We start from the raw sequence: 72,089 nt of genomic DNA on the forward strand, positions 1-72,089 counted from the left end.
TCATTGAAAATCTATGGGATGATTTGAAGCGTGCTGTCCATGCTCGGCGACCATCAAACTTAACTGAACTGGAATTGTTTTGTAAACAGGAATGGTCAAATATACCTTCATCCAGGATCCAGGAACTCATTAAAAGCTACAGGAAGCGACTAGAGGTTGTTATTTTTGCAAAAGGAGGATCTACAAAATATTAATGTCACTTTTATGTTGAGGTGCCCATACTTTTGCACCGATCAAATTTTGTTTAAATACGGATTGCACATTTTCTGTTAGTACAATAAACCTCATTTCAATCCAGAAATATTACTCAGTCCATCAGTTATTAGATATATGAAACTGAAATAGGTGTTGCAAAAACCCAAACTGTTATAAAGAAAAAAGGTTAACATTAATAGGGGTGCCCAAACTTTTTCATATGACTGTATTTAGCATCTGACTTACGGATATAGTGCAATTCTTTAACATTGGAAACTGTAAATGTTCTTGTAAATTTTTAATGACTACTAATATTAAAAAAATGAATTAAAATAAGGAATGCACACGATTGACAATTGAGAAAAAAATTGTACGAATCTTCTGTATGAAACTCTGATGATTTTTTTTATATATACACTTGTGCGATCTTACCCTAAAAAAAAATCTGTCAGCTCTCCTCACATGTCTGTGATCTACCAATGTGTTGCTCCTATTAGGCTATATTCACATATTGCTTTTTTTTCTGTAGCAATACCTGCTCTCTTGGCAGAAAAAAAGCTGCTTCCAACAAGAAGGTTGTGCTGTTTCTCTCGTGTCATTTGTCTACAGTACGTTTAAATAAAATTAATTTATTTCACCATAAAAGCTACAAAAAAAACCCCACCTGCGTTTTTTCCACTCTCATTGCTTTCAATGGTGAAAAAAGCTGCAAAAACACTGAAACAACTGACATGCTGCTTCTTTCAAAAATGCAGCAGTTTTCCATTTGTCAAGAAAAAAAAAGCAATTGTTTGCATGAGATTTCTCATAGCTTTGGTTGGTAATGTAAAAAGCAGCTTTTAATTTGCATAAAACTCGTAAAAAAAAATGTAAACCCCCCCCCCCCGCAAAACACGTGAACATAGCCTTGGACTTAATTCACACATCAGTATTTCTGTGCTAACACTAGGCGTGTTTCCAAAGCACAGAACAGATGTCAGTCTTTCAAGTATAGTTTTTCTCTAAGGCCGGGGCCACACGGGGATTACTGCAATCCCCTCGCATGACACTCGGCTCACGCTGCCAGCACAGCAGAGCCGAGTGTCATGCGAGTGTCCCTGCAACTAAGGTCCGATCGTGTGAGCAGACCTCAGCTACGGGGGGGCGGGCTGGCACTGAGGAGGGGAGGGCCGGTGCTGCGGGGGGTGGGCCGGCACGGAGGAGGGGAGGGAGAGATTTATCTCCCTCTCTCCTCCGTAGCCGGCTATTGCCATTCTCGCACTGCACTCGTGGTACACCGGTGTACCGCAAGTGCAGTGCGATTTTTCTCTCGCTCATTGACTTGAATGGGTGTGAGAGAAACAATGATCGCATTACAATCGCAGCATGCTGCGATTGTTTTCTCGGTCGGATTAGGGCTGAGAAAACAAATCACTCATGGGTGCTGACATTGGTCCGAGTGGAATGCAATGTTTTATCACACTCCACTTGCACCGTTTTTCTCGCCGTGTGTCTTAGGCCTATAAGTTCCACTCCTGGGTTTCGCATACAAACGCTGATTCAAAATATTGATGTGTGAATGAGGCTTTAGATATTTCTGAACAAACTGATAACTAAGTGATACAAATTTTCTAGTCAAAGGGGTCTGTCAGTGACTGATCAGCGCTGCTAGTATCAAACTGTGCAGGGACTCACTTATTTGATAAAGGGAATGGTAAATCCGAGTTGCTGTATGTGTAGGGTTGTCACCCCTATGAACGGATAAATACACTATGATTTTAAGAAACAGTGCTCCTTCCTAGAATCCATCAAGTCAGTACCGAAGTAGGAAGCTCCTGAGGTCGGCGGTCACAAAGACTAGAAAAGACGATGCCCGGAAGAGTCGAGAAACCTCGGGGCTGAACTGAAGAAGTCCCCACTGTCCTAGAAGGAGAGAAACCACCCAAACATCACAGCATCAAGCTTCCGTGGAATGGAGGTGCCCCAACAGTACTGTGAGTTCTTTATCCGTAGGTGTGCATGTACTGCCCCGGTGTTAGTTGGGCTGCTCGGATCCGGGATCGTGGCTCGAGGGGGTCCGGACCTGGCTTGGCGGACACTTTGATCCGTAAAAGGGGGTATTTACAGGGGAGAAGTTTGTGATGCCACTTGTGGGTTGCAGTAATGTTAGTACCGCCGCTGCTGTAAGGAATACCAGGGCAGATGGAGCTAAGCAGCCTGATGTTAGTCCCTCCACAGGTAGGGAAGTCCCCAGGCTCAGGGGTGTTGGTGGTTATTTGGGAGAGCAGGGTGCAGGGGGACCAGTGTACTCACTGTGGGTAGTCGTGGTGCTGGATGAGGAGACACACACGTTGCAAATAAACCAAATTCTCTTGTGTGCCGCTGCCACTCCGGGAAGCCCGTCTAAGTACCTGGTCCCACCGGTGTCACATAGTAATCCGGAGCCTGCCTCCGTGCACAGTTTCGTGTCCGTGTGGGTCTCTCTAGCCTGAAACTATAAGGTCCCGCTCTTCAGTTTTTAGGTGAAGATTTGCTCCCAAGGGTTGGCACTTGAGACTTTAATGGGTTGCTTTCTCTGGAAAACCCTGTCCCCCGCAGTGTGCTGATGCCCTCAGTCTCTAAGCTCTCTGGGAGGGTTCCTGAAGGTCCCTTTCCTCTGCAGGTTAATTGCCAGGACGTTGAATCGGCTCCTGACCTAGGGTACTGTACCCCGTCGTGCTCGGTACCGGTCAGTTGGTCAGTTCTTTTGGGCTTTCAGATGCCGACAGTTCTCGTAGACTATGTCTGTCACACCCTTTCCCAATGTCACTGCCACCAGTTCGCGACTCCCCTGGTCCCGGACCAACGTCTGCGACCCAACCACGGTCGTTCTATCTCCCCGGGAGCTAACACTGCCCAGCTCCATTCTCTTTGAGGGCTCTCACTAGACTCCTACTTCCCTCCCACCAGTCTGCCTGACCCCTAGGTGGGTGGCCCTTTTCCAGCTGGACCAACCCACTGGTGTGTCTGACAGGTTATTATGTGAGGTGTTGATTGGGATTTGTAATGCTGATGGTAGTGACACCGATTTCTGGGAACCCAGCACCATGGTGGGTAGGTCCAGCACCCTGGGTGAAAGGATACAGTTCCCTGTGGCACCCTGATATATTCAGGGGCGCCACATGCACACCTGTTAGAGGCTACTGTAGGCCTCAATAATTAAAGCGCGGTAGCCACACAGTCCAATTAGCAAAGGACAGTTAAGGCTACTTTACACACTGCGATATCGGTCCCGATATCACTAGTGTGGGTACCCGCCCCCATCTGTTGCGCGACACGGGCAAATCGCTGCCCGTGCCGCACAACATCGCCCAGAGCCGTCACACATACTTACCTGTCCGGCGACGTCGCTGTGACCAGCGAGCCGCCTCCTTTCTTAGGGGGCGGTCCGTGCGGCGTCACAGCGACGTCACTGAAGCGTCACTGAACCGCTGCCCAATAGCAGCGGAGGGGTGGAGCTGAGCGGGACGTAACATCCCGCCCACCTCCTTCCTTCTGCATAGCAGCCGGGAGGCAGGTAAGGGGAGCTTCCTCGTTCCTGTGGCGTCACACGTACCGATGTGTGCTGCCGCAGGAACGAGGAACAACTTCGTTACTGCTGCAGTAACGATTTTTAAAAATGGACCCCCATGTCGCCGATTAGCGATTTTGCACGTTTTTGCAACGATGCAAAATCGCTTATTGGTGTCACACGCAACGGCATCGCTAATGCGGCCGGATGTGCGTCACAAATTCCGTGACCCCAACGACTCCGCATTAGCGATGTCGCAGCGTGTAAAGCCCCCTTTAGGCTGTTATCGTAGTGTAATCGTAAGCCGAACTGTTTGGTAAAGTTCTTCCTGTTTTGATACCTGTAACAGCTGGGGTGAGGGGCAGTGTTTGTGCGGCCCAGCTAGAATCTGCAGTGTTTGTCAACCATACTGTTGCCTTACCATTCTCTATTGTTGACTTCCATATAATACATACACATATCTTCGCCTCCGCTACAGGCTGTGGTCAGGCAGATGCGTCTGTCTGTGATCACATCTCCTGCCATGCTAAACCATCATTCCGACACTTGTCACAGGGAAGGCCTGCATCTCCAAGGCATAAGCTCAGGCCATCATGTGACCAATTTGGAGACTTAAGGCCACTTTACACACAGAGATAAATCTGCGGCAGATCTGTGGTTGCAGTGAAATTGTGGACTATCAGTGCCAGGTTTGTGGCTGTGTACAAATGGAACAATATGTCCATGATTTCACTGCAACCACAGATCTGCCAAAGATTTATCTCTGTGTGTAAAGTGGCCTTTAGAAGTTAAATAGGGCAGACCCATCACTTAGTACTGATACCGTAGACGTGTGAACGTACTCTTCCACTATATTGTTGAACACTGCCTCCTGCTAATACAGAATCAGATGGTGGGGCCGGATGTTGTGTAAAGGTAGATTATTTTCGGCACACCATAGGTGAAATAATAGGAGTCCAAAGAATAATAATTGCAATATAAGTCCACTTTTATTTTTCAAGCAGAAAAAAATGTAAAAAAGAATACAGATGTCGAGAGACCTACGTTTTGGCGTTTTTGGGCCTTTATCAAGGTGCTTATCTGGAGAGTCTGTGTGCACAGTGTCTTATAAAATCAGAGAAATGGCACTCAGATGGATTCCATAGTTAGAACCTTGTGGAAGATGTAGAGGGCTCTAGATAGGGGAATATGATGCAAAAGTATGGTCAGGACACATGTAATATGTACGGTCTCCTACGTTCACAGGAACTGACAAGTGTTTCTATGTTGTAGCGAACACCGTTATCAACAAGGACATGTATTGGACACCAGTCCTATATCTGGACCTGTTTGTTATACCTCAGCGAAATATAGCGAAATCCCCCTATGAGGTATTGTGTGCACAGATGTCCTATTTGCTTCCAATATCTGTGTGGGTATGTAAATCATGAAATCCACCTTGCTTAGGAAGAGAGAAGAGACACCTCAAGGGGCTGTATTCATCCATGCAAGGTGCTGTTGTCCTCAGTGTTCTGAGCTGGTATCATCAGTGTTACCAGAAGGCAAATCAGCCCTCAAAAGGTCATAAGGAACCTGTGTCCTGGACAAGAGTGCAGCCATGTGGTGAGGTGATGGCCGGATGTTGTGGCTTGCTGCTGTTGAATTTTTTTTCAAAATTTTCGCCACAATAACCCTCATTTCCGAGGTGGTGCCAGTGCACCAGCTGTGTTGGCAACTTCCTCTTCCTTCTTGTTCTTCCACTGAACTCCCCCCCCACCACCCCCCGGTAAGGTGGGAATGACGTCAGTTGTGCCCTTACCAGCATGCATTTCTATTCAGGCATTTTCTGATACTGCTCCAGTGATGGAAGTAATGATGGTATGTTGTCCTTGTAGAGTGGATCCAGCAGGGTGGCCACTCAGTAATCAGCACTTGACACAATCCAGGCAACTCAGCGGTCATTGCGCAGGCACTACAGCATGTATTCACTCATGTGTGCTAGACTGCCCAAAGGCAATGACAAACTGTCCTTGGTAGAAGGTGTGTGGGCTGGGTGTTCTGTATCCCCCCAGCCACGCTCCAGTGATGCACCTGGTCAAATCTCAGTGCCACCCTACTCATCCTTAAACTGTCCCCTGGCTTGACACTTATATACATGCCTGGTGTCGGTACAGTAACTGACACTCAGAGACCTATGTAGATGACAGCCCTGATAATGGTGTCAATGTTCCCTTTTCCTCCTGCTCCTCTTCATCCTATGCCACCATCTCATCCATCATGGTCTCAAGCGTTTTATCAAGCATTAATACAAGCCATATATTAACACTGATGATAACATCAGCAGTGCTAGCCATGTTGGTGGAGTATTTAAAGCAACACAACATCGCACATGGGTCCCACATGGGCTCACTTGCTGGTTTTGAAATGGTGTTGTTCCGCAGAGCAACTCATCCGTGCATGCTACAGCTGAAACTCAACTATTGCCTGCTGCTCGGACAGTCTCTTCAGCATATGCAAGGTGGAGTTCCACGTTGATAGTATGTCGCAAAAAAGGGGTGAACGGGGAGGCCGAAATGATACTGCAGCACAGACAGGCAAGCAGCAGGGTGAGAATGCTGGAAGTGCACAGACACTATTCACACTTTCAGCAGAAGCTCTGAAATATGTAGAGATGTCCATCAAACTATCTGCTACGAGATTTTGCCCATTATCGCACACCACTAGACTGAGCTTGAAGTTCACCAGTATGAACCAATCATTTGTCTGTTGTTTTATCCCCGTCCACAGCTCCTGCTTGGTGTGAGACTTGTCCCAAAGACAGATTAGTTCAGAACAGCCTGCTGTCATTTCCCCCTTGCTGTACTGAAGTTGGTGGTGCAAGTCTTACTCTGACTTGTTAAAGAGGCACTGGAGTAGGAGGAGGAGGCAACATTGACGGAGAAACATCCAGCTAATCTAGGTGGTATAAGGACATGAGCTAGTATGCCTTCCGCTTGTGGCTCAGCTCCCATGACATTTGCTCAGTGGGCATTTAGGGAGATATAAAGTCCCTGCCTGTGCTTATAGGTCTACGTATCGGTGGTTATGTGGACCTTGCCACTGATGGTGTTGCTCAATGCACACCTGATGTGGTCCACATCATGTGTGCAGGGCAAGGATGGCCCACCTGGAAAAGTAGTGGTGACTGGGAACAACATACTGTGGGACAGCCACCGAGATCAGTTTTTTAAAACTATCCATCTTCACTAGATGGAATTGCAGCATTTCAAAGGCCAGGAATTTGTAAATGCTGTCATTCAAGGTCAGGGCTCGTGTTTGGATAGGGGGTTATTTCCTCTTTTTCTCCAGGGTTTGGGGGATGGAGAGCTGAACACGTTGATGGAATTGACACGATCGCGCGGGGCCGTGGGGTGGGTCGTTACTTAGCCGTGGTGGTTCTGGCTCTGGTACGTCGCAGCGGCGAGGTCCAGTTCTGTGACCCCGGCGGTGTCGTTGAAAGGGGATGATGATGGTTAATTTGTGATGCCACCTGTGGTATGCGGCAAGTTAAGTGCCGGCGCTGCGGGGCTTTGGGGCAGATGGTGATGCCGCTTGGTTGGTATAGCTCTCCACAGGTAGAGCTGGGCCCCAGGGCAGATGGGGGCGGTAGTAGTAGTCCATGATGGCGGGGGTTACAGGGCCGGAGGTGTAGGTGAATAACGGAGCAACACAGGGATGCAGTCTCAAGGTTTTTACTCACTGTAGCAAGTTAAGGTTACATGACATGCCAGTGACCGCCTTTGAAGTGCCGGGATTCACTGTGATGGGCTCCAGCTGATCCCGGGTAGTTCGAAGGCCGAGTCCGGTGCACCTTTCTCAAGTGTACCCTTTCCTGGCTGTCTTCCTGCGCTTTCTTCGCCCTCCTGCCTTGCGCCTTTACACACTGAAACCTGTGGACCCTGTGGGGTGGCTTGAATCTCTATCGCTTGACCCTTTTGAGTCACCTTCCAGCGAATGTGTGTGTGGATGTAGCTTCGGTGCTTGCAGTCACCTCAGCCGCTGGTTTTACTAGTGAAGTACGTAGGTTCTTCTCCTCTAGCCTAGGGACCAGTCCCCGTGTTGTGGCCAAGTCCTTCCACCCGTAGATTATATGTGGAATAAGACCACGGGAGGATGTTGCACTTTCCGTGGTCTCTAGGACCCCTTCTGTCGGTGCCCGGGCCGAGCGGTACGAGCTCCAGGCCATGGGTCTTTGCTCCTCCACTGCTTCTCTCCTTCTCTTACTCTAAACTAACTCCACACTGTGTTCCCACTTGTACTACTGTGTTCCCACTCCTAAAACTCCACCCCCCCCAGCCTGGCTTCGGGTATAATCATGCCCTTGCCATGTCTTCTGAGGTGTTTCAGAGCCTGGGTGTTTTGCTTTGTGTGAACCGGTTTTGACCTCTTCCTTACCCAGGATGGAATACCACACCTCTGGGTGAGGTGAGGTACCTCTGTGGCGACTGAAGCCTCAGGGGTGCCACAGAACGATATGAAGATGCTTGGTGACGGTGGTGGTGGTGCTGTCACATCCTCTTTGCGGGGAGGCAGGTGGTCCTGGTGATCATGAGCGGGAGGAAGAGGCAGAGACCGCAGCAGAAGAGTGAGCAGGAGACGCCTCAGATCATTCCTGTTTTTTTGAGGTGTCTACTCCACTGCAGCTCTTGCAATTCAGATGCCTCATGTAGGTGGTGTTCAGGTTCAGAATATTTATGCCTCCCTTCAGGCTCTGACAGTGTGCAAACCACCTGTCTTTTATTGTCAGCACGTTGCCTGAAGAAATGCCACTCCAACGAGCTACTTAGAGCTGGATTTGTTGTGCTCATTTCCTTGGAATAGTGGACTGTAGTGTACAAGGGAGGGTGGAGTGCTTTGGTAGTCACAGCGAGTACCTCTGTATGGCTTCAGCACAGCCCTGGATCAGCACTTTGCACCACCGCCTCTGTTTCACTACATGGGAAGGGTTGCTGGGACTTGTGGTGCGGGACACCCACTTTAAAGCCAGAGGCCAGGACTGGTTCTAGCTTCTTCAGGGCCGTCTCACTGCTGCCGACTGCAGTAGGCCCCAGTGTTCCCAATCACCACACAGAGACGAGATTCTTCTGAACCAAAACTTTCTATTTACTGAACATAGTCATAAATGGTCTTACATCTCGCCAGTGGCGGACACATCTTATTTCTGTTACAGCGGGTAGACACTTCAAATTACACAGTCTTCCACTCAGTCTTCCACACTTACACAGACTTCCTCTCTGATTCTTTGCTGTGGTCGCCATTAGCAATAGGAGTTACTTTCAATTTGTCAGCCAGCCACTTCCCTAGTACTCCAAGAGCCCCTCATTCCCTTCCCTCATCTTGATACTTTCGGGCAGATTCATATAGTCCACACGGGGGTCTGTCTTCCACCCACAGGGATAGTTATAAGCTGCGATGGGGGTCCCTGGGGACTGCACTCTTTTGTTCCAGGTTTGTCAGGACCTATTCCTCCTTTGGAGCCCACTGACCTTCAGCCTGGAGAGGGGGTTCGTTGGGTATACGCCAGGGGGCAGCCACCATCCAGGCTCCAGACTTCACCCTTTTGGGACGTGGTTTGATCAGCCCACCTCTCACCAGGGCCCCTTGTGTCCAGTGCCGAATATGACCCAACAGGTCAGAATCACTTCTCCTGGGTGCTTCTCCTTACACCTCCCACAATTGTGGGTCTCTACACTGCTCTCTGAGACTCTCCTGTCATTTCCTGTATTCCTAGGCTTTTTACTAACTAAGCTCCTCCCTGCCATTAGCTCTCCCTTGCCTGAGAGCACAAAGGGAAGTAGCTTACCCCATGTGGCCATCTAGTGGCCGCATACATAATATATCATAATACATATCTACAGTATTATATCAACATTAAACAGTACATTTACAGACGGAATTTGCAGGTCTGGGGTGGCATAGCCTTACACCCCCTTACAGTAGCAGTGAACGTACTAGCTAGGGGCTGGCCACTATGCTTTGGCATCCTACTCCCTCTTTTGCTGTGCTGCTGTGTCAGTGTGACCACCACCTTTGTGGCGCCCTGGACAAGCCAGGGGCCACAGAGAACAACACCTACACACCCCACACTCCCGGTCAGGCACACCAAAGTCAGACACAAACCCTTGTTGCCTTCCTCCAGGGGCTGATGTTCACACCAGGGGGTGGGTCAGGCGGTTGGCCCCGCCCACCGAGGAGTTCACAGTCCTGGAGGCGGGAAAAGTAAGGCAGATTAGTTTGGGAAGTGGAAGTGGAAGGAGGAAAGTGGCAGTTAAGCAGCCTGAAGTTGGTCCGGGTGTGTGGCCCGGACGGATCAGCAAGGTTGGCAGACGGTGGTGACCGTCTGCAGGAGTGGCCTATCGGAGTCTACCGTAAGGACCGTGGACGGGCGGTGGCCCGGCGGTACCGGACCGGTACGCAAAGAGAAGTCAGCACCATCTGGCAGGGGCTTACGGACCCCGGCAAGGCTAGGAGTCGCCGTGAATTTGCCAAATCCGTTAGCGAAGGGAACCTCCTGGGTTTCCCAGCAGCCAAGTCCTGACAGAAGGCAACCGTCCAACCGAGAGAGGGAAACACAGTCACCGCCAAGACTAAAGTTCCCAGGGCCAGAGCCTGCGGGCAAAAGGGGCTCCTTCAGCTCCCATCCAAGCTGGGGAGCGGGTTACCGGTGGGAACCCATTGGGACCGTTTACAGTACACAGGTGCAGGGAAAGGCAGTCACCATCAACCTGCCGGGAGGAGAAACAACACCGCAGCCGTCTGTGGGACCCGTCCATCCAGCCGTGTGTTTTACCGAGAACTGTGTCCTCATCATTGGCTGAGTGAGTACCACCTTGCCGTGCGGCACAGCGCTGCCCCCGCGGCCCTGCACCTCACCAGGCCCCGTAACCCGCCTGCCATCCATCCCTACCCCATCACCGGGCCCCGGGACAACCAACCCCCTACCCACGGAGGGGAGAACTAACATCAAAGCTGCTCCCTGTCATCGCTCCCGGGATCCCCATCCGGAGCAGCGGTGGTGTCACCAACTTTACCACAACCGTGGGTGGCGTCACGGACAATAACCAAATCCCCACAATCCAATCCCCACCCTTTTCACTCACGGGCGAGGAGCGCCGCTCGAGTCCCCGGGATCCGGCCCACCGCTCGAGCCACCACCGAGCAGCGGCAGCAGCAGCCGGACCCGAGCAGTGGGAGAGTGCAGCGTCCCCTCCTCCGCCCGCGACACCTTTGCTTCCGAACTGCACATATCAGAAGGATGCTTTCACTCCATGTGCTGTATGAGATAAGACTTCATAATCCTCCACATTATCTTCCACCCACTCCTCAAACCTGCCATCCTTGCCGCTCTGCACACTGCCAAAAGCTGCAGTACTTGGCATCTGTGTTTATCGCATCCTCAGAGATGTGCTCTGGTGGTCTACTGACTGTGTGCACTCGGCCTCCCACGTACTCATCCACCAATACAAGAAGTGGTTGGGCATCAGTGCACTCAATCTCTTCCAATTCTGGTCTCAGTGCCAGGTAGGTGGGCCCCAAAACCCCAGCCAGCGGAGTCAACAAAAAGCAGAAGTGACTATTGCGTGACTTGAGGCTCACACTACTTGGCTGAAGTGGAAGAAAGATTCCCATGGTCCTCAAGTGCCAACTCTGCATTTTCAGCAAAGGACTGGGTGGAAGACAAAGTAAGGGAACTGGAGACATTCTCAGCCAACTAATCTAAAACTGCCTCTGACGCGCCCGCTGGGGCCTGGGGTGACTCGTTACCAGGCCGCAGTTCTGCTCCTGGGACGCCACGGTGGTGAGGCACGATTTTGTGACCCTGCTGGTGTTGTTTAAAAAAAATAGGAAGGGATGATGACAGTTTATTCGTGACGCCACCTGTGGTATGCGGCAAGTTAGGTGCTGCCTCTGCGGGATGCGGGCCTCTGGGGCAGATGGTAATGCAGCTGAGATGGCGCAGCTCCCTACAGGCAGAGCTGGGCCCCAGGGCGGATGGGGGTAGTAGTCTATGATGGCGGGGGTGCAGGGCTCGAGCGCAGGTGAATAACGGCGCGACACAGTCTCAAGATGTTTACTCACTGTAGCAGGTTCCAAGATAACACGACTAGCCAGTGACCGCCTTTGAAGTGCTGGGTTTCATTGTGAAGGGCTCCAGCCAATCCTGGGTAGTTCACAGGTCGAGTCCGGTCCACCTTTCTTATGTGTCCCTTTCCTGGTCGTCTTCCTGCGCTTGCTTCTCCCTCCTGCCTTGCGCCCTCACACAGAGAGCCCTGTGCCGATGCCCACGGGCCCTTTCAGGTGGCGTAAAGCTCTATGCCTTGGCCCTTTTGGGTCACCTTCCAGCGAATTCGTGTGCGGATGTGGCCTCGGTGCTTGCAGTCAACTCGACCGCTGGTTTTACTAGCAGAGTACGTAGATTCTTCTCCTCTAGCCTAGGGACCAGTCCCCGATTTCCAACCAAGTCCCTCCACTCGGTTGCTGTATATGGAACAGGGCCACGGGAGTATGGCTGGCTTCCCATGGTCCCTGGGATCCCTTCTGTCTTGTAAACCAGAAAAAAACTCTCTAAAACGTCACTTTTATTAATACTGTTAAAATACTAAAATAGTACTGAATTCTGGAATAATATCCAGAAGTAAGAGAATCAACAAGTCGTGCTTAGTGATAACTAAATCAGGTCTTGAAGGGGGACAGGGGACAAGGGGTGTACACCGCCTACTGTATTGAATTATAATATTGATAATTATGAGGATAAGATAGGGAGTCTAATAGTCCCTGATGTTATTCCCTACCTAACCACGGAGGTCAAAAACACCTTAATTTTTTGGATGCCCCCCGTTCCTCGGCGGCTAGCCCTATCTGCCCCTGTAGCTGCTCCTGACCTTAACCCACAACCAAGTGAATTGTGCAGCGGTGCATAACAGTCATGTGTCTTAATTCATAACCAATTACGAAAATGAACCCAAATCTCATATGCAAATGAAGGATTTCAAATCACAGTTTTACAAATTACCTATATGGCTACAAAACTGGGATGATACATGAAATTAAGGGTCTAGGCAAAAGATGATGGACCTGTGGTCCTAGTACTTATCCTGCGAGGACTAACTTGATCCCTTGATCCCGACGCGTTTCCCCCCCAACGTCTTGGGGTTCATCAGGGGATATAGATATATCAAAATATCTCTAGTCTGTTAAGGCCATCAATCTCCTCATTGTTTGTATTCTCCATAAAGTCCTGTATGGTCCTTATGTAGGTCCAGTTAGAATGCCGTACCCCCCCAATAGGTGCTGGATTTTCAATGAACATTCCTTCCAACGGTACCAGGAAGGCTCTCTAAACAGTAGGTGTCTGTAATGACAACCTTTCACCGTGGCATCAGGTCCATCATCGACCTACATAAGGACCATACAGGACCTTGATTTTATGGAGAATACAAACAATGAGGAGATTGATGGCCTTAACAGACTAGAGATATTTTGATATATCTATATTGTTAGGGCCAGGTAGACGGGCAGACCCAGGAGGTGGATCCACTGGGCCGAACTCCTCACTGAAGGCAAGGGGTCCGGTAGCCGGAGCACTACAGGTAGCAGGATAGTCCGTGCAAAATAGTGGAATGTAGAAGTCCCTGGGACCACGGAGTCACAGATGGTAGTCCGGGTGATGGAGCTCAGGTTCGGAGGCCAAGATGTTGTCAGGCAGAGTCCGGAACTGATGGAGCGAGAGGACGGGTCACCACAGGGATCAAAGATGGTACGGACTGACGGGATCGCAGATAGTCAGCGTGCGGGGTTCGGGAATCGGCAGGACCGGATGGCGAGGCAGGAGCGGCTCTAGAAGAGAGAGAGGTGAGTATATCACAGAGACAAGGAGACCTGACTCCTAGCTTAGGAAACATGAAGAACAGGCCCCGCCCACTTGGACATGAAACCCCTTTATACCCTGTACCTGTGTGTTCAATATCCTGTCTGTGGACGCTGGCCCTTTAAGAAAGGGTCAATGACCGCGCGCGCGCCCTAATGCGCATGCGCGAGGCCCGGGTGCCAGAAGCCAGGGCAGGGAGCGGCGAACAGGAGGCAGGGGAGCCGGGCTGGAGCGAAGCTGACAGCGGACGCTGGGAGCGGGGACCGGGACGCCTGGGGATCCTAGGTGAGGAGGCCTGGAGGCTGTGGAGCGGGGGACGCCGGACAGAGGAGCCGGGGAGCGAGCCAGGGAAGCCGGGGAGCGTGGCAGGGGAGCCGGGGAGCTGGACAGGGGACCCGGGGAGCGTGACAGTACCCCCCCCCCACGCCCCTCTCCCCGCAACCGGGACAGGAAGGCACGTATCAGAGGAGTACCCACATTCTCCCGGGGTTCCCAGGACCTATCCTCAGGACCATACCCTTCCCAGTCCACCAAGAAGAACTGCCGGCCCCGTACGGTTTTCATGGCCACGATATCCCTTACCGCATAGATGTCGTCATCGGCAATAGGAGGAGGAGCCGAACTGGCAGCAGCGGAGAAGGGACCAAGGACAACCGGCTTGAGCAGGGAGACGTGGAAGGAGTTGGGTATCCTCATCGTGGCCGGGAGCTGCAGCTTGTAGGAGACCTCATTTATTTTGCTGAGGACTTTAAACGGCCCGATGTAGCGAGGACCCAGCGTGTAAGATGGTAGCTTCAATCGGACATACATGGAGGCAAGCCAGACCAGATCTCCTGGAGAGAAACACGGGGGATCCAGACGCCTCTTGTCTGCGTGTCTCTTCATCCGAAGGGAAGCACGTCCAAGGGACGTCTTGACAGAGTCCCAAATTGTTGCAAAGTCACGTGCTACAGCATCAGCAGCAGGGACATCCGAGGAAGAGGACACAGGTAATGGGACGGAAGGCTGAAGTCCGTAAACGACATGGAAGGGGGAGCTGGAGGAGGACTCACTGACGTGGTGGTTATGGGAGAATTCAGCCCAAGGAAGAAGCGTGGACCAGTCGTCGTGATGGGCGTTGACGTAGTGACGTAAGAAGGAGGTCAAGATCTGATTGACTCGTTCCACTTGGCCATTCGACTGAGGATGGTAGGCTGAAGAAAAGTCCAGAGTCACTCCCAGATGTTTGCAGAGGGCCCTCCAGAAGCGGGAGGTAAACTGAGTTCCTCTGTCGGACACAATGTGTGATGGAAAGCCGTGCAACCGGAAGATGTGCTGTATGTAGGCGTCAGCGAGTTCCTGGGCTGAGGGCAGTCCTGCCATAGGGACGAAATGAGCCATTTTGGAGAACCGATCCACCACGACCCATATGACTGTGTGTCCGGAGGACAGGGGCAAGTCCGTAATAAAGTCCATTGCAATGTGTTGCCACGGAACTGAGGGTATAGGCAGAGGCAGAAGACGGCCATATGGCAGATGTTTGGGCGTCTTATTCCTGGCACAAGAGGAGCAGGCTGAGACAAAAGAAGCGACGTCTGTGCGAAGGGATGGCCACCAGTAGTGACGTACAATTGTACTCCATGTTCTTTTCTGACCAGCATGGCCGGCTGTTTTCGAGGCATGGCCCCAGTGCAACACTTTTTGTCTGTCGGTTTCAGAGACATAGGTCTTCCCGGGCGGTATCTGGGCCAGGGTGACAGGAGCCACCGGAATGATTTTACTAGGGCAGATGATGGGCTGGGATGTCTCCTCCTCCTGCTCCATGGGCATGAATGACCTGGACAAGGCATCTGCGCGTACATTCTTGTCCGCGGGTCGGAAATGGAGCTGGAAATCGAACCTGGCAAAGAACAAGGACCACCTGGCTTGCCGTGGGTTCAGTCGCTGAGCAGACCGCAGGTATTCCAGGTTCTTGTGGTCCGTGTAAATGATCACGGGGTACACTGCTCCCTCCAGAAGGTAGCGCCATTCCTCCAGAGCCAGTTTGACTGCCAATAGCTCTCGGTCACCGATGGTGTAGTTGCGTTCAGGCGCAGAGAAGCTCTTGGAGAAGAAACCGCAAGTAACCATCTTCCCGGAGGAGGACTTCTGCATGAGCACTGCTCCGGCTCCCGAGAAGGAGGCATCCACCTCCAAGGTGAACTGTCGGTTTAACTCCGGACGGTGGAGCACAGGGGAGGAAGCAAATGCCCGCTTCAGGGAGCCAAACGCGGCGTCGACCGCAGGTGACCAGTCCTTTGGATTAGCCCCCTTCTTGGTCAAGGCGGAGAGAGGTGCAGTCAGAGCAGAGAAGTGAGGGATGAACTGACGGTAATAGTTTGCGAATCCCAGAAAGCGTTGGATTGCCTTCAGTCCAGAAGGAGGGGGCCAGTTGAGAATGGAAGAGACCTTCTCCGGATCCATCTGCAGGCCGGTATCGGAGATTACGTAACCCAGGAAGGGAAGAGAAGACTGCTCGAAGACACACTTCTCGTACTTGGCGTACAGACGATTCTCCCTCAGTCTTTGTAGTACCAGCTGCACGTTCTCTCTGTGGGTCTGGAGGTCCGGAGAAAAGACCAGGATGTCATCAAGATACACCACCACACAGACGTAGAGAAGGTCTCGGAACACGTCGTTCACCAATTCCTGAAAGACTGCTGGTGCGTTACACAGGCCGAAGGGCATCACACAGTATTCATAGTGCCCATCGCGAGTATTGAACGCGGTCTTCCATTCGTCCCCTGAGCGGATGCGGACCAGGTTGTAGGCACCCCGAAGATCCAACTTGGTAAACACATGAGCTCCTCTAAGCCGATCAAACAATTCGGGGATGAGCGGCAGGGGGTACTTATTTTTCACGGTGATTTGGTTCAATCCCCGGTAGTCTATGCATGGGCGTAGGTCGCCTTCTTTCTTCTTAACGAAGAAGAAGCCTGCTCCAGCAGGAGAGGAGGATCTCCGAATGAATCCCCTTGCCAGGTTCTCTGTGATGTAAGTAGACATGGCCCTTGTTTCGGCAGGAGACAGCGGATATATCCGACCTCGAGGTGGTGTAGTTCCCGGGAGCAGGTCGATGGCACAATCGTAAGGACGATGTGGCGGAAGTACCTCTGATTCCTTTTTGTCAAAGACGTCCGCGAAGGACCAATAGGCCGAGGGCAGTCCTGGTAGGGACTCTGGAACCGGAGGTCGTCGGATGGGTTGTATGGTCTTCAGACAGTTCTCGTGGCAAGAGGAGCCCCATCGGGTGATTTCACCAGTGTCCCAGCTGACTGACGGTTCGTGTGTCCGTAACCAGGGGAGTCCCAGCAGGATTTGATGGGACATGTGTGGGAGGACGTAGAGAGCGATGTTCTCGGTGTGCAGGGCACCGATACGCAGTTCCACCGGCTTGGTGATCCACGAGATGGTGTCAGAGAGGGGTCTCCCATCCACAGAGGCAATCATGAGGGGTTTGTCGAGTGGAGTAACAGGCACCTGGTACTTGTCCACCGTGGCCTGCTGGATGAAATTGCCTGCTGCCCCGGAATCGAGGTACGCCTCGGCCGTGAACCGCGTCTCTCCCGTTGTCACTTGAACAGTCCACGTAACCGGGTCTGAGAGAGTCCCAGCACCTAGGGTGGCCTCTCCTACCAACCCTAGGCTTTGGAGTTTCCCGGCCTCTCTGGACAGGAGCGTAGAAGGTGTGTGCCCTCTCCGCAGTAGAAGCAGAGGCCCTTGGCGAGTCGTTCTGCTCGGCGTTGTTCAGACTGCCGCAAACGGTCGATCTGCATGGACTCGTGGACGGAGACACCAGATGCCGTTGACTGAAGTACGGCGGGCTTCTGCGGAGGAGAGGAATGCCGTATCGGACGTCTCTCACGGGACACCTCTTTGGATCGTTCCTGAAAGCGAATGTCCACTCGAGTTGCTAGGGCAATCAGGGCACCCAGGGTGGACGGCACGTCACGACCAGCCAGCTCATCTTTAATTCAACCCGAGAGACCTTCCCAGAAGGCGGCGGTTAGAGCCTCATTGTTCCACCCGAGTTCCGAAGCCAAGGTGCGAAAACGGATGGCATATTGACCCACCGTCAGAGTCCCCTGACGTAACCGGAGGAGAGATGAGGCAGACGCGGAGGCGCGTCCGGGCTCATCAAAGGTGCCACGAAATGCCTGCAGGAACTCCTGGATGTTAGTGGTCACAGGGTCCTCCTTCTCCCACAAGGGGTTCATCCACGCCAGTGCCTCACCCTCTAGATGGGACATCATGAACGCGACCTTGGCTTGGTCGGAAGCAAACAAATGCGGCAGCTGCTTGAAATGGAGGGAGCATTGGTTTATGAATCCCCTGCAGGTCTTGGGATCTCCGGCGTACCGGGGTGGTGGGGCCAGACGAAACCTGGAAGCATCCGAGGAGGCTGCCACGGGAGCTGGGACCGTGGATTGTCCAGTGGAAGCTCGAGATGCCGAAGATGTAACCGACGCTTGTAGCGTGTTCAGGCGGGCGTCCACAGAAGACATAAAGTTCAGCATGCGGGTCTGGGTCTCACGCTGGCGTGTGAGTTCCTCCTGCAAGGCCGCTAGTGCTTCGGCGGGATCCATGGCCTGTTCTTACTGTTAGGGCCAGGTGGACGGGCAGACCCAGGAGGTGGATCCACTGGGCCGAACTCCTCACTGAAGGCAAGGGGTCCGGTAGCCGGAGCACTACAGGTAGCAGGATAGTCCGTGCAAAATAGTGGAATGTAGAAGTCCCTGGGACCACGGAGTCACAGATGGTAGTCCGGGTGACGGAGCTCAGGTTCGGAGGCCAAGATGTTGTCAGGCAGAGTCCGGAACTGATGGAGCGAGAGGACGGGTCACCACAGGGATCAAAGATGGTACGGACTGACGGGATGGCAGATAGTCAGCGTGCGGGGTTCGGGAATCGGCAGGACCGGATGGCGAGGCAGGAGCGGCTCTAGAAGAGAGAGAGGTGAGTATATCACAGAGACAAGGAGACCTGACTCCTAGCTTAGGAAACACGAAGAACAGGCCCCGCCCACTTGGACATGAAACCCCTTTATACCCTGTACCTGTGTGTTCAATATCCTGTCTGTAGACGCTGGCCCTTTAAGAAAGGGTCAATGACCGCGCGCGCGCCCTAATGCGCATTCGCGAGGCCCGGGTGCCAGAAGCCAGGGCAGGGAGCGGCGAACAGGAGGCAGGGGAGCCGGGCTGGAGCGAAGCTGACAGCGGACGCTGGGAGCGGGGACCGGGACGCCTGGGGATCCTAGGTGAGGAGGCCTGGAGGCTGTGGAGCGGGGGACGCCGGACAGAGGAGCCGGGGAGCGAGCCAGGGAAGCCGGGGAGCGTGGCAGGGGAGCCGGGGAGCTGGACAGGGGACCCGGGGAGCGTGACATATATCCCCTGATGAACCCCAAGACGTTGGGGGGGAAACGCGTCGGGATCAAGTGATCAAGTTAGTCCTGGCAGGATAAGTACTAGGACCACAGGTCCATCATCTTTTGCCTAGACCCTTAATTTCATGTATCATCCCAGTTTTGTAGCCATATAGGTAATTTTTAAAACTGTGATTTGAAATCCTTCATTTGCATATGAGATTTGGGTTCATTTTCGTAATTGGTTATGACTTAAGACACATGACTGTTATGCACCGCTGCACAATTCACTTGGTGGTGGGTTAAGGTCAGGAGCAGCTACAGGGGCAGATAGGGCTAGCCGCCGAGGAACGGGGGGCACCCAAAAAATTAAGGTGTTTTTGACCTCCGTGGTTAGGTAGGGAATAACATCAGGGACTATTAGACTCCCTATCTTATCCTCATAATTATCAATATTATAATTCAATACAGTAGGCGGTGTACACCCCTTGTCCCCTGTCCCCCTTCAAGACCTGATTTAGTTATCACTAAGCACTTGTTGATGCTCTTACTTCTGGATATTATTCCAGAATTCAGTACTATTTTAGTATTTTAACAGTATTAATAAAAGTGACGTTTTAGAGTTTTTTTCTGGTTTTCAAGTGATCCTCTAATCTTAATATAACTGAAATTGGTTTATGGTATCCCTTCTGTCTTGTGCCTGGTCTAGCTGCTCCAGCTCCAGACTACAGGTCTTCACTCCTCCACTGCTCCTTTTCTCTTTTCCAACCACTGACTACTCCGACTGACACTCCACCACTATAATCCCACCCCTCAGACTCTACACCCCCCCCGTGCCTGGCTTCGGGTACAGCACACCCTTGCCATGTCTGGTGAGGTGTTCCTGGGTGAGAGTGTTGTGTTTTTTGTGAACCGGTGGATGACCTTTTCCTTACCCAGGTTGGAATACCACACCTCTTGATGAGGTGCAGAACCTCTGTGGCGACTGAAGCCTCAGGGGCTCCACAACTCTACTTGTTCTGGCCTCAATATGCTTGCAGTGGTACTTGGGCCTAATAAATTACACAGGACAGCCTGTTGCATTTCTGCACCAGAGGAGGTGTTTCATTTGGGTGCATAGCAGGTACAGATTGACCTCGTTTTCTCCCTGCAGCTGCTCATCACCACCACCAGCAGTTCCACATTTCCTATTTAATGCTCTCCTCATGGTTTTATCCCACAAAAAATTCAAAATAGGAAAGAGATTGTAATAGGGCTGTATGCACGAGGTTAGATTAGACTAGTATGCACCAGTCGTTAAAAGAGCAGTTTGCCCCAGGCAGCATTAGAGCGGTTTGCCGCAGGTGGTATTCCAGATGTTTAAACTTGCAGGATTTTGGGCACTGTTCACTGCATCCGGATCAGAATGCAAATTAGCAGCTGAACTCGTGATCTGACATTGATGTGATGGCTTCGGAAGTGTCCATAGCCTAAAATCTTGTGGATTGGCTGCATTATAGCCTGTCAACAAGCTACATTTGGCTGGTGAACCAAACAATAACATGGATGTGTGGTTGGAAGTCCGTATTTGGGGTTCTGCAGTCTTTACAGTTTGGGTTTACTCATTCCTAAAGCTGACATCAACCCTAAAATCCATTATCCTGATTGCAAAGAGCCAAGGTGAAGCGTCAAAATTGACATCAAATGAGATGCGCCACTTCTGGGACAGCTGTGGGCTGCTATTTTTAGGCTGGGAAAGGCCAAATAACTTTATGGGGTCAGCCACTGCAAAGGACTGAATTACACTGTGACAATGCTTCTCTCTCATTTGTGTGAACTTGGACTATTCCAATCCCTCCACTTGCAGCTTGCTGTGTGTTGGTTTTGTTAGCGGTTTCCTTGGCATAATACACTTGCTTAATATACGGTGTGACATACACAGGACATACGCATGACACTCGTACCACTATTTGGGCTGAGAATCAGAGAGTTGTTTTTTTCGCTATTGGGAGTGAAGCCTTAAGGCCCCGTCACACGCAACGAAATATCGTGCGATCGCATGAGCGATCGTGTGACGCCCTGACCTAGCCAGGTAGTCACAGAAGAGTGCATCCTCCTTGGTAATTCCACCCCCACCCCCACATGGTGCATATGAGCAGCCGCCCTCCCCCCCTCCCCAGGGTAGGAAGTGAAGAGAGCAGGAGGGGAGGAGTGGAGTCAGTTGTAGGAGAGAGGCAGAGCAGAGAGGAGTGTATCTCCTGGGCTGCTGGAGAGAAAGAAAAAGAGCAAGTTGTGTGCCGGAGGAGTCTGCAGAGAAAGGAGCAGAGCAGTCAGGGGTTGGAGTTCCTGGACTGCGGGAACAAGTCAGGCATTAGGAGGAGACCCGAAGTGGACCGAGGCAGGGTAGTGGCCCGCCGGCATCGTGAACGGGAACCCGAGCCATACCGCAGATCCGGATCCGCGCAGCCCGACGGCTGGCGTGTGGGCGGCACAACTGGAAAACTTGGCGTCACGAACAGGACACTTACCCATCCACTTACCTGGTGGAAGTGCGCCTTGTTCTGGACAGTCAGCGGTTCTCCACTGCAAAATTTTGAAAAGCTGCCATTTTTGCCGCCATTTTTAGGCGTGAAAAACAACCCAGCGTCTTCTTCCCCGAGAAAGGGCGCAAAGTTAAAGCCCCACCCCCTGGGAACACGGCCGGAAGGAAGACCCTGAGGCCGAAAACGAAACTAGCGAGCCGCATCTAGAGACTGCTCCCGAAAACCAGGGGGGCGGGCGAGATTTGCGGAATGTGATCCGAAGAGATAAAATGCAGGGATGCCAGGACTCTGCAAAATTCCATTCCTGGACACAAGAGCGGCAAGATGTCACAGCAGGCTGCAACCCCGACGACATCCCGTCCGGCCCCGGGCCAGACCGCAGCCCCAATAACGTCATCCCTGGCCCCGGCAGTCTGCCTGGCCGCAACAGAGATGACGTTGGCTCCAGCAGTTCGCCCGGCCGCAACAAAGGCAGCACCCATCCTGAAATCTCCCCCAGCTGCAGCGCCAGCCGCTCCCAAGTGTCCCGTCCTAGCTGTGGAGCAGCCTGAGTGCACCTGCGGGCAGCAGAGCAGGCCACTGACCATTGGGGCTCTCGGGAGTTAGTGAGGCCGGTGGTAGCCGGCACCGAGGGCATCCGAGTGGGCCTGGCTCCTGAGCAGGAGGCGGAGCACGGAACCCGTGCCCCGTATTGGGAGCGGCAGCAGTTGTCAAAATGTTGTTTTATGGACTGGCAGGAAGGACTATTTGCAACGTTAAAAAAAAAAAATGTTTTACATGTTTTACTTGTTATCTTTTCCAATTTGCAGACGCAGTTAAAAATAAAAAAACAAAATAAGTCGGTGCCCGGACAGCCTGCGGACGGGCTGTGTTCAACCAAGGGGGAATGTGACGCCCTGGCCTAGCCAGGTAGTCACAGAAGAGTGCATCCTCCTTGGTAATTTCACACACACCCCCACATATGCATATGAGCAGCCGCCCTCCCCCACTCCAGGGTAGGAAGTGAAGAGAGCAGGAGGGGAGGAGTTGAGTGAGTTGTAGGAGAGAGGCAGAGCAGCGAGGAGTGTGTCTCCTGGGCTGCTGGAGAGAAAGAAAAAGAGCAAGTTGTCTGTTGGAGGAGTCTGCAGAAAAAGGAGTAGAGCAGTCAAGGGTTGGAACCCCTGGACTGCGGGAACAAGTCAGGCATTAGGAGGGGACCTGAAGTGGACTGGGGCAGAGTAGTGGCCCACCGGCATCATGAACGGGAACCCGGGCTAGTGCAGGGGAGTGGACTCCCCGGTCCAACCAGAGGAGCTAAGCAGACTACGAAGTGCAGTGCAACAAAGAGGGCCCCCCTGCTCATTGCACCGTGTGCAGAACCTGGACACTACTCGCCCACGGCTTCCGGACACCGACAGTTTGGTTTACAAAAGGACTTTGTGTTTATTGACTCCACACATCAGTGCAACCTCATCCAGCACCACGATAACCAGTGACTCCACACATTAGTGCAACCTCATCCAGCACCAGGACAACCGAACTGTAAGTGTGCTGATCCCTGCAACCCTGCACAACACTGGGCCCCGGGGCATCCGTCCCTACCCACGGAGGGGATAACATCCAGGTGTCATCACATCACACCCAGGTACCCCATAACAGCAGCGGTGGTGCTACATCTTACCACAAACCGTGGGTGGCGTCACACAGTGATTACAGAAAACCCCGTACAAATACGTCCCCTATTTATTCGAAGTGTCTGCGCGACCCCCGGGTCCAGAAGAACCCCTCGAGCCATACCGCAGATCCGGATCCGAGCAGCCCGACAGCTGGCCTGGGGGCGGCACAATCACACCCGCCCCCGTCATTTGTGCGTCACGGACAATTCGTTGTTCGTGGCGCACAATGTTGTTAACCCCCGTCACACGTACTTACCTCCTTAACGACGTTGCTGTGGGAGGCGAACATCTTCTTCCTGAAGGGGGTTGGATGTTCGGCGTCACAGCGACATCACACAGCGGCCACCCAATAGAAGCGGAGGGGAGCGGAGATGAGCGGGACTTAACATCCCGCCCACCTCCTTCCTTCCACATTGCCGGCGGGACGTAGGTAAGCTGTGTTCGTCGTTCCCGGGGTGTCACACGTAGCGATATGTGCTGCCTCAGGAACGACGAACAACCAGCGCCCAGAAGGAGGAACGACATTATGAAAATTAACGACGTGTCAATGAGCAACGATAAGGTGAGTATTTTTGCTCGTTAACAGTCGTTTGGTGGTGTCACACGCTACACAATCTCTAATGATTCCGGATGTGCATCACAAATTTCGTGACCCCGACGACACATCGTTAATGCCCCGTCACACACAACGAGATCGCTAACGAGATCGCTAATGAGAACATTGCTGCGTCATCATTTCCGTGACATAGCAGCGATCTCGTTATATGTGACACCTACCAGCGATCAGGCCCCTGCTGTGAGATCGCTAGTCATTGCTGAATGGTTGGGACCATTTTCTTCAAAGGCGATGTCCTGCTGGGCAGGACACATCACTGTGTTTGACGCCTACCAACGACCTCCTAACACAGTCCCAACGCCCGCCGAGATCGTTGTACAGGTCGCTGATCATTACTGTGTCGTTGGTAAGATCTGACTGTGTGACATCTCACCAGCGAACTCCCAGCGACTTACCAGCGATCCTTATCAGGTCATATCATTTTTGGGATCGCTGGTAAGTCGTTATATGTGACGGGGGCTTTAGATATATCATAGCGTGTGATGGGGCCTTTAGTTTGAGAAGGGGAAAATTGTAGGAAATATGCAGCTGATCTCCATTTCTTGACTTCAAAGATAGTAAGGCATGCACCTTTATTTTTTTTATTTTTTTATTTTCCTCAACATTAATATAAAATACTCAGTGAGTTTCAATGGTGTTTTAAAAAAAATAATTAAGTGTTTTATTTTGTACCTGCATTTTTGGAGAAACCTATCGACAAGTATTCCTGAAAATATCTAGATGTTATCTAGAATAAAAATAAAATATCTAGAATATTCTCATACTTTACTAGACAGTTAGGTGGGGTCTGTGTCCATCATGGCTTCCGGTAGAAAAGGGGCACGTGTTTTGTTCACATGCTCTGACCGATCCATGTGCATGCAGATGTGTGAATTATTATATACAGCCATAATAGTTTTTAGACACTTCATGCAGACGGGGTGGGGGTGGGGGTGGGGGTTGTCTGCTTAGGACAATCTCCTTTTATATATAAAAAAAAAAATCAAACCTTAATAATCTGATTCCAGAGGCTACTGCTGCCCCTGGGCTCTTATGGATTATGGGTGACAATAAAACTTTCCAAGTTCAAAACCACACCATGTCCTCTATGTTGCCATAGAAGAGTAATAGGATTTAAAGAGAAACTACACTTTATGGTTTAAATATGTGCCAGGTGCTGATACGTCTTTCAGATTAGGAAGCGTGCTTATCCTTAAGCGGGCTTTACATGAGACGACTGATCGTGTGATGCATCGTCGGGGTCACGGTTTTCATGACGCACATCTGGCATCGTACACGATGTCGTCTCGTGTAACACCTCCTAGCGATGCAGTATCGCTCACAAATCGTGAGTCGTGTACTCGTCGCTAGGTTTCATAAAATTGTTTAATTAAAATGGCGGCGGTTGTTCATCGTTTCCGTGGCATCACACGTTGCTCCGTGTGACACCACTGGAACGATGAACAGCAGCTTTACCTGCCTCCCGCGGCACCCGACGGCTTAATGGAAGGAAGGAGGTGGGCGGGATGTTTACATCCCGCTCATCTCCGCCCCTCCACTTCTATTGGCCAGCTGCCGTGTGACGTCGCTGTGACGCCGAACGTCCCTCCCACTCCAGGAAGTGGACGTTCGTCGCCCACAGCGAGGTCGTCCGGAAGGTAAGTACGTGTGATGGGGGTTAAACGAGTTTGTGCGCCACGGGCAACTAATTGCACGTGACGTAAAAACGACGGGGGCGGGTACGATCGGTCGTGCTATTGCACAATCGGTCGTCTCGTGTAAAGCAGGCTTTAGACTCCCACCAATTGTTGAAGAGACTTGACAGATGTGCACTGCTTAGACAGCAGAATCAGATAGAGAAGTGTAGGGGCTGATATATATATATATATATATATTTTTTTTTTTTTATTACGCTTGAACACTGCTCTGTGAACGTGTAGAGGTTGGGCTAGCCCCTGTACTGTTTATGCCATGTATTTTATGTCAATTGTATATGTTAATATGTTATGCTGCTAGCTTGGTGCAGGTTCCAGGTACAGTAGAGCGAGACTGTCACCAAAGGCTCCACTTAGTTTTTGGGCTGCGATAGCAGCAAGATGGAAGAGGCAGGGTAAAAGGGGAAGTAATAGAGGCTGGAAAGAGGACAGTTGCGAGGTCCCGAGAGGAGCCAGTGTAGAACAGGGTTCAAATGTGAGAAGATGTGGTCTAAGTCCTAGGGCCAGTCAGGGAACCCCGAGGTAACCTCAAGAGGTCCAGAACCTATGGCTCACCCTGGCGGGCTTAGAGAGTCATCTGGCTAGAGAGCTGCCAGAGCCCAGAATCGAAAGAAGGTGAATGGAGTCAGGGGGAAGGAGACACAGACCCTGTAGCTTAAGAACAAGAACCTAGATAGCGGAGGTGTTAGGGGTGGTGGTGGTGGGGGACCAAATTAGAGGACGAAAGAAAAGACAGGTCATGTCTATCATTGTAGTGTGAAGAAAAAAAGTGAATGTTTTTGTTTGAATAAGCAAGCTCTGGTGTTGCATGTGTTACTAACTGGACACCTTCCTGAAGAAACCAATGAAGGCTACATTCCCAATGTGGTCCATGTACAGGATGCAGTGCCCAGACCGATCGCAGCACTCCTGGTTCAAACTATCAGCCATAGGAATATACTGGATGAGGCTGTCAGTTCAGCGCAGGAGACCCACGGTCGGTCCAAGCATTGCAGCCCATATACAGACCGTATATGTTGTATCTGTAGCTACTGTATTAATAATACATATACAATGAACAAAATAAAGTCCAGGCTCTTAATTCCAAATAAACCTTATCACTGAATACCTTTTACGTATAAAATGTTTATCAGCTCTTTAAGGATCATCGGTCCATATAATAAAATACGGCCAAAAAGTACAAGCAGCGTAGAAACCATGTACACGAGAGCTGATGTTATCCCATACAAGCCCCTAACATCCGTATAACGACACTTTAAGAAAAGATAACATATATAAGTCACAGCCAACAGCAGAGTACGATAATTAAAATGAGACACGTTATTAATTCAAAACCGAACTATGGGTCCTACAGCGAATTGCCTAAACCTAATCCTGGTCCCAGGCCGAGAAAGGTTAAGAACCTCGGAATTAAATGCTAATGGAAAGCACATGTGAGCGGAGTGACAAACCTCTTATCTATGCATTAACTCTTGTAACACGGATAGGGCTCGCTGCGGCCGCCGGGCTCACTCCTACAGGTCCTGGATCAATTGTGATACCGTACAGAAAAGAAGAATATTGACCCATATCTAATGCTATCTAGATATAGCATTGTCTGCATTCATCTTGTCCTGGTATAATAATTCGCTTTTGAAAAATCTGATTTGCCTCTAGAACCATCTATATTTGGCTCCATATATACACCAGGACTGCGGCCTTATACTGCAAAACATTAAGGACTCCATGTCCTACCATATGGAAGTAATACTACGGGTGAACACCTCCGTCATGTAAAACGTAGCAGAAAGACGTCACTCGTTGACTCAAAATGTAAACAAATGGTATAGATGCAGCTAAAAGGAAACATTTAGGGTAAGAATGCACTTTGCTTTTTACCTGCTTTTTTGCTGCTTTTTCAACTGCAGTGTTTAATGCCAAAATGGTTGTGTTCTGCTTTTCAAGCAAAGTCTATGGGAATTTGGTTTTCTAGACCGCACTATGCTGTTCAAACTGCAGCCTTGTTGTTGCAGAACTTTGGTCAAAAACTCAGCTTTGTAGTGCAAAACCCAAATGGCAAAAACAATTGACATGTGAATTGTTTTTGCCATTTGGGTTTTGCACTGCAAAGCTGAGTTTTTGACCAAAGTTCTGAAACAAAAAGGCTGCAGTTTGAACTGCATAGTGCGGACAAGAAACCCAAATTCCCATAGACTTTGCTTCAAAAGCAGAACACAACCATTTTGGCATTAAACACTGCAGTTGAAAAAGCAGCAAAAAAGCAGGTAAAAAGCAAAGTGCGTTCTTACCCTTAGGCTATGTGCGCACTTTGCGTTGTAGTGCCTGCAGTTTATTCTGCGCGTTATTAAGCCCTTGGTTTTTGACAAAATGGCTTTTGACCATTTTTTATCGCTAAAAATGCATGCGTATTTACCGCGTTTTAGATGCGTTTTTAGTGCTTTTTCCATGCGTTTCCACATGCGTTTTCACAGATGCATTTTGAACATCAAGACACTGCTAAATAAAGATTAAATAGTCAAACAGAATGAAAAAAAGAGAAAAAAAAAAAACATAGATAATTTTAGAATTATTAAAGAAAATAGTTATATTTATCGAAAATATAGCGGTTTTATCATATTAACTCCAAAAATAGCAAGAAAATCGTAATTTTCTTTAATTTATTTGTCTGATTATGTGTGTAAAGGGACATATTATTCCATTAATTTAATGTTAGAAAAGCATGCGTTTTGTTTGTCAAAAACGCATGTTTTCTGCACCTAAAAAGCAGGTTAAACGCAGGAAATTTGAAGTTTCTTGGTTTTTTGCCATTTCTCATTGACTGCAATGTTAGTAAAACACTGCAGAAATGGCAAAAACAATTGGCATGCTGCTTCTTTTTCTACATGGTTTTTGACCAAAAATATGCAAATTAAACGCTGCAGAAAAAAAAAGCAAAGTGCGGACAGAAATTCATCTTTTCCCATAGACTTTGCTGGAAAACAAAAACGCATGCGTTTTGGCACAAAAACGCAGCATCAAAAAAAGCAGCGGAAACGCGGGTAAAAACGCAAAGTGCACACAGAGCCTTAGAATGTACTGAGCCCGTTATAGGCAATGGAGACATCCGGACGGTATGTTAGGACCATTTTATAGCCTCAAAAATGGAGTGGACAGCAGAATTATGCAGAAAACATGAGAAAAAAAGATTTCGGCCAAATTTATAAATTTTGTGGTTTGTTTTTTTGTTTGTTTTCTTAAGTTCCTTTTCTTTTTGTCTTGTGATATTAGTTGTCTTTTTTTTCATCACTCAGGCGCAAAGTCAATTTATTTATTTTTTCTGTCTTGAACTGTTCTTGTGATTTTTTTTTGGCACTCAAAAGGCACACATTTTGCAAAACGGTGCAAAAATGATGCCAAGTTATTGGTATACTAAAAATACACCATGGTGTGACTGGAGTGGAGTTTTGTGCAACTTTTTAAAAAGTCACAATGGATAAATCAGAGGACAAACTCTGCAATTGGTAAAGTCTGCCCAGAAATCAAGCAAAAAAAAAACAAAACAGGTGGGTACGTTTAAAGAAAAGTGCAAACAGAATAAAGAATTAAATGCAGAAAAAAAGACAAAACTCAAAAAAAGTCCCAAAAAACAGATGCAAAGGCATCCATCGGGGTTTTCATCCCTGGTACTCTCATTAGTGCGCTAGATACAGTTTTCATCCATTTATGGTACGTGTCCATTTTTACTGTAAATCCCATGTGGCATTTTTCTTGTATGTAAAAAGTGAAAAAAAATAAAAGCTTCTACTACCCATAAAAAAATCAGCCAGGATTTGTACACACGGGAGGCAAACATCTCCTATAGTGTTTTTTTTTGTTTTTTTTTCATGGATCTATTTTTTTGAATGAGCGAATTTGAATCATTCACCAACAACAAACGTCTACATTTTTTTTATTTTTTCAAATACTCTGCAAAAAAAAAAATAATAGTACATGTAAAAATTCGGGCAGACAATAATGGGTATGAATGGAAATAACTGCTAGAGCTTGTACGTGAAGCACCAACGTCTTCATGGGACTTGTATGTGTTCTGCTGATCAAAGAATCATCTACATATCAACAGCGGAAGTGGAAAATTTTGTAATAAAAAATTACAAAGTTTGAAAAGAAAAAGAGATAAATAATAAAATAAATCTATATCTAATATACACACAAATGAACACAATTCATCAGTGCATAGAATGTTAGCACACGTATAACAAATACATCTTACATAAGGTAACGCTGGGGCTGGATACACTACAGTGGATGAGAAATCTCTTTCTTTTATGGTTACACTATGGAAGGTAATTATTCTCAATGATGCTAATATACATTATATTGTAGAGAATTGTACATTTATATTTTTGTTCCAATTGCTATTAGCACATTTTCAATATCGTGGTAATAAGTCTTTAAGACATCCATGTTTTACTGACTTTAGTGAGTATACTTACTATAGTCTATGGGGCTGTTCGCGTGTCCTTGATTTTTGCCAACCGAGTGTTCACAAAAAAGAAAAAATAATTACAGATACGTCCGTTTTTGATCAAAGTTGCTAGTTACCGTCTATGGGTCCATGAAAGCCTTGGACACCACACTGATGGCATCCTGGTTGCATTCTGGTGGTGTCTCTAACGCTTTAAGTGGAGGTGCTGGAGATATCTCCACCTTTTTTTTTGTATAAATTTATGAAAAACGTACGGTAAAAGCTGCTGAAAATCTGATCCAGCGACTAATGGAAATCGGTCAGTTTTTTCACTTAAAACAGGTGTCTGAATGAGGCCAAAAAAAGTCAGCGATTCGTTACAGCAATGGTACCCAACCTTTCTTACTTTGATAGCCACATTCATTTCTAATAAAGGGTTGCAAGCCACATCCAGAGCCCCAAGTCTTGCTATCCAGCGGCTCCTCTCCCTCTTCCGTATGGTAGTGACACCCAAAGCCCCCATACTCTTATAATGACAGACAAAAATTCCCCATAAAAAGAGGCAGTATTCCTAGATCCAAAGATTCCCAACTTACCTACCTTCGGTATTTCCACATCAGGCACTTCCACCACATTCCACCACTGCCAATAGCATGCCAGTGACAGGCACATAGCAATGACGGCATGCATCACCCGTAGTAGGTATTCCGATGTCAGCTGCTGATATCGGAGGCCTCAAAAGAGGATGTACCGCCCCAGGGCTCGACTGGCAGCCGAGAAGCTCGGATCCGGGCTTGTCGGTGGGTGGCTCGAGCGCCTCCGGACGCGGAGGTCAGGTCGCTCTGAAGAGAAGCTGGCGCTACGTGAGGGGGGGTGGTCTTCGGTGGGGAGGTTCACGGCTGGGGCCGTGGTGTTTAGGGATTTAAGTTTGTGATGCCACCCACGGGTTGTGGTGAGTGTGGACACCACCGCTGCCATTAACTAGGCTCCCGGGGACGGTGTTGTGCAGCCTGGTGTTGACCCCTCTGTGGGCAGGGGGTGATGGTCCCGGGGCCCGGTGGTTGCGAGGTGCGGGCGTGTTAGTGCGGTGCGCGGCCCGAGGGCACTGTTGTACTCACTATGACAGATACACCGGAGTCTCTGGTAAGCCAAAAAGATGGTGGTCGGTGCCCGCAGCCGGCTGCGTCTGGTCCCCCACCCGATTCGGTGGTTCCCACCTTTCTCCTGCACCTCGTTTTATAGATTTTGACTGCCTATGCTTCAGCGACAGTAGTCCGCTCCCCGGCTTTGTGTGTGCCGGGAGAGCCCGTTTGCCCGCAGACGCTGGCCCGTGGGATCTCTCTGCCTGAGCAGTGGCTTTCTATCCCCCTCTTTGGGCTGTTGTCTTCAGTTGGGTCTTAGGATGGGAAAGGACCTAAGGTCCAGATCTCAATCAGTGAATTCGACGTGGTCCAGTGGCTTCTGGGCTTTGTTCTGGGTCTGAGTACCCCTCCTGGTGCTCCAGTTTCCAGTTGGTTCCCTGGTTCGGTACCCGCAGGCCACTACCCTGTCCCGGTCCCTTATGGTTCCACCAGCCATCTTCCCGGCTCCTGCAGGCGGCAACCACCGTCTGCCTCCTGGCCACAGGGTATCCAGGCTACGACCCAGATCCCTTACAGACATTTACTCCTTTCCAACTACTCCACTCTCCTCTCCCTCCTAACGGATCTGTTGTTTTGCCGCCTCAGGCTATCCGAACTCCTCGGTGGGTGTGGCCAACTGCCTGACTCCGCCCCCCTGGTGTGAACGTCAAGACCTGAGAGGGGTGACTCAGGGTTTTTAGCTTGGCTGCTGTTACCTTGTTAGGGGACGGGTGTTAGTGCAAGGGTCTGTCTGTGACAACCTGGCTAGTCCAGGGTGTCACATTCCCCCTTGGTTTAATGCAGACCGTCCGCGGGCTGCCCGACCACCACTGGTCTATTTTTGTTTGCTGTAAAAGATAAATGGGAAAAACAGGTACAAGTATACTAAACTTTTACATTTTAAGCAGGTTTTGAAATCATCCCTTACGGGAGGCACATTCTTAAACGTTGCACATATTTAAAACATTTTTATTACTGGTAAACGGGACCGGGTCCTTCCGCTTGCCCACCCAAGCAAACCTAAACCTTGATGCTGCCTCTAAAACTAGGTCAGCATCCCTTTTCCCCAGTCTAGGAACGGGTCAAAGTCCGGGTATTGCCCATACGGGCCGGGTAAAAAGTTCCTTACCCGGCAGTCTCTCAGAGGCCCCACGTCCAGGGGACCCCTGGACCTGGGGGGTTGTCACCGGTTACGATGGTGACGGGACCCTGGCCTCCTCAGTCGCAGGTCGTTCCCCCAACCAGCCTCTCCGGAGACCGCACGCAGGGATAGGGCGGTCCGGGGATTATTTACAAACCCAAAAGTTATTAGGTGGCCTGCAAGTTCTCGGCCATGTTCATTTTTGAAACGGGACAAACGGGATTCAACAGGGTCCCAACGGGGGCCAACAACAAATGGGGTAGCCGGGAACCGCTACCTTCTACTCTTCTTCCACATTCTCCTCCTCGACCACAACCTCAGAGCTGTACGGCGGGGGAGGGGACTGGGGGCGCCCCTGGACACTGTGGCTCTCCCTCCTCTTGACACTGAGGATGAACCAGCCCTCTCCCCACAATGCCGGGTGTAAGGCGGGCTTTGCACGCTGCGACATCGGTAACAATGTGTTACCGATGCTGCAGCGATAGTCCCGCCCCCGTCGCACGTTCGATATATAGTGAAAGCTGCCGTAGCGATTATTATCGCTACGGCAGCTTTACACGCACATACCTGCCGTGCGACGTCCCTCTGGCCGGAGACCCGCCTCCTTCCTTAGGGGGCGGGTCGTGCGGCGTCACAGTGACGTCACACGGCAGGCGGCCAATTGAAGTGGAGGGGCGGAGATGAGCAGGATGTAAACATCCCGCCCACCTCCGTCCTTCTCATTGCAGCCGGGAGGCAGGTAGGTGAAGTTCCTCGCTCCTGCGGCTTCACACACAGCGATGTGTGCGGCCGCAGGAACGAGGAACTACATCGTACCTGTCGCTCCCCTGGCATTATGGAAATGTCGGAGGCTGCAGCGATGATACGATAACGACGCTTTTGCGGTCGTTCATCGTATCATCTAGGATTTACACACTACGACATCGCAAGTGACGCCGGATGTGCGTCACTTTCGATTTGACCCCACCGACATCGCACCTGCGATGTCGTAGTGTGCAAAGCCCGCCTTAGTGACGAGGTCTCCGGGCACCATATCCCGATCTGGATGGCCCATCGGGAGGTGGGAGTTGACATCCCAACGGGAAACAAACATTTCAGCCTCCAGGCCCGGTTTTATGATGAACCCTCATCCACGCTGGGGGTCAAACCGACAGACCTGGCCCTCGTAGGTCGGGCCCCGCACCCGATAAGTGGAGCTCCTCAGGTTCTTCTTTTCCTGGCTGGTACGGACTAGGATTTCTGCTCTCCGTTTCTCCTGGGCCTCTATTTCTCAGCCCAGCTGGTTCGGCCGCCGCTCCCAATACGGGGCGTCTGCTTGCCCAGGGTTTCTCTGTGCAGGGGTCTGGCCCAGCCGGAGCTCCCCGGTGTCAGCAACGACCGACACCCTCTGTGGGGAACCCTGCTGTGTCGCGGCCGGGTCTGCTGCTTGGCAGCGGCAACCCCGCAGGACCTCAGCCGAGGCCTGAGACCCGGGAACGACCAGCCTCACCTGCTGGGCCTTCTTCCGGGCAGCACCCACTTTCTTCTTGGCCGGGCGGACTGCCGGGGCCGGGGTCTCCTTGGGCGCGGTCACTTCCGGGACTGGCGGGTCCACACCGGGAGCCGGCATCTTCCACGGGAGCGGGAGCGATGCAGGCTGAACGTGCGGCCATCCGCGTGCTGCCTCCACCGGTGGATCCTCGCGTGCGTCTGGGACGGGTTCCGCCACCGATGTCGGGGGTGGTGGACCGGGTGGATAGGCAGCGGCAACCGCCATGGGCGGTGAGGGAGGCAGCATGGAGGGCAGGAGCAGACCGGGTCCCTCAGCCGCAGCGGCCGGTCCCTCCGGGAGATAGGGGCGTGGGTCGCATACCCTTTCCTCCAAAACTGCCGCCACTTCATGTGCCCGCACGGCGGCGGCTATCCCCTCCATTTCGGCCGCCCATCGCTCCAGGAGGAAATGCACCTGGGATTGGAGGCGGCAGCACATCTGCCTGGTCCGGGCTTCCACCCACACCGCTGTTCCAGGAGCGGGCTCCGGGATCTCAGGCTTGCCAGATGGGGTGGACATGGTGCACTGTCGGGGTCCAGGAACCAAACGGGTAGCAGAGTCCTGGAGTCCCTGCCCTTCATCCACTCGGTCACATGGCACGAGATCTTCACCCACCCCCCTTGGTCTTTTCGCAGCACTTGGCGCTCTTTCTGTTCAGTTTCACTTTTCAGCCGTGCACTTTCCTGCATCGCTCTGTTCTCAGGGGGCAGGGCTTCACTCTCCCGCTCTTTTCGCGGGGAAGACGACTTTGGCGGGAAACTTCACGCCCAAAGATGGCGGATTCTGCAATTTTTCAATGGGTCACCACTGACTTCTACTTCAAGGCGCACTTCCACCAGTAAGTGGATGGGTTCAATCCTGTTCGTGACGCCAGAAGAGTCGATGTGTACCGCCCTGGGGCTCGGTTGGTAGGCGAGCCGCTCGGATCCGGGCTCGTCGGTGGGTGGCTCGAGCGCCTCAGGACCCGGGGGTCACATTGCTCTGAAGGGAAGCTGGCGCTACGTGAGGGGGGATGGTCTTCGGTGGGGAGGTTCACGGCTGGGGCCATGGTGTTTAGGGATTTAAGTTCATGAGGCCACCCACGGGTTTTGGTGAGTGTGGACACCACCGCTGCCGTTAACTAGGCTCCCAGGGACGGTGTTGTGCAGCCTGGTGTTAACCCCTTCGTGAGCAGGGGGTGATGGTCCCGGGGCCCGGTGGTTGCGAGGTGCGGGCATGTTAGTGCGGTGCGCGGCCCGAGGGTACTGTTGTATTCAATATGACAGATACACCGGAGTCTCTGGTAAACCAAAAAGATGGTGGTTGGTGCCGCAGCCGGCTGCATCTGGTCCACCACCCAGTTCGATGGTTGCCGCCTTTCTCCTGCACCTCGTTTTGTAGATTTTGACTGCCTATGCTTCAGCAATGGTAGTCCGCTCCCCGGCTTTGTGTGTGCCGGGAGAGCCCGTTTGCCCGCAGGCGCTGGCCCGTGGGAGCTCTTCCTGAGCGGTGGCTTTCTATCCCCCTTGTTGGGCTCTTGTCTTCAGTCGGGTCTTGGGATGGGAAAGGACCTAAGGTCCAGACCTCAATCAGTGAATTCGACGTGGTCCAGTCGCTTCTGGGCCTCGTTCTGGGTCTGAGTACCCCTCCTGGTGCTCCGGTTTCCAGTCGGTTCCCCGGTTCGGTACCGGCGGGCCACTACCCTGTCCCGGTTCCTTACGGTTCCACGAGCCGTCTTCCCGGCTCCTGCAGGCGGCAGCCACAGTCTGCCTCCTGGCCACAGGGTATCCGTTCTATGACCCAGATCCCTGACAGACGTTTACTCCTTTCCAACTACTCCACTCTCCTCTCCCTCCTAACGGATCTGTTGTTTTCCCGCCTCAGGCTATCCGAATTCCTCGGTGGGCGTGGCCAACCGCCTGGCTCCACCCCATGGTGTGACCGTCAAGACCTGAGAGGGGTGACTCAGGGTTTTTAGGTTGGCTGCTGTTACCTTGTTAGGGGACGGGTGTTTGTGCAAGGGCCAGTCTGTGACTACCTGGCTAGTCCAGGGTGTCACAAGGACACTGATTGACATGAGAGCAGGGGAAGGTGAGAAGAATGTGTTTTTTGGGGGAGTGTGTTCTTTTATATGTTAGAGAACAGCGGTATAACGGGGGACACATATTCCCGGAAGGTGCCTAGGATGGGGACATAAACAAGGATGGGTAACATATGTACCAGGAAGGTGCCCAGGATGGGGAACATATAAATCAGGACGGGACCCAGGATAGGGAACATATAAATCAGGACGGGACCCAGGATGGGGACATATATACCAGGATGGGGAACAAATATACTAGGACAGGGCCAAGGATGGGGGACATATACAAGGAAGGGGTTCAAGATACCGTATGATCTGGAGATTAGTACAGAATGGGAGACAATACTTCATAATGGGGAGGACAACTCATATGTCTTTGTACAATTTAGAATGCTACAAGGGCCCACACATCTGACCAAAATGTGGACAGTAGGGCAGATCCAAATTTTGCACTGGGGCACATCAGACTCTAAATCTGCTACTGATGGTAAAGGTCGAAAGGTGGCAATATTACTTGTCTAGAAAATTGATAATATAGTGGAAATATTGTTTTTTCTACAGGGTATTTTACTAGTACACTATGGAGGTATTTCTTTGATAACCAACTACAGTATATGTATTTATTAAAATCCTTTGTTGATACTGTAATAATCTGCAGATTGTAGTGTTCAAACATTAGGATGGATAATTCAGACGTGTGAACATACAGTGTTGCCCTGTGAACATTAAAGGTATGTAAAACACGGCTCTCTCAAGAAGTGCATATAGAAGACAGTAAAGTATTGAGAGACAGTAATAAATGTGGCAGATTGTGTGGCTCTGAGCGACTTTACCACCCATCAGTGAGGCAACAGTGACACCTGGTTGACAATATGGAGAAGACAGCTTCAAATATAATATTGTGCTTTTTTTTTTGAGGAATTTATGGCATTTTCTGTAATAAGTATAACTTGATTCCAGAAGGATCTTAAAATTACAGAATTTATCAGTCGTAACAACTTCAAACAGTTCCAAAGAAACCCACCAGAAAAAGTACTCATGTAAAGCACTAAAATTCAAAGATCCATTATCTTAGCCAGGGCCGGTCTGGGACTAAAATTCAGCCCTGGAATTTGGGGGTGCACAGGCCCACTTTTCGCGTGGTGAATGTGTAATATCTTTGTGCACCTATAGATTGTGTAACACGACCATATAACAAGAGTCACGGCTGCATCCAGTATTACATCTCAGTCCTATTTATTACTCTTAGTAGCAGGACCTGGTGAAGCCGCTATTTTCCCTACAGAGCCGGGTCTCGGAGATAATGAAGAAGATGCAGCGCTCTCCATATAATGCTGCACCGTCGTCATATAGCTGATGGGCAGGGATACAAAATCACCCCCCCCTGAACTAATATTGATGACCTATTCTACAGATAGGTGATCAGGGAAGCTGTTTTCACTGGTGATAATTTTGGGTGCATACCACTTAGGGAAGGTACAATAACATTTTTGGGGGCAGATCCCACCATGGAAACCACTATGAAAAATATGCAAATGAATGACCATATGCATCTATTCGCTGTGCACAGGTTCAGGCTTTTGACCATTTTTTAACCACTTCAGGTTCTTAAAGCCACCAAGGGGTTGAAAGAAGTGACCGGTCCATTCTTCTGGTGTTTTCTAGTCAGAAGAGGTTCTGTACTTTACAATAGGAAGGCTCAAGAGATGTCCAGACGTCTTTTGTTGTGTTTACAATCGCTTTTTCTAATAAACAGTATAAAATATGTGACAAAGCAATGGGAAAATACTAAAAGAAAAAAACAAAGATGGTCAAAACCATTGAAAATATATCCAGAAAACGACTGTAAAACTACACACAAGATGGGTCAGGAAAAAAAACGCCACGGTTTTCAACATCTTCTGCTTGAGAAACATGGCGGTTTGCTTGAGTTTAAAACACCTTGTGTGCACATACTGTTAGGTTTTCCAGCTTTAGAAACCAATTCCCTGCATTGTTTGTTTGTTTTATTCATTCTTCCCAGGTCTGCTATTGTCTGCAGCGCTGATGTCACATCAAAATGACAGCGCTGCAACCAATCAAGGAGCTCCGCAGCTAACTGATTGGCTACAGCGCTACTGATGTGATGTCAGAGATGCAGACAATTATAGACACAGAAGCAACAGTAGTTTGTATTTTTTATAACAAAAAGGACGCATCAGACATCAAGAGGATGTGAGCAGTCAGCGTCATGGAACGGGGAATTACCTGAATATATCACTAGTGCCACAGATTTGAGGAGGCTTTGGAGACATTCTGCTTAAAAATATGTGCAAACACATGCTAATTTACACTGTTTTTGGAGCGGAAACTTAGCAGAATCTTTATAAATTCTCCTCATAATCTCAAAACAAAGTTTTGATTATTTTTAAGCTTTAACATAGCCATGAAACTTGCTTTGGATTGTCAAGTTCAGAACCCCTATCAGCACATAAATACCGCACCAGAACCATCATCAGCCCATGAATGCTGCACCAGAACCACCATCAGCACATAAATGTAGCACCAGAAGCACCATCGGCACATGAATATAGCATCAGAACCCCCATCAGCACATGAATGCAGCATCAGAACCCCCATAAGCACATGAATGTAGCATTAGAACCCCCATCAGCACATGAATGCAGCATCAGAACCCCCATAAGCACATGAATGTAGCATCAGAACGCCCATCAGCACATGAATGTAGCATCAGAACACCCATCAGCACATGAATGTAGCCTCAGAACCCCCATCAGCACATAAATGTAGCCTCAGAACCCCCATCAGCACATAATGTAGCACCAGAACCCCCAATCAGCACATGAATGTAGCATCAGAACCTCCAATCAGCACATGAATGTAGCACCAGAACCCCCAAATAAGCACATGAATGTAGCACCAGAACCCCCAATCAGCACATGAATATAGCATCAGAACCCCCACCAGCCCATGAATGTAGCATCAGAACCCCCATCAGCACATTAATTTAGCTCCAAAACCACCATCAGCACAAGAATGTAGCATCAGAACACCAGAAGCATATGAATGCAGCATCAGAACCACCATCAGCACATGAATGCAGTACCACAACCATCCTCAGCACATAAATACAGCACCAAAGCCACCATCAGCACATGACTGCAGCACCAGAGCCACAGTCAGCACATGACTGCAGCATCAAAACTAACGTCAGTACATGAACTATGCTTAGCCCCATGTACAATTGGATTGTATGAACCTACAACTCTAAATTTGAAATAACAATGGTAAAGAGATGCTGAGAGTTGTTATCAACAATTATCAGACTGTGGACCATACAGCAACCACAATAGTGATAAGACGCAGGCAGTATCACAAATAAACATTTACATCTAGGTACCTTATAGATGACAGTCTCTGATCAGAGTCGTTCCTGTCCCTTCTTTCTTCACGTAGTACATACGCCATGATGAGATTTGATACCCTCAGTTCGTCTCTGAAGACCTCCCTCTTTGTTTTTCAGCAGCACTTCCTGACACAGTGCCTTTAAAAATAAAAGTATCATTATTCTGACCCATTAATATGAATATTTCCAATGCTGCGACCCTGAATAAATAATTGCTGTACTTCCTTTACAAAATATCTCCACCCATATACATACTGCCCCTCTTCATAATAAACCCCTAACACTGCCCCTCTTCATAATATACCCCCTATGCTGCCACTCTCCTTAATATGCCCCGATGCTGCCACTCTCCTAAATGTACCCCCATGCTGCCACTCTCCTTAAAGGGAACCTGTCAGGTCAAAAAAGTGTTATAACCTACAAGCAGGAGCCTGTGTCAGCTAGTAACCCCTTTCTACACATCCCTGTGTTGTAATAATGTGTAATATGAAAGTAATAAAATATGTTTTATTACTTACATATTCCGTATGTAAATGAGCAGGGGTTGTAGCCCCATGGGTGTCGCATTGCCCTGTGGGTGTTTGCATGCTTTCCATGGTATCACGCCCCTGTGGGCGTGATACCATGGATTTACATGAGCGACCTCACGTCTGCTCCTTCACAATCCCGCATGTGCGCACTTACCATTCTCGCCACCTTCTCATCCTGGTTGCTTGTCGGCTTCAGACACACGCTGCGCATGCTCAGAAGACTCCTTCGGTTCCGGTTATGCGCAGTGCGTATCTGAACCTGGCAAGTAAACACCAGGATGAGAAGGCGCGAGAATGGTAAGTGTGCACGTGCGGGATTCTGAAGGAGCAGGCGTGTGGTCGCTCATGTAAATCCATGGTATCACGCCCACAGGGGAGTGATACCATGGAAAGCATGCAAACGCCCATGGGTCTACAGCCTCTGCTCATTTACATAGTGAATATGTAAGTAATAAAACGTATTTTATTACTTTCATACTATACAATATTACAACACAGGGCTGAGTAGGAAGGGATTACTAGCTCACAAATGCTCCTGCTTGTAAGTTATAACGCTTTTTTGACCTGACAGGTTCCATTTAATATACCCCCTATGCTGCCACTCTCCTTAATATACCCCCATGCTGCCCTTCTCTGTAATATATCTCCTCACTGCCACTCTCCTTAATATACTCCTCCACGCTGCCACTCTCCTTAATATACCCACCACACTGCCTCTGCAAAATATTGCCCTCCCCCCGCCCTTTTGTAAAATATCCACCCCCTCACACACACTGTCCACTCTGAATAAAGTACTCACCTCACTACCTCTCACAAAGCTGTGTTCCTTTCATGATTGTGCACCCCTTCCCAAGCATCCACACTAATTACACAGTTAATCTTTAGCTCCTTCAGGGAGCGCTCACCGCTGCCTGACGTTTCTCTGTGGCGCCTGCAGCAGTGTGATGACGTCAGCAAGGTGCTGATCTCATCACGCTGATGCACGTCGGAGCCCAGACACACGCGCTGCGCTCCACTGTTCAAATGTATTTACGACTGAGAGACGCAAATACATTTGATCAGGATGGAGGAAGCTGCGGTCACCAGCGCTCCCCTCAGCAGTGAGTATGCCGGCCGCAGGATCGCACAGCAGGGCTGGCACGTGTGCACAAGACAAACTAAGGCTGTGCGGCATGCACACTGCTGTTGAGAGCGGCTTTCACTGAAGATTGAGCAGCCCACTACATGCACCGGCCCATTTGGCATTTGCCAGACTTGCCCTATGGCCAGTCCAGCCCTGGACAGAAGTATTGAGCACCGCTAGTAGGGAAGGCAAAGGGTCTGTTGTGAAATTCTCCATAGCGGAACAGAATGTGTATTATGGAGCTGCTTGCTGTCTTGTGAGTTTTTAGAAAAAAAACAAAACGTTGTCCTTGGGTTAATAAGATTCTGTGTCTTCTTTGCTTTTGAAAGCAGATTCCTGAATTAAAACTGTTCCATTTCTCAATTTAGACTTTAAAGTCATGAACACTTCCTTACACCTCGTCCCTTTCAACTTCTCAGATAATTGACCTTCTCGCAAATAATGCAACAGTTCAGATGCGATATCTTGTTCTCAGATAAAATTGTTGTCACCTCTTTGTACTTGGCAGACTAATGCATCTGTATTATTAAAATATAAAAAAGAAAAAAGTGTATCAGTAGTATAAAAACTTACTTTTATTGAAGACTAGCTGTAGTACCCGGGCGTTACCCGGGATAGTAACTGTCACTCGGTCTCTCTCACAGTCGCTGTCTGTTTGTCTCTCTGTCCGTCTCTTTCCTTGTCTGTCTGTGTCTGTCTCTGTCTGTGTGTATTTGTATCAGTCTGTCTCCATCTCTGTGTCCGTCTGTCTCTAGCTCTGTGTCTGTCTCTATGTGTGTGTCTGTCTGTCTCTCTCTTTCCCCGTCTGTCTTTGTCTGTCTGTTTTCCAGGTCTGTCTCTTTCCCCATCTGTCTCTTTCCCCATCTGTCTCTTTCCCCGTCTGTCTCTTTCCCCGTCTGTCTTTTTCCCCGTCTGTCTCAAGGGGGCGGCATGGTGGCTCAGTGGTTAGCACTGCAGTCTTGCAGCGCTGGGGTCCTAGGTTCAATTCCCACCAAGGACACCATCTGCAAGGAGTTTGTATGTTCTTCCCGTGTTTGCGTGGGTTTCCTCCGGGTACTCCGGTTTCCTCCCACACTTCAAAAACATACAGTTGCCAATGTATGTAAAGTACTATGGAATTATTAGCACTACAGTGCCTACAAGTAGTCTTCAACCCCCTGCAGATTTAGCAGGTTTGATAAGATGCAAATAAGTTAGAGCCTGCAAACTTCAAACAAGAGCAGGATTTATTAACAGATGCATAAATCTTACAAACCAACAAGTTATGTTGCTCAGTTAAATTTTAATAAATTTTCAACATAAAAGTGTGGGTCAATTATTATTCAACCCCTAGGTTTAATATTTTGTGGAATAACCCTTGTTTGCAATTACAGCTAATAATCGTCTTTTATAAGACCTGATCAGGCCGGCACAGATCTCTGGAGTTATCTTGGCCCACTCCTCCATGCAGATCTTCTCCAAGTTATCTAGGTTCTTTGGGTGTCTCATGTGGACTTTAATCTTGAGCTCCTTCCACAAGTTTTCAATTGGGTGAAGGTCAGGAGACTGACTAGGCCACTGCAACACCTTGATTTTTTTCCCTCTTGAACCAGGCCTTAGTTTTCTTGGCTGTGTGCTTTGGGTCGTTGTCTTGTTGGAAGATGAAATGACGACCCATCTTAAGATCCTTGATGGAGGAGCGGAGGTTCTTGGCCAAAATCTCCAGGTAGGCCGTGCTATCCATCTTCCCATGGATGCGGACCAGATGGCCAGGCCCCTTGGCTGAGAAACAGCCCCACAGCATGATGGGTCGTATGCAGTGCCATCCAGTCTCCAAACGTCACGTGTGTGGTTGGCACCAAAGATCTCGATCTTGGTCTTATCAGACCAGAGAACTTTGAACCAGTCTGTCTCAGAGTCCTCCAAGTGATCATGAGCAAACTGTAGACGAGCCTTGACATGACGCTTTGAAAGTAAAGGTACCTTATGGGCTCGTCTGGAACGGAGACCATTGCGGTGGAGTACGTTACTTATGGTATTGACTGAAACCAATGTCCCCACTGCCATGAGATCTTCCCGGAGCTCATTCCTTGATGTCCTTGGGTTAGCCTTGACTCTTCGGACAAGCCTGGCCTCAGCACGGGTGGAAACTTTCAAAGGCTGTCCAGGCCGTGGAAGGCTAACAGTAGTTCCATAAGCCTTCCACTTCCGGATGATGCTCCCAACAGTGGAGACAGGTAGGCCCAACTCCTTGGAAAGGGTTTTCTACCCCTTGCCAGCCTTGTGACCCTCCACGATCTTGTCTCTGATGGCCTTGGAATGCTCCTTTGTCTTTCCCATGTTGACCAAGTATGAGTGCTGTTCACAAGTTTGGGGAGGGTCTTAATTAGTCAGAAAAGGCTGGAAAAAGAGATAATTAATCCAAACATGTGAAGCTCATTATTCTTTGTGCTTGAAATACTTCTTAATACTTTAGGGGAACGAAACAGAATTTTGGTGGTTTGAGGGGTTGAATAATAAATGACCCTCTGAATAAACTTTTCACAATTTAAAACAAAAAAAAAAAAGAAATAACATTCTTTTTTGCTGCAGTGCATTTCACACTTCCAGGCTGATCTACAGTCCAAATGTCACAATGCCAAGTTAATTCCGAATGTGTAAACCTGCTAAATCTGCAGGGGGTTGAATACTACTTGTAGGCACTGTATATAAATGAATAAATTATTATAATTATTATTATTTCCCTATCTGTCTCTTTGTCCATCTGTCTCTTTCCAGGGCTATCTCCTTCCAGGGCTGTCTCATTGCCCGTCTGTCTCTTGGCCCGGCTGTCTCTTTCCAGGGCTGTCTCTTTCCAGGGCTGTCTCTTTCCAGGGTTATCTCTTTCCTGGTCTGTCTCTTTCCTGGTCTGTCTTTTTCCTGGCCTGTCTCTTTCCCCGTCTGTCTCTTTGCCCGTCTGTCTCTTTGCCCACCTGTCTCTTTGCCCGCCTGTCTCTTTGCCCGTCTGTCTCTTTGCCCGTATGTCTCTTTGCCCGTATGTCTCTTTCCAGGGCTGTCTCTTTCCAGGTCTATCTCTTTTCCCAGATCAACACAGACAATTGTCCCCCAATAAGGAAACAAGCAAGTGGTTTATGCTAAAATATTAATTTTATTACATTGATTAAAAACACATGTTAGACATTAAAAAACAGAATTTTCCTAAGTGGGACACCAATAAATACCCAGATATATTATAATTCACATCTAGGGAGGGATCTATAAAATAAACTAGCATAAACAATTACACAATGTATCAACCTGGCTAAAATAAATAGAATAAATAGAAAAGTGCTGCTGGTAAAATCACCATACAGGCACTGCAAACTAAATACACTCAGTAAGCTGCCAAGGAAAGTGTAAAGTGCATTATAGCTAGGAAAATATCCACTACCCTGTTGTAAACAATAGTATAAATATAGCCCAAGGTTAGATGTTTACAATTAATTACCTAATGGTAAAAAACAAAAGCCTGGGTCTGGGTGAACGGTCCCTCCACCCCAACGCCATTTCGCCCTTGCTTCTTTCGGGGGCATGGATCCACTCGGATCCGTGCTCGTACGGTGGGTGGTGGCTCGAGCTCCTCACGGACTGGGGGTCACGTCGCTCTGCAAGGGGGTTGGCGTTACACGCAGGGACTTCGGTGGGGGGAAAGTTCCACGGCCGGAGCCGCGGTGGTTTGGTAGGGGTGTAAGTTCGTGACGCCACCCACGGGTTGTGGTGAATAGATGGACACAACCGCTGCCGTTAACTAGGCCTCCCGGGGACGGTGTTGCGCAGCTTGGTGTTGACCCCTCCGTGGGTAGGGGAGTGATGGTCCTGGGGGCCCGAGGGAGGTGCTGAGGCGTGGGAGTGGGTGCGGGTTGGATGCTGGCGCGGTGCAGCGCTTGCGCGGCCCGAAGGCACTGGTGTACTCACTATGACACAATACACTGGAGTCTCTGATAAACCAAACGGGATGATGAATGGGGCCCGCAGCCGGCTGCAGCTTCTCCCTGAACGGGTTGGTGGTTTCCGCCTTTCTCCTGCACCTTTTTATATGAATGTTTGACTCCTATGCCTAAGCAATGGTAGTCTTCTCCCCGGCTTGCTGGTTGTCGGAAGAGCCCTGTTTGCCCACAGACGGTAGCCCTTTGGGTCTCAATGCCTTGGCGGTGGCTTTACCCTGTATGGTTGGGCTGTTGTCTTCTAATGGGTCTTGTGTGGGATAGGTCCTTAAGTCCAGTCCTCAATCAGTTGATTTGACTCGACCCTGTCGGTTCGGGGCTTTGTACTGGGTCTGAGTACCCCTCCTGGTGCTCCGGTTTCCAATCGGTTCCCCGGTTCGGTACCGGCGGGCCACCGCCCGACCCCGGTCCCTACGGTTTCACCGGCTGTAATCCCAGCTTCTGCAGGCGGCCACCACCGTCTGCCTCCTTGCCAGAGGTGACTGGGCTCCGACCCAGCCACCTGAGCAGACTATTGGCAAGCCTGGTGACAGGTCTGCCCCTGAACTTGACTTCTCTCCTCCACTGTCAAGACTACTCTCTACTCTGCACTAGAACTTGTGCTAGTCTCTCTTTCTTTCCCGCCTCCAGGCCTGTGTACTCCTCGGTGGGCGCCCTGGTGTGGACATCAAACCTGGAGGGTGGTGACAAGGTTTTTAAGTTTGGCTGCTGTCACCTTTTCAGGGAGGGGGTGTGTGCGCATGGGACTACCTGAGACGACCTGACTATTCCAGGGCATCACATTCCCCCTTGGTTTAATGCAGACCGTCCGCGGGCTGCCCGTCCATCACCGGTTTAGTTTTGTTTTCTGAAAGATAAAAACGGGAACACAGTACAAGTATACTAACGGTTGTACAAACTTCAAATATTAACTTTTCAGATCTTCCCTTACGGGAGCCACATACTTGAACGTTGCGAACAAAAACATTTTTATTAATACGGGAAACGGGACCGGGTCCTTCAATCACCCACCCAAACAACCTGAGCCTTGATGCTGCCCCTAAGAAGTGGGCAGCACCCCTTTTCCCCAGTCCAGGAACGGGCCCAGGTGTTATCCAACGGGACGGGTGCAGGGTTTCACAACTACCTGTCTTTGCAGAGGCCCCATGTCCAAGGGGACCCCTGACTCGGAGGATGGCCACCGGTTGTAGTGCTGGCGGGCCTCGGCCATCTATTTCCTGCAGGCCCATCCTCCAGTCTGCCTCTTCGGAGGCTGTGAAACCGGAAGACCGGTTAAGGGAAGGTGTTATTTACAAGCCCAATAGTTTTTGGGTGGCCTGCCAGTTCTCGGCCTTGTCTTTATGTAAACAGGGCAAAAACAAAGTCCCAACGGGGACGGGCAGTATGGTCCCAACGGGGACTGTTCAACTTTGGCAATTGGGATCCGCTGGATTTAACCTTGTCAATCAGGTGAAAGCCTCGGGTGATTAGTGCTCTGCTCATTCATTCAGCTATTTACACAATCAACATATTGCACCTCTAAATGGCAGTCTCCCTGTACCTAAGCGGGGGCCTACCTAGGTTAGGGCGTGTGGACCTTCTGGGCCCAGTGTTGTCAGTGGGAGGCAGTGGGTCAGAGGGAACAACCGGTCCCTCTTCCCGTGTGTTAGGTATGGCAGGTAGAGACCTACGGGGGCGCAGTATAGGTGCATCCCTGGGCGCTTGTTCAGGTGGCTCGCTGACGGGCGTTTCTGTCTCTTTTCCACGGGTTGTGGGAACATTATCACGGGAACAATTACCGCGCCATTCTGCATAGGCCAGTCCGCTGGGTAGTCGCCCATTACAGTATGAATCACCTCTTTCTTCTTTTCCCCGCTCGGCATGGGGATCGGAGCCTCATCCATCAGCCTCAAGGGATCTAGGCATCTCTTCAGGTAGTCCCTGGAAACGGTAGCCGTGGTCTTTCCCTGGTCGCGACTGATCAGATAAGTCTTCTCGTTCTCCCATCCAGTGGGCTGTATGACATATGGGGTCCTTTCCCATTGATCGTCAAGCTTATGCATCCTCCTCTTGCACATCAGTACCACATCCCCGGGTTCAAAGGGGGTAGCCGGAGCCCGCTTGTTGAAGCGCTGCTCTTGCTTTTCTCGGCTCTGGCGCAGATTGCTCTCCACATTCTCCTGGATCAGTCGGTACTGCGTCTGTCGCTTGGCATCCCAGTTGTTAGTGCAGGGAAGGGCTTCTGGTGCTTCTATGTCCATTTCCAGGTCCACGGGCAGCTGTCCCGGTCGAGCCCTCATCAAGTACGCAGGCGTGTACTTGGTGGAACTGCAGGGGATGTTATTGTACATGTCCACCAGGTCAGGCAGCTTCTCCGGCCACAGGTTCCTTTCCTCCAACGGTAGTGTCTTGAGAAGGTTTAGGACCAGGTGATTCATTTTCTCACACATCCCATTAGTTTGGGTATGGTATGGCGTGGTCCGGATCTTCTTAGGCTGCTTTCACACTACGTCTTTTTAACATGCGTCCTGAACGTTTTTTTGCTGCAAAAGCGGATCCTGCTTTTACAGCAAAAAATGCATGCAAACGCATGTGTTACTTTGCAGGATCCTGTCACTGGATGTTTAGGGGCGGGCATTGGAGTCATGTGATCGGGAGTGATGGGAACTAAACGTGCCAGACTGGGAGCCGGCATCTGACAGCTGCGAGGCTCGTAACCAAGGTAAACATCGGGTATACTTGCTTGGATACCCGATATTTACTTTGGTTACAAGCGTCTGCAGCTGCTAGGAGCCGGGCTTCCTGCACACGTTACCAACGTAAACATCGGGTAACTAAGAGAAGTGGTTACCCGATATTTACCTTGGTTACGAGTGTCCGCAGCTCTCAGGTGGGAGAGAGAGACAGGAGAGGGAGGGGGAGAGACAGAGAGAGAGGGAGGAGAGAGAGGGGGAGAGAGACAGAGGGAGGAGAGAGATAGACTGATCACGGAGGCTGGCTTCTGTGCATGCTCAGTAGAGCAAGCAGGATCCTGCCTATCAGCACGCCAGCGTTCACATGCGTTTGCGTGCTGTTTAGTCAGGATCCAGCAATTTGCAGAAGTTGGACGCAGCTCAAAAACGCTACAAGTAGCGTTTTTGAAAGATGTTAAAAAACTGCAAGTCACTGGATCCTCACTATAACGCACGCAAATGCAGGTGAACGCATGTTAACGCGAGTCCATTGCAAATGCATTGAAATGAAAACGCATTTGCACTGGATCCGTTTCTGCGTTAAAAAAATGTTCAGGACGCATGTTAAAAAGACGTAGTGTGAAAGCAGCCTTACACCCGTACAAGTGGCAGAACTCCTGGAACACCTCTGCTGCAAAGGCAGGGCCCTGGTCTGTGAGTACCCTTTCCGGGTAGCCGTGCGGTCAGCAGAAGTAGGCCTGGAAGGCTCTAGCTGCGGTACGGCCCGTCAAATCTTTCATGGGGACAACCACCATGAACCTTGAGTAGTGGTCTACAATGGTCAGGGCATAGGTATACCCGCTTCGGCTGGGTGCGAGCTTGACGTGGTCTAGGGCGACCAACTCCAGGAGCTGGTGAGTGACGATCGGCTGCAGGGGGGCCTTCTGGCTGGCCTCGTCCCGCCTTCTCAGTGTACAGGGGCCACATTCTCGACACCAGGCCTCCACAGACTCTCACATCCCACTCCAGTAGAACCGCTCTCTCAGCAACATTTCCAGCTTTTTCCAACCGAAGTGCCCTGCGCCATCATGGTAGGCCTGCAGGACCCTGGGCACACTGGCTTGGGGAACTACCAGCTGGTGGACCTTCTCATGGGTCTTTGGATTGATCATCTCCCTATACAGCTTCCCCTGATGTAAGTACAGCCGGTTTCTCTCCTTCCACAGCCGTTGAGCTTCTGAGGGGGCTGCGGGATCCATCCTGGAAGAGCCCTGTGCGATCTTGGCTTTGACCAGCTGGACCGCAGGTTCCTGGTCCTGAGCTTCTTGCCATCCCTGGTTGGGCAGCGGGTCAAGATTCACCTGCTGTTGGTTAACGCAGGGCTTCTCATCTCGTGGCCGATGGAACGAGGGTAGCTCAATTTCTTCAAGGTCGTCGACCTCCACCCCTTCATCGGGTAGGTGCGGCATTGGTGTTCTTGCGGCCGGCCCTGTACTTGATAGTGAAATCCTAATTGGACAGTCGAACAGTCGAGCCATCCACCGCTGCTCCAGGGTGCTCAGCTTGGCCGTATCTAGGTGTGTCAACGGATTGTTGTCCGTGTAGGCAGTAAACTTCGCCGCCGCGAGGTAATGCTTGAACCTTTCGGTTATTGCCCACATGAGGGCTAAGAACTCAAGCTTGAAAGAGCTGTAATTTTCTGGCTTCGTTTCCATCGGCCGGAGTTTTCTGCTAGCGTAGGCGATCACCTTTTCCTTCCCGTCCTGTACCTGGGACAGGACCGCACCCAGGACCACATTGCTGGCGTCGGTGTAGAGGACGAACGGGAGGCCGTAGTCAGGGTAGGCCAGGATTTCTTCTCCCGTCAGGGCTGACTTCAACTGGTGGAAAGACTCCTCGTGCTTCTCGCCCCAAACAAATGGGGGACCCGGGGCCCTCCCATTCTTGGTCTGTCCCACGAGGAGATCTTGCATGGGCGCGGCCATCTGCGTGTACCCCTTGATGAAACGGCGGTAGTAGCCCACCAGGTCCAGGAACTGCCTCACCTCCCTCACTGTGGTCGGTCGTGGCCAGCTCTGGATGGCAGCGACCTTCTCCGGATCCGGGGCCACACCTTCTGCGTTCACCACATGTCCGATTGTATTGCACCTAGGGTTTCAGGAGATGGCACTTCGAGGGATTCAGCTTCATCCCGTACTTGGAGAGGGCCGCGAACACTTCTGCCAAGTGCTCCAGGTGGGCCTCATATGTCTTGGAATACACGATCACATCATCCAGATACAATAGAACAGTCTCGAAGTTGAGATGCTCCAAGCAGCACTCCATGAGCCGTTGGAAGGTCCCAGGGGCATTGCACAGCCCGAACGGCATACTATTGAACTCGCAGAGTCACATGGGGGTAGCAAATGCGGTCTTCTCACGATCTTCTGGTGCAACCGCCACCTGCCAGCATCCACTGGTAAGTGTTATGATCCGGAACCATGGAAGACCACCACAAATCATTGGTAAAAGGTGACAAGAGCATTGGCTCTCATTCCACTGAGCACTTCGTTAGCGTTACATACAAACAAGCTCTCACCACTTTCAAGTCTGCACTCACCGCTGCAAAACAAACCTACTTCTCATCCCTCATATCCTCTCTATCCCACAACCCTAAACAGCTATTCAACTTTTTCAACTCTCTCCTCTGTCCTCCAGCACCACCTCCCTCTCCTCTCATCTCAGCTGAAGATTTTGCCTCTTTCTTCAAGCAGAAGATTGACAACATCAGAGCAAGCTTTGGCCCACAATCCCCACAGCCAGTCCTAACAACTACTCAGCCTTCCTCCTCAAAATCCAGCTTCTCCACCATGACAGAAGAACATCTTTCCACTCTACTCTCGAGATCACATCTAACCACGTGTGCACTTGACCCGCTCCCATCGCATCTCATCCCCAACATCACCGCAGTCCACATCCCAGCCCTAACCCATCTCTTCAACCTATCACTAACAACTGGTGTATTCCCTTCATGCTTTAAACATGCCTCAATCACACCCATCCTCAAAAAGCCCTCCCTTGACCCATCCTCTGTGTCAAACTATCGCCCCATATCACTTCTCCCCTATACCTCAAAACTACTGGAACAGCATGTCCATCTTAAACTGTCCGCATACCTCTCTTCCTGCTCTCTCTTTGATTGGTTTCAATCTGGCTTCCGACCCCATCATTCCACTGAAACTGCCCTGACCAAAGTCGCTAACGACCTACTAACCGCAAAAGCCAAGCGACACTACTCTGTCCTCCTCCTCCTGGACCTGTCCTCTGCCTTTGACACAGTAGACCACTCCCTTCTATTACAAATTCTCTCATCTCTGGGCATCACAGACTTGGCACTATCTTGAATCTCCTCATACTTATCCAACCGAACTTTCAACGTCTCCCACTCTCACACCACTTCCTCATCTCGCCCCCTATCTGTCGGGGTCCCCCAAGGTTCAGTTCTTGGACCCCTGCTGTTCTCCATTTACACCTTCAGCCTGGGACAGCTCATAGAGTCCCATGGCTTTCAGTATCATCCCTATGTTGATGATACGCAGATCTACCTCTCTGGACCTGACATCACCTCCCTACTAACCAGAATCCCACAATGTCTGTCTGCTATTTTATCCTTTTTCTCTGCTCGATTCCTAAAACTGAACATGGACAAAACAGAATTCATTGTCTTTCCTCCTCCTCACTCAACTCCCCCACCTGACATATCCATCAATGTCAATGGCTGCTTACTTTCCCCAGTGCCACGCGCTCGCTGCCTGGGAGTAATCCTAGACTCTGATCTCTCTTTCAAGCCACACATCCAAGCCCTTTTCACCTCCTGCCACCTCCAACTCAAAAATATTTCCCGGATCCGTACATTCCTTTCCCAAGAAGCTGCAAAAACCTTAATACATGCCCTTATTATCTCCCGTCTGGATTATTGCAACCTCCTGCTCCTTTCTCCCTTCTAGCAGTCTTGCACCCCTACAATCTATTTTAAACTATGCTGCCCGGCTAATCCACCTGTCCCCCCGCTACTCCCCGACCTCTCCTCTCTGCCAATCCCTTCACTGGCTTCCCATTGCCCAACGACTCCAGTTTAAAACACTAACCATGACATACAAAGCCATCCACAACCTGTCTCCTCCCTACATCTGTGACCTAGTCTCCCGGTACTTACCTACACGTATCCTCCGATCCTCACAAGATCTCCTTCTCTACTCCCCTCTCATCTCCTCTTCCCACCATCGCATCCAAGATTTCACCCGTGCCTCCCCCATACTCTGGAATGCTCTGCCACAACACATCAGACTCTCGCCTACCTTGCCAAGCTTCAAAAGGACCCTGAAGACCCACCTCTTCCGACAAGCCTACAACCTGCTGTAACCCTCAGTCTGATAAAGCGCCGCACAATCAGCTCTACCCTCACCTACTGTATCCTCACCTATCCCTTGTAGACTGTGAGCCCTCACAGGCAGGGACCTCTATCCTCCTGTACCTGTCTGTGTCTTGTACTGTTTATGATTATTGTACTTGTCCCTATTATGTATACCCCTTTCACATGTAAAGCGCCATGAAATTGATGGCGCTATAATAATAAATAATAATAATAATAATTGGCAACTAATCTGGCCGCCATCCCCTTACTAACCATCAACACTAGAAGTAGCCGAGGGGTGAACTAACATCCTGTGCACCGCAAACCCAGTTGGAGAACTAGCTATCCTAAACGAAGGAAAGATGAATAACTCTCTGCCTCAGAAAATAGATAAAGAATAGCAAGCCCCCCACATTCAAAGACTGCGGTGATATAGGAAAACACAATACACAGATAGATGATAGGATTAGTAAAAGGTGAGGCCCCCACTGACTAAAATAGGAAAGGACAGGAAAGGGGCTGAGGTGGCCAGAGAAAAACCCTGCAAAATTCCAAATTCCTGATAGTACAAAAAGGCCCTCAGATCGCACGATCTGCACTCCGTCCTATACCAGGCGCTCTTGTCATACCAATGAACAGAAAATAAGAATCATTACAAATTCAAAAAGCCACAAACACATGGACTAATAGGAGCTATACTCCAAACATAACTGCAGGGAGTTTTCCAGCTAAGCAACTGAAAGGGAAGATCCCTGCATGCAAATAAACTGAAAACAACCACAGCAAATGACAAACTCAGGTAAGAGTAAAAGAACCAAACAACAAATAAAGAGCAAGCACTTATCTGAGGTAGATGTGGTGTGGAGCAGAATGAAGCAGGCTGGTGAACAAAGAACAACTGACATCTGGCATAGCCTGCTATCAGACCAGGATTTAAATAATCAGAGAGTTAGCAATGGAAACTCCCATTGCTCAACACACCTGCTCTATGTCCAAACCATTCCTGGCCACAAGAGGGAGCGTCCCAGCAGCCAAAGCATAACTGACATTCACAACAGGTAAGGTCAAGGGTAGAGAAATAATTAGCAGTTTTTAGTGAAGCCAGTGACTCTTCAATGCGGGGGAGAGGGTAGGCATCTCTATGCGTTATCTGATTGATCTTCCGGTAATCCACACACATCCTCATGGTAACTTCTTTCTTCTTTACCAGCACCAATGGAGCTGCCCAGGGACTACAACTATCCCGGATGACCCCTGCCTCCTTCATGTTCCTCATCATGTCTTTGGTGCATTGATAGTGTGCTGGTGGTATCGGCCTATACCTTTCCTTAATGGGTGGATGTGTGCCTGTGGGGATATGATGTTGAACCCCCTTAATCCTCCCGAAGTCTAGCGGGTGCTTGCTGAAAACCTGCCCATACTCCTGTACTACCCTGTATACCCTGTCTTTGTGGTGTACTGGGGTAGACTCAGTGCCAACATGCAACTCCCGGCATCACTCCTCCAGTTGTGTAGATGGGGTGTCACTGCCCATGTGGGGTGTAGGGGTAGTGGGGGTGGTTTCATGGATGGCGTGAGTGTCTATGGTGAACAGCTTAGCTATTGTGGCGTAATGGGGGAGCCTAACCTCCTCCTCCCCACAATTCAGCACTCTCACAGGCGCTCTCCCCTTCTTGACGTCAATCACCCCTCTGGCTACCATTACTGTGGGCCAGTGCTCCGAAGGCGAAGGTTCCACCAACGCCGGGTAATCCCATCCCTGGGGGCCTACTGCTGCCCTACACCAAATCATCATTTCGCTCTTTGGCGGGACCATCAAAGGGGCTGCGTCCATCACCCGTACTCCACCAATCTTTCCACCCGTCAGGTTCACTTGCTGCCGGTGCAGGAGGGCCCAGATTTCACGCTGTAGGGCCCTCTGCCGACCTCCTCCTGCAGTGGCAGACAGTTGCTGCAGCCAGTTCAACACCTCTCCCATACAGTGCTCAATCACATTAGTCCCTAAGACCACTTTCAGGTTACGGTCACTGGACTCTTTCAGCACCAAAATCATCCCTTGGCGTTTCAGCTGGGTCCGTCCCACGGTCAGGGTCACCTCCCTGAGTCCTATTTGGGTCATAGGGAGCCCATTGGTTGCAATAACGGTCATGCTATCATCGGGAGGGGCAAGTTCACTATCGGGCCCAATATCGCTGGTACAATGAATACAATGAATAAGGCATAGTGGTTACCTGCGATCCGGTGTCCAACAGGGCCATACTCAGGACGCCATCCACTGCCAGGGAGATGATGGGGCGGCCTCCAACAAAGCGGTCTCGCCAATCAACCGGGCCATGAGGGTCTACTCCTGAGGATTGGCCCTTGGCCTCAGGGGTTGCTCGTTTAACGGGCATCGCCTAGAGTAATGGCCAGGCTTGTTGCACCTGTAGCACACAGGCGGCCCGTACCGCGGGTCGGTGTTCTTCCTTCGCTGCATCCAAGGGACGTCCTCCGGGCTGTCGGCGAGCTGGATTTTCTCCTGGGGCTTGACTCTCGTCGGGAGATGGAGTAGGAGAGGATCCAGGTGAGATCTTCATTCATGCGTCGGACCTGTGAGGCCAGTGCTTCTATCGTCCCGACGGGGGCGGCAGGGGCCGGTAGAGCCAAGGGAGGGGGTGCTACTGACACGGGAGCGGTTTCGACCGGCCAAGGGGTCGCGTAAGGAGCGCCAGCGGTTGGTGCTTGCAGTGCCTTAATGGCCCGCTCCTTTAGTACTGTAAAGTCTAGGTCGGCGTGCTCCAAAGTCCATAACCACAGCTGTTTGTGATCTTCAGCAGACCCCAGTCCCTGCAGAAACTGCTCCACTAGCATCTTGTTGCTGTCGGCCTCACTAATGGTGTTCACCAGCCTCAGCGTCCGGAGGGCCGTCTGCAGGCACAAGGCGTAGTCTCTTATACTGTCCGCGGGCCGTTGCCGACATTGGTAGAACTGCATCCGCAACTCAGCCTCGGTGCAGGTTTCAAAGGCGGTCTGGAGTTTTTCGAAGATACTGGTCACCGAGGCCCGGTCTGCGTTCGTCCAGGTCTCCGTCTCCTGCTTGGCCGCGCCGGTCAGCTGCCCGAGCACTACCGTCGCATGCTGTCTGCCAGTCATGGCATACAAGTCAAGGATCGGGTTTATCTTTTTCCGGAACACCTGTAAGGCGTCAGGCTTCTCATCGTACTGGGACAGCCAGGTAGCACCGGGCACGTATGGCAGGGAGATTGGCATTACCTGGGCAACCGCTGGACCCGCGGCCTCCCCCGCTCCTGCGACCGGAGTGAGGGCCGCCACGTTCCCGTCTTCGGGCGCCACCGCTCCAGCAGCTGACGCCCTTTCGCCATCTCCGGTAGGTACGGACATCTTCTTCTGCCCCTCTTTGGTCTTTTCCGGGCACTTCACTTGCTCTTTGCACCGCTCTGCTCTCGGGGGGCAGGGCTTCACTCTTCGCGCCCTTTCTGCTCGGAGAAGATGGCTCGGGTGGGAACTTTTCGCGCCCAAGATGACGGATTCTGCAAGTTTTCGGCGGGACGCCGCTAACACCAATTTCCAGGCGCACTTCCACAGGTAAGTGGACGGTTCTATCCTGTTCGCAGACGCCAGAAGAGTCGATGTGTACCGCCCCGCGGGCTCGGCTGCAACCGCCGAGCCGCTCGGATCCGTGCTCGTATAGTGGGTGGTGGCTCGAGCTCCTCACGGACCCGGGGGTCACGTCGCTCTGCAAGGGGGTTGGCGCTACACGCAGGGGGGAAAGTTCCACGGCCGGGGCCGTGGTGGTTTGGTAGGGGTGTAAGTTCGTGACGCCACCCACGGGTTGTGGTGAATAGATGGACACCCCCGCTGCCGTTAACTAGGCCTCCCGGGAACAGTGTTGTACAGCTTGGTGTTGACCCCTCTGTGGGTAGGGGAGTGATGGTCCCGGGGGGCCCGAGGGAGGTGCTGAGGCGTGGGAGCGGGTGCGGGCTGGATGCTGGCGCGGTGCGCAGCCCGAAGGCACTGGTGTACCCACTATGACACAATACACTGGAATCTCTGGTAAACCAAACGGGATGATGAACGGGGCCCGCAGCCGGCTGCAGCTTCTCCCTGAACGGGTTGGTGGTTTCCGCCTTTCTCCTGCACCTTTTTATATGAATGTTTGACTCCTATGCCTAAGCAACGGTAGTTTGCTCCCCAGCTTGCTGGTTGTCGGAAGAGCCCTGTTTGCTCGCAGACGCTGGCCATTTGGGTCTCTATGCCTTGGCGGTGGCTTTACCCTGTATGGTTGGGCTGTTGTCTTCTAACGGGTCTTCTGTGAGATAGGTCCTTAAGTCCAGTCCTCAATCAGTTGATTTGACTCGGCCCTGTCGGTTCGGCGCTTTGTACTGGGTCTGAGTACCCCTCCTGGTGCTCCGGTTTCCAATCAGTTCCCCGGTTCGGTACCGGTCCCTACGGTTCCAACGACTGTAATCCCAGCTCCTGCAGGCGGCCACCACCGTCTGCCTCCTTGCTAGAGGTGAGTGGGCTCCGACCCAGCCACTTGAGTAGACTATTGGCAAGCCTGGTCACAGGTCTGCCCCTGAACTTGACTTCTCTCCTCCACTGTCAAGACTACTCTCTACTCTGCACTAGAACTTGTGCTAGTCTCCCTTTCTTTCCCGCCTCCAGGCCTGTGTACTTCTCGGTGGGCGGAGCCAACTTACTGGCTCCGCCCCTAGTGTGGACATCAAACCTGGAGGGTGGTGACAAGGTTTTTAAATTTGACTACTGTCACCTTTTCAGGAAGGGGGTGTGTGCATGGGACTACCTGAGACGACCTGACTAGTCCAGGGCGTCACACATATAGAAATAGAGAAAGAGACTGCAAAGACCTGAGTAGTAAGAACTGCCATTCAGAGAAGGAAAGTAGCTGTGGAGTGAGAGAGCAAGCCCCAAGGACAGAGGGACCCTGTGGGGTGGACATCCAAAGCTCACAGTACTTTGCACGAAGGGGTGCAGATCCCCAGAACAGACACGGACTTCAGGCCCTCTGATAACTCTGCCAGGCGGGTGGGTTTCCAGAACCCATCTGCCACCGTTTAACGTCTGAGGCATCAGCAGCAAAGCGGGACCAGGACACTTACCCTTCAATAGTCAAAGCTGCCTGCAGCAGGACCCAGACACCAGGAGGACCTCCAAGTGCTCCACGCCAGGGAAGACCCACATACACAGGAGAGCACAGGTGGAGAGTGGCACCAGGTTGACAGGCACAGCCATCAAGACTCGGGCGCACCTGGAATCCAGTACGTCTTAGGGCGCCGAACCAGTGAGTAAATACCATCAAACCGCCCCCTCTGTCTGGACTGACTTATTGCCGTGCGCCTCCACGTTAACCCTTTACCAACCCCTGGGGAAAAGCCCTGCTTGCGGAGGACTCCAACATCCATGCTGTCCCAACCATTATCTCCAGTGGGAAAATGCAGCGGCAGCCCTATCAACCCTGGCTGCAAACCACGAGTGGCGTAGTCGGACTTTTTATTTTATTTTCCTTTGTATTTTTCATTTAAAACTGGTCGACGGTGCCCCCGGATCCGGTACCCCTCGAGCCACGGGCCGGCCGGATCCGAGCTTCAAAGATGAACTTGTGGGACCTTTTTGGGTTGAGGATGGAGTGAAGCTCAACTCCCAGACCTATTGCCAGTTTCTGGAAGACAACTTTCTCAAGCAGTGGTACAGGAAGAAGTCGGTATTGTTCAAGAAAAACATGATTTTCATGCAGGACAATGCTGCATCACATGCATCCAACTACTCCACAGCGTGGCTGGCCAGTAAAGGTCCAAAAGATAAAAAATAATGACATGGCCCCCTTGTTCACCTGATCTGAACCCGATAGAGAACATGTGGTCCCTCCATAAAATGTGAGATCTACAAGGAGGGAAAACAGTACACCTCTCGGAAAGGTGTCTGGGAGGCTGTGGTGGCTGCTCACGCAATGTTGATTGTAAACAGATCAAGCAACTGACAGAATCTATGGATGGTAGGCTGTTGAGTGTCATCAGAAAGAAAGGTGGCTATATTGGTCACTAATTTTTTGGGGTTTTGTTTTTGCATGTCTGAAATGTTTATTTCTAAATTTTGTGCAGTTATATTGGTTTACCTGGTGAAAATAAACAAGTGAGATGGGCATATATTTGGTTTTCATTAAGTTGCCTAATAATTCTGCACAGTAATAGTTACCTGCACAAACAGATATCCTCCTAAGATAGCCAAATCTAAAAAAACCCACTCCAACTTCCAAAAATATTAAGCTTTGATATCTATGAGTCTTTTGGGTTGATTGAGAACATAGTTGTTGATCAATAATAAAAAAAAATCCTCTAAAATACAACTTTCCTAATAAGTCTGCACGCGCTTTACTGTTAAAAAAGAGCAGTTTCCATTAGAAAACAACTTGGACTAGATGTTCTTATAAAAATTTGCAAATAAATGGGGTATGAATAAAAGGGGTGACTCAGTATAATAATTCACATAAGGTCTCATAAGAAATAATAATAAACACATATACATAAAAGAATATTTGTATTAAATTCAGAATAGCCAACCAGGGAGCTACCACCTATGTAAGGAAATTTCATATTCATAAATTGACTGTGCTTATAAAGTTATTAGTGCTAATAATTTCATGAGCCCTAGGTGGCATCAATATGCTAAGGCTATCCGCTTGAAGGTTATTGGTACTGGTAAGTTAATGAACACTAGATGGCATCAGTACTCAAAAAGTTGTCTGTAAATGTTTCTATATACTGTAGCATCATACATGTTATGGGAGAAGAGAGAGAGAGAAAAAAAGACAGAAAAAAACCCCTCTGGCTCTTATCATGGGCTATTAACTCTCAAAAATATTGCACAGGGATCAGACCGTAAGGCATATTCTCAAATTCAAAGGAAACCGTGTCAATTAGTCTATGTTCACACACTGCATCATTTTTCTGAGCGCATCTTGACTGCATATTTTTCCTGTGGTCACAGAAAATGCAGCTTGTGGCCGAAAAACTGCATGACGTTTTGCCGCTTTTTCCTTAATTCGTTTTTTAAAGGAGAAACAAAATATGATAGGATAGGATAATTGATAGATCGATAGAATGGATAGGTAGATAGATAGAAATAAAATACATAGAATAGATAGAACATATAGAATAGGTAAAGAATAGATAGAAATAAATAACAGAGTAGCTCGATAGATAGAGGGGATAGCTAGCTTGGCCAGCTGTTTTTATTAATATTTTTTTGTTAAAAAAAATTATGTGGAGTACCCCTCATTTTTCATATCCAGCACAGGAACAGCAGCAGCTGCAGGCTGCAACCCTCAGCTGTCTGCTCTATCTTGGCTGGTTTTGAAAAATAGATCTCACGCTTTTTTTTTAATTACTTGATTTATTTATTTATTTTTAAAAATGACATTGGGTCACCCCCATTTTACCAAAACCAGCTAAGGTACAGCAGACAAATAGGGGTTGATATTATTAGGGTGGGAAGGGCAATGGTTATTTAACCCTTTCCAGCCTAACAATAGCAGCCCACAGCTTCCGCAGAAGTGACGCACCCACAAGATGGGTCAATGCTGGCACTGGACCCGGCTCTTCCAGTTGCCCTGATGCGGTTGCAATCAGGTAATAAGGAGTTAGTAACAGCCCACAGCTGCCACTAAGTCCTAGATTAGTAATGGCAGGCATCTTAATCTGTAAGTGAAAAGAAATAAACACAAACACCGAATAATGCTTTATTTGTAGTGATGAGCGAGTACTAAAAAGCTCGGGTGCTCGAGGCTCGGGCCGAGCATCCCAAGATACTCGTGTACTCGGCCCGAGCACCGAACCCAATGTTATCCTATGGGAGACCCGAGTATTTTTCTGAAATGACCCCCGGCAGCATGTAGAAACCCTAAAAATGTCACAAAAGTCTCAGAAGAGTGCTCAAATGACAAGGCAAAAGCATGGGGAAGACCCCTTGAAGCATTTATCACTCAAAAGTCACAGCTGTGAACAATTTTGTCCGAGTTTTACGCCATTTTTACGGACTCACCAGAAAACCTTCCAAAATGACACCAAAATGAATTTTCATGGCGGAAATGTTAAGGGCACATACCCAATAGTGAGATAGAGCTGGTGTATGTTACTTTTTGAGATTAATACATGAAAGATTTTACACAAAACATTGTGTGGCACTCCGATGTCCAAAACGCACGTTTTGTGCTTTTTACTAGCGATGTCGGTCATTTTTTTTTTCATTCTATCTCCCGTCGGTCGGTCTCGCTCTGTCTGTCTCTCTCTGTCTGTTCTGTCCCCCTCTCACAGTCTGTCGGTCAGTCTCCCCCCTTTCTCTTACTTACCGTTCCCCGATCACTGCCGCGGCGCTGCACAGCTGTTCACTAAACTCCGGCGGCTTTTCCTCTTTTGAAAAAGCCGGCCGCTCATTAAACAATCTCGTATTCCCTGCTTTCCTGCTTTTCGGCGCCTATGATTGGTTGCAGTGAGACACGCCCCCACGCTGAGTGACAGGTGTCTCACTGCACCCAAACACAGCAGCCGGTGGGTGTGTGTATACTGTGCAGTGAAATAAATAATTAAAAAAAACGGCGTGCGGTCCCCCCAATTTTAATACCAGCCAGATAAAGCCATACGGCTGAAGGCTGGTATTCTCAGGATGGGGAGCTCCACATTATGGGGAGCTCCCCAGCCTAACAATATCAGTCAGCAGCCGCCCAGAATTGCCGCATACATTATATGCGACAGTTCTGGGACTGTACCCGGCTCTTCCCGATTTACCCTAGTGCGTTGGCAAATCGGGGTAATAAGGAGTTAATGGCAGCCCATAGCTGCCACTAAATCCTAGATTAATCTTGTCAGGCGTCTCCCCGAGATTCCTTCCATGATTAATCTGTAAATTACAGTTAAAAAACACACACACCCGAAAAATCCTTTATTAGAAATAAAAAACACTAACAAAGTCCCTCATCACCAATTTATTAACCCCGACAAACCCTCCATGTCCGGCGTACTCCACAGTCCTCCAGCGTCGCATCCAGCTGTGCTGCATGAAGGTGACAGGAGCTGCAGAATACACCGCCACTCCTGTCAGCTTCACACAGCAACTGAAGACAGCCGCGCGATCAGCTGAGCTGTCACTGAGGTTACCTGGATCCAGCGGTGGATGCAGCGGTGGCCGCGGGTAACCTCAGTGACAGCTCAGCTGATCGCGCTACTCACCGCCGCTTCGGTCAGCTCCACGCAGCAACTGAGGTGAGTAGCGCGATCAGCTGAGCTGTCACTGAGGTTAATCGCGGCCACCGCTGGATCCAGCGGTGGCCGTGAGTTACCTGACTGACAGCAGCTGATCGCGCTACTCACCTCAGTTGCTGTGTGAAGCTGACAGGAGCGGCGATGTATTCTGCAGATCCGGTCACCTGCATGCAGCAGAGCTGGACGCGACGCTAGAGGTCCGTGGATTACGCCGGACATGGAGGGCTTTGTCGGGGTTAATAAATTGGTGATGAGGGACTTTGTTATTGTTTTTTATTTCTAATAAAGGATTTTTCGGGTGTGTGTGTTTTTTAACTGTAATTTACAGATTAATCATGGAAGGAATCTCAGGGAGACGCCTGACAAGATTAATCTAGGATTTAGTGGCAGCTATGGGCTGCCATTAACTCCTTATTACCCCGATTTGCCAACGCACTAGGGTAAATCGGGAAGAGCCAGGTACAGTCCCAGAACTGTCGCATATAATGTATGCGGCAATTCTGGGCGGCTGCTGACTGATATTGTTAGGCTGGGGGGCTCCCCATAACGTGGAGCTCCCGATCCTGAGAATACCAGCCTTCAGCCGTATGGCTTTATCTGGCTGGTATTAAAATTGGGGGGACCGCACGCCGGTTTTTTTAATTATTTATTTATTTATTTTACTGCACAGTATATACACGCCCACCGGCTGCTGTGATTGGGTACAGTGAGACACCTGTCACTCAGCGTGGGGGCGTGTCTCACTGCAACCAATCATAGGCACCTGTGGGCGGGGAAAGCAGGGAATATGAGATGGCTGTGTGCAGAGCACAGCACGCCCGCCGGTATAAAGGCTCGGTCACGCTGTGCAGGCCGGCCAATCACTGCAATTCCACAACTAACAGGGCTGTGGCATTGCAGTGGTCTGCCAGCCAATCCCTGCATGAGGGCTGGCTCTCAAAAGAGCGCCAACATGCAGGGATGAAGACCACGAGTACAGCACGAGTATCGCAAAATTACTCGGTACCCGCCGAGTAGCCCGAGTACAGTGATACTCGTGCGACTACCGAGTAGTAACAAGCATACTCGCTCATCACTATTTATTTGGAATAAAAGACAAAAAAAGACCTCTATCACCACTTTAACCCCACAAACACCCCTCCAGGTCTGACGTAATGCAAGTAATACATATCTGAAGCTCACAGTGAATGCCATAGAACAAGACTGCCTCCTGTGAGTCCTCCATCTGTGACAGCAAGTCACCTGAGTGACATCCTGCTGATCACGCGGCTCACTTCAGTCATGGCCTGATTTGAGATCACAGGTGGAGGACTCTCCCCCAAATTTTTGAATGGCCTTTTCTGAATCCTATCAAGGCTGTGGTTATCCTGGTTGCTTGTGCACCTTTTTCTACCACACTTTTTCCATCTACTTAACTTTTCATTAAAATGCTTGGATACTGTCACGCTCCCGATACCTCGGCACCGCTCCTTACACGCTGATCTGGTTGCACCATCCCGGCACCGCTCCGTACCCACTGATCCGGCCTCACCGTCATTGCACTGCTCCTTAACCACTGATCCAGTCCACGTGTCCACCGGTCATGGCTGCCGCTCCCGCTTGTGCTCTCCTGTGTCCTGCTCCTGGTCTTATGAGTCTGACTCTGAGTCTTAGGGGCACTTTGCACACTGCGACATCGCAGGCCGATGCTGCGATGCCGAGTGCGATAGTCCCCGCCCCCGTCGCAGCAGCGATATGTGGTGATAGCTGGCGTAGCGAAAATTATCGCTACGCTAGCTTCACACACACACTCACCTGCCGTGCGACGTCCCTGTGGCCGGCGACCCGCCTCCTTGTTAAGGGGGCGGGTCGTGCGGCGTCACTGCGACGTCACACAGCAGGCGGCCAATCGGAGCGGAGGGGCGGAGATGAGCAGGATGTAAACATCCTGCCCACCTCCTTCCTTCCGCATATCCTACGGAAGCCGCGGTGACGCCGGTAGGAGATGTTCCTCGCTCCTGCGGCTTCACACACAGCGATTTGTGCTGCCGCAGAAGCGAGGAACAACATCGGACCGTCGCGTCAGCGTAATTATGAATTACGCCGACGCTGCACCGATGATACGATTACGACGCTTTTGCGCTCGTTAATCGTATCATCAAGGCTTTACACACTGCGATGTCGCATGCGATGCCGGATGTGCGTCACTTTCAATTTGACCCCACCGACATCGCACCTGCGATGTCGCAGTGTGCAAAGTGCCCCTTAGCCACATGGTTCTGTATAGGACCAGGCCGCGCCAACTCTCTTGGTCTTATAGGCCCAGCACACCTGCAGCAGGAAATGACATGAGGCTGTGCTGGGTATATAAGACTGGCCTTGCCATGTGGGCGGCGCCTGATCAACGTGTCTTGAAGCCTTGTCTTGTGAGCTAGGTGCTCAGGTCCCCTTGTGCCGTGTCCTGTACTACTGCCTGTCTTTCTACCTGGCACCTGTACCAGTGTCCTGCACTGTCTCTTAGGAACTCCGTGACCCCAGGGACTTTGTTCTTCCTGTCCCCTGTGGGACGCGGCTCCCATCCCAGCCACGCCAGTGCTCCGGCTGCCGTGTACCCTGCCCCCCGGTGGGGTGCTCGGTCCAGCGGATCCACCTCCTGGGTCTACCAGTCCTCCCGGTCCTGACAGATTGATCAGGCCATGGATCCCGCTGGAGCACAAACGTCTGAGCTGGCTGAACTACGCCAGGAACTGGTGCAACAGCGTGACACCTTACACCGCATACTGAAGTTCCTGACGTCTGTGGACCACCGGTTGTACACGTTAAAGACCGCTGCCTCGTCTCCGTCGACGCAGCAGACAGCATCAAAGTCCGAACCTGTTGTCCCCTCGGCTTCGCAACTCCGCCTCGCTGCTCCGCCTCGCTATGCGGGGGACCCCAAGACCTGCAGAGGCTTCTTGAAACAGTGCTCCCTGCATTTCAAGTTGCTTCCCCATTTGTTTGTTTCAGACCAAGCTAAGGTGGCCTTTCTAATCTCCCATCTGGAAGGCGAAGCATTGGCCTGGATGAATCCTTTGTGGGAGAATGAGGACCCAGTGACCACCGACATCCAGGAATTCCTTCAGGCCTTCCGTGATACCTTTGATGAACCGGGACGCACCACCGTGGTTACCTCCTCGCTCCTCCGGCTACGCCAAGGAACCCTGACGGTGGGCCAGTACGCCATCCAGTTCCGCACGCTTTCCTCCGAACTAGGCTGGAACAACGAGGCATTGACGGCAGCCTTTTGGGAGGGCCTGTCGGGCTGCATTAAGGACGAATTAGCCGGTCGTGACGTTCCCCGTACTTTGGACGCTCTGATATCCCTAGCCACCCGAATTGACCTCCGTTTCCAAGAGCGAACCAAGGAAGTATCCCGGGAGAAGCGACCAATCCGTCACATCTCCATTCCGCAGAGGTCTACCGTTCCCCCGCCACTGCCGTTCTGCGATTCTACTCCTGAACCAATGCAAATTGACCGACTGAGCCAAGCTGAGCAACGCCGTGCAGAACGACTCGCCCAGGGCCTGTGTTTCTATTGCGGAAGCGGTTCACATCTGCTCCGCTCATGCCCTGAGAGACCAGGAAGACCCCGAGTCCAAGGGATGGTGGGAACCGCCACCCTTGGTACCGGAATCCCCTCAGTCCCGGTTACACAGACTGTCCAGATAACGACTGAGAAGACCCGGTTCACTGCAGAGGCTCACATTGATTCGGGGGCAGCGGGTAATTTCATCCTACAAGCTACCGTGGACCGTTATCGGGTACCGGTCATCTCGCTTGCAAAACCCCTCTGGTTCGCCTCCGTGGACGGAAAACCGTTATACGAACCCGTCGTATATACAACCGAACCCGTGAGACTCCGTGTTGGTGCTCTGCACACTGAGACTATTGCTTTATATGTCATCCCGAGAATGGCTCCCGCGCTCCTGCTGGGTCTGCCCTGGCTACAACACCATGACCCTGACATCAGTTGGCGCTCTGGCGCAATCACTCGCTGGAATCCCTCGTGCCATGATAACTGTCTACAGCCCGTTCCTCAGCCCCTGGCACCTGACCCTGTCATGCCTCAAGAAGAAGAGGAAACGACGCAGTCCAGCGTTGTACCACAGCTCCTGGCACTTGTGCCTGTGGTACCACCGGAACCAGAAGAAGAGACGACGCAGTCCAGCGTCGTTCCACCGTCCCTGGCAATTGAGACTGTGATACCACCGACTTCTGATGATGTGACAATATCCTGTGCCCAGTCCGAGGCACCCGAGCCGGTCGTTCTTGATACCTTCTCTTCTACCGCCTGTACTACCGATCCGGTCGTCCACGATTCCCGTCCTGCTTCTGCCCGTCCGCCTCTTCTTTCTGTTGCCACTGCCAACGGTTCTTTGGCTAAGCGTGGTGCGGTCAAGAAGGTGGCACGGGGTCAGCAGTCCTTCCTTACCTTTGCGTTGGGTTATGGTCCGGAAGCTCGGTCCGGTTTGCCCCAGGGGTACTTTGCACGGAGGGGGGGGCATAAAGGGGGGGGTACTGTCACGCTCCCGATACCTCGGCACCGCTCCTTACCCGCTGATCCGGTCGCACCATCCCGGCACTGCTCCGTACCCACTGATCCGGCCTCACCGTCATTGCACTGCTCCTTAACCACTGATCCAGTCCACGTGTCCACCGGTCATGGCTGCCGCTCCCGCTCGTGCTCTCCTGTGTCCTGCTCCTGGTCTTATGAGTCTGACTCTGAGTCTTAGCCACATGGTTCTGTATAGGACCAGGCCGCACCCACTCTCCTGGTCTTATAGGCCCAGCACACCTGCAGCAGGAAATGACATGAGGCTGTGCTGGGTATATAAGACTGGCCTTGCCATGTGGGCGGCGCCTGATCAACGTGTCTTGAAGTCTTGTCTTGTGAGCTAGGTGCTCAGGTCCCCTTGTGCCGTGTCCTGTACTACTGCCTGTCTTTACTACCTGGCACCTGTACTAGTGTCCTGCACTGTCTCTTAGGAACTCCGTGACCCCAGTGACTTTGTTCTTCCCGTCCCCTGTGGGACGCGGCTCCCATCCCAGCCACGCCAGTGCTCCGGCTGCCGTGTACCCTGCCCCCCGGTGGGGTGCTCGGTCCAGCGGATCCACCTCCTGGGTCTACCAGTCCTCCCGGTCCTGACAGATACAGCACTCTTTGAACAGCCAGCATCTTTAGTAATGACCTTTTGTGGCTTGCCCACCTTGTTGAGTGGGTCAATGACTGCCTTCTGGACATCTGTCAAGTCAGCAGTCTTCCACTTTAAATGCTTAGGAAGCCTTTGCAGGTGTTTTGTGGCAATTATTCTAATTTTCGGAAATAATAACTTTTGGGTTTTCATTGGCTGTAAGCCATAATCATCAACATTAACAAATAAACACTTGAAATAGATCTCTCTGTGTGTAATGACTCTATATAATATATGTGTTTCCTTTTTGTATTGAATTATGGAAATAAATTAAGTTTTTGATGATATTCTATTTTATTGAGATGCACTTGTGTAATGTTGTTTAAGAATGGCGCATGATATCTCTTAAGATTTAACCATTTTGGCAAGGGCTGCCCCGGGAATTTCAGGGCCTCATACTAGCAAAATTTTCCACCCCCTTGAGACTCCACACAGGCTCCACCCCTAATCTGCCTTCATCCGTCAAACCTTCCACAGCCTCCCCGTTTCTCTTGGAAAAACTTCACGTCTGCACTAAATCCTCATCACACATTAACAGTTACCATCAAACACCATCTGCTGGCTGAAAATATTATCTGTACAATATAAATATTTATACTATGTAATATTTATTATACAGGCTTCTGACTGTGTATATATAAATATATCTACATACAGTCATGGGATAAAGTGTTAGCACCCTTGAAGTTGTTTCAGAAAATGAAATATTTACCTCAGAAAATTAATACACTCCCCTACAACACTCTTCTCCATAATACACCCACTACACCACCCCTCTCTACAATATCTCTCCCACACTGCCTTTATGTGTAATATCCATCCACACACACTGTCCCTCTGTATAATATCCCCCAAAACAAAGTGCCCCTGTATAATATCTCTTCCACATACACTGCCCCTCTGTATAATATCCTTACACACACTGCCCCTTTGTTTAATATCTCCACGCACACTGCTCTTTGTATAATATCCCCCCCACACACTGTCCCTCTATATAATATCCACCACACACTGCCTCTCTGTAGAATATCCCCCCACACATTGTCCCTCTGTTTAATATCCCCCCACACTACTCCTCTGTATAATATCCCCACACACTGCCCCTCTGTATACTATCCCCCACACACACTGCTCCTTGCAACACTTTATTAATAAAGAATTAGTGGGCACCAAAGGGTAATAATCTAATATATAAAGCTGAGTGTGTGTGTGTGTGTGTGTGTGTGTGTGTATGTATGTGTGTATGTCCGCTAAAGGAATCCGCACTGTCGCATTTACAATCACGAAATTTTGCACAGACGCCCCTTGTGACCCAGGGAATGTCGTAGACTATGTTTTGACAGAAAAATGTAACCCCATGCTTTACAGTTAGTCTCTAAAATCCTGCCGCCATTAAACTGAATGGAGGTGGGAGCTATAGGTTATTAATAGCAACTGTCAGTGGTTGCTATAGGAACAAAATAAACTGTTAGTTGAAGCTTATGCGTGAGGTAATATGATGTCAGTGGAGAGATGGATAGAGAGACAGAGACAGATGGGGAAAAAGACAGCCCTGGAAAGCGACAGACGGACAAAGAGACAGATGGTCAAAGAGACAGCCGGGGAAAGAGACAGCAAAGAAAAGAGACAGCAAAGAAAAGAGACAGCAAAGAAAAGAGACAGCAAAGAAAAGAGACAGCAAAGAAAAGAGACAGCAAAGAAAAGAGACAGCAAAGAAAAGAGACAGCAAAGAAAAGAGACAGCAAAGAAAAGAGACAGCAAAGAAAAGAGACAGCAAAGAAAAGAGACAGCAAAGAAAAGAGACAGCAAAGAAAAGAGACAGCAAAGAAAAGAGACAGCAAGGGAAAGAGACAGCCGGGGAAAGAGACAGATGGAGAAAGAAACAGACGGAGAAAGAGACAGACCTGGAAAGAAACAGACCTGGAAAGAGACAGATGGGGATAGAGACAGAACTGGATAGAGACAGCCCTGGATAGAGACAGCCCTGGAAAGAGACAGCCCTGGAAAGAGACAGCCCTGGAAAGAGACAGCCCTGGAAAGAGACAGCCCTGGAAAGAGACAGACGGGTAAAGAGACAGATGGGGAAAGAGACAGACGGAGAAAGAGACAGATGGGGAGAGAGACAGACGGGGAAAGAGACAGACGGGGAAAGAGACAAATGGGCAAAGAGACAGCCCTGGAAAGAGACAGACAAAGGCAGACGGGAAAGAGAAAGACGGGGAAAGAGACAGACGGGGAAAGAGACAGACGGGGAAAGAGACAGACGGGCAAAGAGACAAACGGGCAAAGAGACAAACGGGCAAAGAGACAAACGGGCAAAGAGACAAACGGGCAAAGAGACAAACGGGCAAAGAGACAGTCCTGGAAAGAGACAGACAAAGGCAGACGGGAAAGAGACAGACAGGGAAAGAGACAGACAGACACACACATAGAGACAACTGAATAGGATAACTGAAGTGAGCACTAATATATATATATGAGTGCAAGCCAAAAATACATACTATATATAAGAATAAGGCTGCACATCAAACTTAGATAATGGTATAATGCCTCAAGCATATGGAAAAACATTGGAATATACAATGAAAAATGCTACTTGCTAATTTGAACATGTGAATAATGAATTGCATACCTGCTATGAATATTAGGAAAAAGGAGATATTTAGCAATCGCATTGATCAATGTAACTGAGCCCCAAAACCTCGTCAAGGTATATCTCTATATTGGGGTCCCTAGCTCTGTGACCCTAACTGTGTGTCATCTCATTGCAATTAAAAACTGCTATGGGTGGAGAGGGGTAACTAAGGACTTTCTTATATAGGAGATGGAAAAAACATGGCCGAAAGGGGCGGAGCTGTGTTCACATTCAGAAAAAAAACTACATATAACTGAATAGGATAACTGAAGTGAGCACTAATATATATATATGAGTGCAAGCCAAAAATACATACTATATATAAGAATAAGGCTGCACATCAAACTTATATAATGGTATAATGCCTCAAGCATATGGAAAAACATTGGAATATACAATGAAAAATGCTACTTGCTAATTTGAACATGTGAATAATGAATTGCATACCTGCTATGAATATTAGGAAAAAGGAGATATTTAGCAATCGCATTGATCAATGTAACTGAGCCCCAAAACCTCGTCAAGGTATATCTCTATATTGGGGTCCCTAGCTCTGTGACCCTAACTGTGTGTCATCTCATTGCAATTAAAAACTGCTATGGGTGGAGAGGGGTAACTAAGGACTTTCTTATATAGGAGATGGAAAAAACATGGCCGAAAGGGGCGGATCTGTATTCACATTCAGAAAAAAAACTACATATAACTGAATAGGATAACTGAAGTGAGCACTAATATATATATATGAGTGCAAGCCAAAAATACATACTATATATAAGAATAAGGCTGCACATCAAACTTAGATAATGGTATAATGCCTCAAGCATATGGAAAAACATTGGAATATACAATGAAAAATGCTACTTGCTAATTTGAACATGTGAATAATGAATTGCATACCTGCTATGAATATTAGGAAAAAGGAGATATTTAGCAATCGCATTGATCAATGTAACTGAGCCCCAAAACCTCGTCAAGGTATATCTCTATATTGGGGTCCCTAGCTCTGTGACCCTAACTGTGTGTCATCTCATTGCAATTAAAAACTGCTATGGGTGGAGAGGGGTAACTAAGGACTTTCTTATATAGGAGATGGAAAAAACATGGCCGAAAGGGGCGGAGCTGTGTTCACATTCAGAAAAAAAACTACATATAACTGAATAGGATAACTGAAGTGAGCACTAATATATATATATGAGTGCAAGCCAAAAATACATACTATATATAAGAATAAGGCTGCACATCAAACTTAGATAATGGTATAATGCCTCAAGCATATGGAAAAACATTGGAATATACAATGAAAAATGCTACTTGCTAATTTGAACATGTGAATAATGAATTGCATACCTGCTATGAATATTAGGAAAAAGGAGATATTTAGCAATCGCATTGATCAATGTAACTGAGCCCCAAAACCTCGTCAAGGTATATCTCTATATTGGGGTCCCTAGCTCTGTGACCCTAACTGTGTGTCATCTCATTGCAATTAAAAACTGCTATGGGTGGAGAGGGGTAACTAAGGACTTTCTTATATAGGAGATGGAAAAAACATGGCCGAAAGGGGCGGAGCTGTGTTCACATTCAGAAAAAAAACTACATATAACTGAATAGGATAACTGAAGTGAGCACTAATATATATATATGAGTGCAAGCCAAAAATACATACTATATATAAGAATAAGGCTGCACATCAAACTTAGATAATGGTATAATGCCTCAAGCATATGGAAAAACATTGGAATATACAATGAAAAATGCTACTTGCTAATTTGAACATGTGAATAATGAATTGCATACCTGCTATGAATATTAGGAAAAATATTCCTATTCAGTTATCCTATTCAGTTATATGTAGTTTTTTTTCTGAATGTGAACACAGCTCCGCCCCTTTCGGCCATGTTTTTTCCATCTCCTATATAAGAAAGTCCTTAGTTACCCCTCTCCACCCATAGCAGTTTTTAATTGCAATGAGATGACACACAGTTAGGGTCACAGAGCTAGGGACCCCAATATAGAGATATACCTTGACGAGGTTTTGGGGCTCAGTTACATTGATCAATGCGATTGCTAAATATCTCCTTTTTCCTAATATTCATAGCAGGTATGCAATTCATTATTCACATGTTCAAATTAGCAAGTAGCATTTTTCATTGTATATTCCAATGTTTTTCCATATGCTTGAGGCATTATACCATTATCTAAGTTTGATGTGCAGCCTTATTCTTATATACACACATAGAGACAGAACCAGAGATAGACAGACAAACACAGAGATGGAGACAGATAGACTGATAAAAATACAGACAGAGATAGGAATAGACAGACAGAGAAATAGACACAGACAGACAAGGAAAGAGACAGACAGAGAGACAGACAGACAACGACACAGACAGAGACTGGGAGAGAGACAGAGAGACAGTTACTATCCTGGGCAACGCCTGGGTACTACAGCTAGTTATAATTAAAGGAAGGTGTGCTAACAAAAACTATTCAAAAATGTGTACACTGAGCTATTAATATATAAACGAGGCTTTTGTTGATTCAAAACATATAAGGCTGACAAAAACAGAGGTTAAAAACATTATTGACAAGAGAAAAAGAATGGATGAAATAAGGGGATGGACATAATAATCCTGTACTTATCTCCAATGAAGTATCAGCGCACTCATGATAGAATGCATAATAAGTATATAGACAAGGCAGTGTCCACAGATAAATAATATAATGCCAAAACACAAAATACCTGGCTGTAAAGCCTCACCTTAAAGGTAATGTAGTAGTACATCAATCAAGGGTATTTAAAAAAAAAACAAACAATAAGACTTGCATTCTTTTATGCCCTCTATTGACTTACTGCCACACATATATATATATATATATATATATATATATATATATATATATATGTATATATATATATACACTATATACTATATATACAGTATATGTCCTCCTCCAGGTTTATTTGTCCTCCTCCTGGTATACATTTTTCTCTCCTGTGTGAGACTCATATGGGATTAGTGGATGAGGGCAGGTATATTTCGCCCTGGTATCGGTCCTTTGTGACTTAGCCTGGTCAGGATCACCTGGCTACTAATGGATTAATGGGAGGTGAAGGATGGATGTAA

This window comes from Anomaloglossus baeobatrachus, chromosome 3 (genome assembly GCF_048569485.1).
Source record: "Anomaloglossus baeobatrachus isolate aAnoBae1 chromosome 3, aAnoBae1.hap1, whole genome shotgun sequence".
Lineage (NCBI taxonomy): Eukaryota > Metazoa > Chordata > Amphibia > Anura > Aromobatidae > Anomaloglossus > Anomaloglossus baeobatrachus.